General features: G+C 44.3%; 1 protein-coding gene across 1 annotated transcript; it reads left to right on the forward strand.

Moving 5' to 3' along the window:
* Positions 1-39,881: 39,881 nt before the first annotated feature.
* LOC306785705 (uncharacterized protein) lies at positions 39,882-53,237 on the forward strand (the record flags this gene model as incomplete). The annotated part of the gene is made up of 3 exons (XM_079280160.1): positions 39,882-40,035; positions 52,576-52,861; positions 52,976-53,237. The coding sequence occupies 3 exons, from the start codon at positions 39,882-39,884 to the stop codon at positions 53,235-53,237; spliced, it is 702 nt and encodes a 233-aa protein (XP_079136286.1).
* Positions 53,238-72,089: the final 18,852 nt, after the last annotated feature.

The raw sequence follows: 72,089 nt of genomic DNA on the forward strand, positions 1-72,089 counted from the left end.
CTTTGTCCCTTCTGGGCTCCTGTACAAACATGGCGTACACTGTGAAGACGACCCAACCCCCGATTTAGATTAAAAAACAGCTCATTTTAAGGTAGCAAAAACACAGAGATTCTTTTCAATTTTCGGTTGATTATTACACACTTTTAAGAAAACATTCTTATTCGTTTATAATCCATTTCTGCCAATAGATTCCTATAAATGCTACACACTGTTGCTTTAAGTATTGTAGTTCAGTGGTGTAAATCAGAAAGTGAATAAGATTAATGAGGCAAAAAGTCACTTTAGAAATGGCCTCATCTTCCTCTGACCTATTATGCTGAAAGAACTGATGTTCTGATATGTATGCCTGCACTATGGATGAAGTTATCAACCATTCTACCAGCTACTGTATGTCCCTGTATCTGTGTGGTATGTTACGCAACCGTATAATCGGATACAATGGGAGCAATGTGAGGTGACATGAGATGTAGAAATACATGTCCATTTACTGCACATTCAGAGATGTTAACTTAAGGCTTCAACATGTAAAGGTAATCTCTGACACTCACTGGTTTATAGATATTGAAAGTGAAGTGTCTGGCGGTTAAAAGAGACCAAAAATAACAAATAGACCCTCGCTGTCGACTTGAAAAAGTAATGTTCTCGTGTTAAAATGTTCATGGTGTGAAAACCTACTTTTCCTATGAAAAGGCTGTATGTTATCAGACTTCTGGAAGATTTTTGTTCATACTGTTTGTGTCATTTTTAAATATGTGGTAATAAAGAAGTGAGTCTTTGGATTGTTTGTCTTGTTTTGTTTTTTTAATGAAGTTACAACACTGACTTTTTAAATCTGTAAAATATTTTCACAAAGTAATGAAAATGCCTCAGCATATGTTGACTGAAATGGCTAAATGCAGTTAAAAAAAAAAACATCTCGTTCTGTAGTCTTAAGTAATGCATTCATCAGCCTGTTGTTTTTGGTTGCGCATTGTCACTGTTGTCCTGCATCGTTACAAACCAGTTACGCACATTCACAGCCAGGACCTGCAGCTTGCACCACAGTCTGCCACTTTTAACCACTCAGCATCTCCACTGGACCAGTTGGCTGTTAAGTGCCTTGCTCTAGGGCACCTCATTAGCTGTTTATGATGAATAGAAGAGCTTTATACATTTATTTTTCCCCATCCGTTTCCAGCTGCTTCTCACTCAAAGATGTCCTAAGAAATGACACTTTGCAAAAAACGAAAAAGGAGAGAGGACTGCTGAGTGACAGCTGGTCGTGTTGCGTTAGAAACAAATGCTGCCCTCCAGTGGTCACATCTAGTAATTACGCTAGCGTGTATAGCTGGTCTTGTGGTCACTAGATGGCACAACAGGTTTTGTTTTGGGAAAGCAAACCGCTACACTAAGTGAGGGAAGATTCATACTCGAGATGCACAGCACAGACTTTTCCCACGGAAAGGAATACAAATTCAAAGAGTTATTGTGAGCTTAAATGCTGATTCATTTTAACAGACACATCTTGTTGATCCTTGCTTGTTTAACTTCTGACAGTTTTACCAAATCACCTGAATACGTGATGATGTCTAGAAATATTTTAAAGCTCTTATCCCCACTGCTAATGTCCAAACCATCAGGCAGCATTATAACTGAACAATATATTAGACTGTAGGACCTGTTGTCTGTCCACTTAAGGTTCAGAAGCTGTTTTGGTTTATTTCAACAAGTCTGATCTGTACATGCAATATAAATGTTACTTTATCCATTCTTCTTACTGCCCAGTCAGGTGAGCACGAAGAGAAATGAGGAAGCACTACCCAGTAGATCATTATCTTTGAGATTGACGTGTGAAGTTGCATATTTGGGCTCGGATTACCTCGCATCCACCAGATGTTCAGTTTCCTCCATCTCCTCCTGGGTGATGCAAAGTGATTCACAGGCAATCTGGGAGACAAAGTCCTTTCTGTGTATTCTGGATCTACTCAGCAGTGCCAGACTGGTGCAATGGCAAACTGAGGCATCTGTAGGGCAGCTTTATAAGGTCCTGAAACCTCAGCAGACTCCCTCAGTGCAGAGAAAGCAGCAGATTGGCTCAGGTAATCCTCAAAGCGCTGAGCTTCCCCTTATTGTGTAAAGTAAGCTAATTTTACCTCATATAGTTTATCTTAACTTTTCAACCATAAATCTTATGACTGTAGATGTGGAATGATGATCCAGCAGTAGTTGTAGCTGCAATAGTGGTTTTCATTGTGCCTCAGCTCATTCTTCACTGTTCAGTGGTGGAAACTCTGAGGTGCTTCTCTTGAGAATATCCATATTATGCTCCTTGACTCTACCTCACTGCATTTCAGTGGGAAGTATTCGTTGCTCGTCTACATATATTTGGCAGCTATCGTCACTAAATTAAGACTTGACATTAACCAAAACAAATAAGCTCACAATGCAGTGTTAAAGATGACGCAGTGTGTACTCAGGGTCCCTCGTTAGACTTGGATGTGACCCAACAAAAGCCCTCTTGTCTTACATTACCATCAAATCAATCATCAATATAATCATCAAAACTAGTGGTGTCACGGATCACGGATCGATCCGTGATCCGTTCGGATCACCCCTCACGGTTCGGATCACTCGTGAACCGCGGATCAATCCAGTATTTCTATTTTTTTTTTTACAGTGTAATCATCATAGTGTGTAAAGTTTGACTGTTGCTGTTCCTTTTCAAGTAACAAGTCCCCGAATATCAATGCAGAGTGTCAGTGAACAGATATAAAGCAGTAGTGTGTTCACGTGAACGGAGCAGGTTAGAAGCATTTAACAGTGAAGTCATGGCGAGCGGAGGAACGTCAGAAGCCGCGACGTCATTTAAGTCGCAAGTTTGGAAACATTTTGTCTTCCCTGTGAGATATAATGACGGATGAGGGTGGTGGACGAAACCGTTACGGTATGTAGGCGTTATTAAAAGAGAGACACACGACAACGGCAAAACATCGGGCATGTCAGCGACGGGGACACTCCGGTGTAGAAAACAAAGGATTTCTAAATCTGGTTAAAATCCTGTAGACACGTCCCCTCTGTGAGCATCACACAGACACACACCTGGTTCAGGCGCTGTAGACACGCCCCCTCTGAGCGTCACACAGACACACACCTGGTTCAGACGCTGTAGACACGCCCCCTCTGAGCGTCACACAGACACACACCTGGTTCAGGCGCTGTAGACACGCCCCCTCTGAGCGTCACACAGACACACACCTGGTTCAGGTGCTGACAGAAGTGTCAGAGTGAAGCTAGACAGGCCCAATAATATTCCAGTCACCACAGAAAGGTCGACCCTCTCCCCAGACAATGGAGATATTCTCATCTTTTTGAAAGTAATGTCACAGTAATGGTAAACATTGTGTATTTGAATGACATAACCTGACAGGAAGTAAACACAGACCCAAGTTGTTGCTGAGCAGTTCAGTTCAGTGTAAACAGTGGAAGCTAGCTCACTGGCTGTTTCTTTCTTTCAGTATTGATGAAAGGACGAGGATATCAACATACCTCATGTTGCACTTGCAACTTAACAGAATTCTTGAATGTATTATTTTTATTTGTTGATTTAATTTTGTTTCAAATTGGACATCTTCAATATTTTTGTTTTCATGTAAGACTATAGCCCAAAGTTCTTTGCTTTAAGTGTTCTTGAAGTTCTTTAATTAATAAATGGAAAGCAAAGTTATATTTGGCTCCTCCCCTTTTCTTTGTTGATCCAAACCGTGACTCCTGAACCGTGATCCGAACCGTGAGGTTTGTGATCCGTGACACCTGTTGTGGAATATTTCCTTCAAAAGTTCAGGAGTGAAATTAGTTTTATCCAAAGTGTTTAACATAAAAACAGAGTCTTGATGAATGATCAAAGTTTCAAAAAGTCAATTTAATGTTTGCAAACAGAGAACACAACCACGTATTGCAGTGAACTGTGAATATGCTCCAGAGACGCAGAATCAAAACAAGGTATTTATACCGGCCGGCACAAAGGAGCAGATAACACACAGGAGACTAAGGCAGAAATGTTTAGTCTAACAAGAAGCAGTTGATTGCAGAAAGAACACGTCGGTTGTTTGTCCCGACTAAGATAGAAAAGTGACCTTTGTACGAGAACAAATAGGTCAATGTGTTCAGACATCCAGACAAATGAACTTTCTAACAGCAACATATCTCACAGAAAATATGATGAGGACATGTAAAAACATTTTTACCATTACACACTATCAAAACTATTTCAAACTGTACAGTTGGCGCTCATTCAGTGAATAACTTTTTGAATTGAAATCAGTGGAGTTGAACCGCGGTTAATCATGTGTAACTTCAGAGGTGACTCGTGCTGAAAGCTTTTATCACAAACGGAAACTTTACTGCAACCAGAACAGCTAAAGGGGATTGTTTCCTGTGTGGGTATTCATGTGTACCTTCAGATCTCTGTTGCACACAAATCTATTACAGCAAACTGAGCAGCTGAAAGGTTTCTTTCCTGTGTGGGTTCTCATGTGGCTTTGTAAATGTGAACGATTGTTAAAGGATTTCTTACAGACTGAGCAGCTGAAAGGCTTTTCTCCTGTGTGGGTTCTCATGTGTGTCTGTAAATTTGAACGATTGTTAAAAGATTTCTTACAGACTGAGCAGCTGAAAGGCTTTTCTCCTGTGTGGGTTCTCATGTGTGTCTGTAAATTTGAACGATTGTTAAAAGATTTCTTACAGACTGAGCAGCTGAAAGGCTTTTCTCCTGTGTGGGTTCTCATGTGTCTCTGTAAAGTTGAACTCTGTTGAAAAGATTTCTTACAGACTGAGCAGCTGAAAGGCTTTTCTCCTGTGTGGGTTCTCATGTGTGTCTGTAAATTTGAACGATTGTTAAAAGATTTCTTACAGACTGAGCAGCTGAAAGGCTTTTCTCCTGTGTGGGTTCTCATGTGTCTCTGTAAAGTTGAACTCTGTTGAAAAGATTTCTTACAGACTGAGCAGCTGAAAGGTTTTTCTCCTGTGTGGGTTCTCATGTGGCTCTGTAAATGTGAACGCTGGTTAAAAGATTTCTTACAGACTGAGCAGCTGAAAGGTTTTTCTCCTGTGTGGGTTCTCATGTGTTTCTGTAAATTTGAATGATGGTTAAAAGATTTCTTACAGACTGAGCAGCTGAAAGGTTTTTCTCCTGTGTGGGTTCTCATGTGGTTCTGTAAAGTTGAACTCTGGTTAAAAGATTTCTTACAGACTGAGCAGCTGAAAGGTTTTTCTGTGTGGGTTCTCATGTGTCTGTTCAGAGTTCCACTCTGGCCAAATGTTTTCTCACACTCAGAGCATCTAAAATGTTTTTCACCAGCGCTACATCTTGAATCACTGACATGGACTTCATCAGGTTTCACATAGTTTAAACCTGACTGAGGTTCTCTGGTCTTCTTCCCATCACCACCCTCATCAGTGTCAGAAGAGTCTCCAGTCTTCTCATCAGTATCTGGTTCTGGATGTCTATCTGGATCCAAGTTCCTGTCTGGTTCTGGTCCTCCACAGTCTTCTCCATCAGCTTCTGTTCCCATCTGTTTAGTTTGTCTTTGATGAAGCTGTGAGGACTGAGCTTCCTCTTCTTCATCTTCACTCTTCACAGGAGTCAATGAGAACTTGACATCAGCCTCCTCCAGACCTTGAAGCTGCTCTCCTTCCTGACTGGTGCAGAGTTCCTCCTGTTCTTCTTTAATGTGTGAGGGCTCTGGGTCCTCCTGGTCCAGACTGGAGCTCCACTCCTGCTGCTCAGAGGGAACCTCTTCTTTAACCAACAACAGCTGCTGGATGTCTGCAGGAAAACAGTAAACACACACAGAGGGGTTACAAAGACATTTTAGAATTGAGCAAATCGTCTCCTGGACATACACTTCCAGAGTATCACTAGAACCAGATAATACAATAATGTAATCAACTTATGTGACCATGAACACATGAACCATTTTAAGCTGCCAAATCCATGTGGTGTTATCAAAGAGAACAAACTTGTACTTTAAGTTGAAATATCTCCTGTCATCTAGAAACTGAGAGAACAAATCAGCATACCTGCAAACTCATAAGCGGTGAATGAGGGGGGGGGCGGGGAGACGGTAGACGATCTACAAGTATTAACAATTTATTAAGTCAAGCATCAAAGCATAAAAAACAGATCTATGGTTTCACAAAACACAAGAATTGATTAAGTAGCCCTAGCAACAGACACAAAGTCAGGGCTCCGTATACGCACCTCTCCTCTCAGTGTTTTGTGAGCCCTGTATCTTTATACTTTATTTGAACTTGTCCAGCACAGGGACGCATTATCTTCACCCACACACAAGCCAGGGTTGGGCCACATTGTGTGTGGGAGTCCTGGAGTCTCAGGGATGGGGAAGGTGCTGTTCCTGCAGGTTGCTACACAATATCCCACCGACTAACCGATTCACAACACAACTAGTTATAAGTTTTAAGCTACCACCTGCGTGTCAGAGCTCCCTCTTTGTACGGGGAGCGCGTGAGTGCCTCACCCGGAGATTCAAACCTTTGCTCTATGACACACGCAACACTATTGCAAATGAGCGCACACACACACACACACACAATACTGTTATGTTCAAAATGTCTCAAACAAAAGGTGAAGGAAAAAGCCCCCCTCCTTGTTCCAGAGGAGAAGAAGCATGCAGAGGAGAAGAGGCAGCTCCCCCCCCCCTGCTCTCTTTCTTCCATCATTAAGCAGGGCCGAATCAGCTGGTTGAAGTTTAAATCAAAAGGAATTTAATATACTAACAAAATAAAATGCAGTTACAAACTGAATTACACTATCAGCAGTAATATTTCATGAAATAGAGGCCCCATCCACACCACACGACAGACTGGTGTGTCCGCCTCATGGTCCAGATGAGGTCTGATTATCTCCGGGGATTCAGTTTCTTTGTCCCTCCAAAGTCTCTGAAATGTCTCATATTACACATTCCTTAGCCCATCGATCAGCTCAGTGATTGGCTGAACCCGTCGGACTTCAGTCTGCCACTTCCTTCACCAATTCACCCCCCTTCTTGAAGGCTGTGCTCAGAAACTCTTCAGCAACATCCCCCTCTCTCTGACTTCATGGCGGTGTCATAAATTCTCTGGTTTCTCTCACAGTGCTCAACAAATTCAGTAACTCTCCCTTTAATTTAAACCTTCTACAAGTAAACATATTGTAACACATTATATCCATCGCTCGGAGCGCTTTAAAACTTAAATTCCTCACAATATGTATACATTTAATGCCTGTAAATACAGCACGCATATTTCTACAGTAGCGAGAACCATCGCCTATACAAAATGAAGTGATTCGTTTTCATTTAACCCTGTTACTGTATGGCTTAATATTAACTTCCACTGTTACTGTAAAGCCGTTAGAATTGTGGCCTATCTTCTATTTACAATTAATATGCATTCAATCCGGTTCGATGATTGAAATCATGAAGGTTCAGGCTCCTTAACGCTCTCTCTCATTACTTCAGGGCCTTTGGGAGCAACTGCACGTGGGACAGTTGGGACCGGAAGTACACTGGCTGTGGTCATTACAGTGAACAGTGTGATGAGAGGGCACGTGAGCCCTTGTTGCTGTACTTCGTCTCATTGGAGCAGAGGCTGCAGTTAGCATACCCTGCCTTATCAATGCATTTAAAACACTGACAGCGGGAAGCTGTACTGCTCTCTCTTCACGTCTGTTTAGACCTCCACCTTTATCCAGGCCCAGCTCCACTCACATCTCAGCCCTGCGTCAAGCTGCGCTACACACACAACATCCTCTTCCTGAAGCTCTCTGACCTCATCATCTCATCAGTATCTGGGCCTCATGTTTTAAGTTATTATCACCACGAAATCGCCTCATTCTACTTTGAGTTAAACAAAAAAAACCAGAACCGCCGGTGTTCCGGTTTAACGTTAACGAGTGACCGCGTGGACTGAACCGGAACACGGAGGGTGATTCATGTTTCATCACGTTACGCTTTTTCCTCATAAATCTTGATAATGATGAGCGTTAGCTGTTGACAAAGTTCCGCATGCAGTGGATGTTAACTTAACCCAACAAGTCTGAACGGTAACGGAACTTAAACTTTAACGGAGGGAAATGAAGACGGTGTAGACATCTTAACGCTGATTGGCCAGGACTCGACACGTGTCGCATCAAATGTTTTATTGCGAAGATCACGACATCACATGTTCTCCTTGTCTCACTCAAATCTGATAAACGCTGGCTGGCCAGTTGACCACCCCCCCCCCCCCCAAACAAATAAAAACTCTACGGATCTAACGTTACACTCACGTGGATGATATATTTTGAGTCAAAACTGCTTATTTCGCCGAAAAGCGACACGTTTGCAGGTATTCAATCAGGAGAAGAAGAAAATGACGAATTGCAACAGAGTCTCACTCCAAACTACATTACAAGTTATCAGCCGGAGCATGAACATGTTAAATAAAGTGAACCTACGTGCTCTTTGTATCCGGATTTCCGGGTTGAGAACAGCGTCCAGAAGTTCCCGTTGTCGCTTATTCGCCTCTTTTGAACGAGAGAGTTTCTCCTCGTACTCTGCTATCGTTCTTTCAAACAGACCAAATATCTCTTCATCAGCCGCAGTTAGTCGCTGGTTGATTAAAGATCTCAACATTTCTACTTTAGACATTTTCACTAAACCACAGAAAGTTGTCCTCCAGACGAACTCCGTTAAAAACACCGTTTACTCTCATTAAACTCTGACTAGCGCTGTGTTGGTCACTTCCGTCCCCGTCCGTCTGTTTCCAGGTAGCATGCTAAGCTAACTTCAATAGCTTTATAGGCTACCACGAGATTAGTCCTCGTCCTCTTCTTCTTCCTCTCCTCCTTCTTCTTCGTCTTCTTCTCATTCTTCTTCTTTCACTTTAATGGCGGACTACAAACCAATGTTTAAGGCGCCACCTACTGGACCGGAGTGTGTAACATCATGACTTCATGACAGTTATCATTTAAACACAATCATCATGTTATTTATAAATATAATGAAACAATTAGAAATAAACTTCATATTGCAGTCATATTCTGGCCTTTTAACCCGTTCCATTCAAAATATTAAATAAAGCCCTTTTAAGCTGAACTTGTTTGTCCCCTGTCTCTAACAGTCCTTTGATGCTCCACTCCCTTCCTGTATCTACCACTCTGTTCTTCAGTCTTTCTCTTTCCACCCTGAACTTCCTCCACTCTATCAGCTCATGTTCTACAGTTTCTTTACAGTTGCATATCTCACATTTATCCCACTCTGTCTTTTTCATGATGTGTATAATGTGTCATTGAGTCCTGTATGTCCTAACCTGAATCTGAAAGTAACATCTTCTTTTCTACTTTTATTTCCATCACTTCTCACTCTGACTGATGTCTGAATTTTGTTGTAATTTCTACCCTTATTGTCATTTTTCCAAATTTCCTGCCAAGATGTCCCATCCAAAGCTTTTACCAGAGAATGTCGAGTACTCCCAACCATTGTACAGGACAGTCGATGCTATATTTCCGTTAAGTGCACCCTGAATTCTAATCCAGTGTGATAGTGCTGACTCAGTTCTCCTCACATGTAATGGCAGTTGCCTGGATTTCACCAGCAATGCATTAATGGGTGTGGTTTTGACTCGGGAGATGAGTCAGAGGAGAACCATCCAGAAGAAAAGGTGAACAGATAAAAGTCCATTCAGACAGGTTCTACGAGGAACATCCGGTTCCGCTGCAACTTGGTGGGTAACAAAAGCCCCTTAAACTAATAAAATAGTATATCATTACTCCTATCTTCAGTGACCTTCCATCTGGTACATATGTAACAGTTGTGGGTCGTGGAACGAGACGACTCAAGTGATTGTTTTCCAACATTTATTTATTGAAGACAAAATATCACCAATGAATTGCCTTCAGACCGTTTTCTGCCCCTCTGCTCCCTCAGCAAGTAAATAGAAAAGAAATGTGTAAATATTCCCTCATCACACATTCACTGACGTGTGTCGGCTTCTTGAGTCGTGTCTTACAGTCTCCGGCTACTTTAATATTTGGTGTGGGTGATTTTAAGTGATGGAAGGAAACTTCCTTACTGCTTAGAATTATATTTATATATATTTTGATTGATTTGCCCAAAAGTCAGTTTCACATCGCTGGGGTCTCGGCTGAAAGAATAAGAATACATCAAAGTAAAACATTGACGTGAATACACGTGTTATTATAGTCAGATCTATCGCGTTATAGATGAAGCAGTGATATTATAAATCGGTTCATTTACAGAATGACAGTTAGTGATTTCTTGCCAGCTGTCCTTCCTGCATTTGTCAGTTTAAACTGCGTTACTTTCAGCATGAATTATGTTCATGTTCTATGTTGGTCTCAGAGTGCACCAGACTGATGCATTTAACTTTAAAATGTACAACATTTTCTTCCAGGTGAGCGTGTCCCCGGCCCCCTCTAGAAAACCAACACGAACTAGAAAATAAAAACTCAATTAGTGGATCAAGCTAAAGACAGTACCAAATCTGAGCGTGGACTCAATGAGCGATGCTCTCAAATTGAAAGAACACGCTCTTGGATAAAGATAGGATGAAAGCTCCATCGTTCCTCCCCTGTGTGATGTTTCATGTGGTGTGTCAAATGTATTTTATACATTTTGTATAAAACCGTTATCACAAACAGAACCACTTTGTCTCTTATATGATTAACAGTGCCATTGATGAATAAATAATTCCTTCATCTGATGAGTGTACTTCCAATAATAAATGAATCCAGGTATTCAGCTGTTTTCACAGTAACCTGTAACCAAGACTGTGATGGCGTCTGTGCAAATTTACAACATGTGATTTCATATTTGATAAAGAGTCTCTCCATCGTCATACAAACAGTTCACATTCTTTTCAAAAGACCTTCTGAGCATGTGGGCCCCTGAGTCAGAGTATCCCAGTTCTTCCACAGACACTAATCCACGTAGTGCACCTGCGACTGGAGCTCCTTGGAGATGTACCCGAGAAGGGTCGCCGTCAGCTGCTGCTTCAGGGTGGCGTTGCCCATCACTAGAGCAGTTAGCTGAGCCAAATCTGTCCACTGAATGTCTCCCAGCACGGCCAGAAGATACCATAAAGATTCTGCTGCTGCTGAGGACTGAGCTCCATTATGATCTGAGGCAGCGGTTTGAACTGAGAGTGAAAAAACCGGTTCGAAAAGAGATCACAGTGTGGCCGGAAGGATCAAGATCTGCTCTCAAGGACTGTCTCGCTACAACAGACTGGGACATGTTCAAACATGCAGCTACGTACAATAACAACATAGACAATGAGGAGCTCACAGACACTGTTCTTTCCTACATCCGGAAATGCACAGATGATGTAACTGCTAAAAAGACCATCACCACTAGGGCTAACAAGAAGCCTTGGCTGACAGGGGCCGTCCATCAGCTGTTGCGGGCCAGAGACAAAGCCTTCAATGCCGGAGATAGAAATGGCCTGAAAACAGCGAGAGCCAACCTGTCCCGGGGCATTAGAAAAGCAAAACAGGACTACTCTGAAAAAAGCATCAACCACTTCAAGGACAGCAGAGACACACGCAGCCTGTGGCAGGGCATCCAGACCATAACGGACTACAAGCCTGCTTCACAGACCTGTGATGACAACATCTCTCTGCTGAACGACCTCAACAGCTTCTTCGCACGGTTTGAATCAACAAACACCACTAGCCCACAGAAAACCTCACCCTCCCCCCACGACCAGGCCCTGTGCCTGTCTGCTGCAAGTGTGAAAAGAGCACTCTCCACCATCAATCCCCGAAAAGCAACAGGCCCAGACAACATCCCAGGCCGCACACTAAGGGACTGCGCAGAGGAGCTAACAGATATCTTCACTGTTATCTTCAACACTTCTCTGAGTCAAGCTGCTGTCCCATCACACCTCAAAACCTCCATCATCATACCTGTACCCAAGAAACCGGCTCCATCCTGCTTCAATGACTATTGCCCCGTGGCACTGACCCCCATCATTATGAAGTGTTTTGAACGGCTAGTCATGGCCCACATCAAGTCCATCCTCCCCCCCACCATGGATCCCTCTCAGTTTGCATACAGAGCAAAACGTTCCACAGAGGACGCAATCTGCTCTGCTCTCCACCCAGCCCTCACCCACCTAGAAAAAGCAGACTCATATGTAAGAATACTTTTCATAGACTTCAGCTCAGCATTTAATACCATAATCCCACAACAACTCATCTGCAAACTGGACCAGCTGGGGTTCAACACCCCACTGTGCAATTGGGTCCTGGACTTCCTCAGTGAGAGGCCACAAGCAGTACGTGTCGGCAACAACACCTCACGCAGCATCACCCTAAGCACTGGGGCCCCACAAGGCTGTGTGCTCAGCCCCCTGCTCTTCACCCTGCTGACTCACGACTGCGAACCTACATACAGCACCAATCACATGGTGAAGTTCGCAGACGACACCACTCTGGTTGGTCTCATCACCAAGAACAATGAGACCAACTATAGGAAGGAGGTCAACCTTCTGACCACGTGGTGCAGCGACAACAATCTCCTGCTGAATGTCACCAAAACTAAGGAGATTGTTGTTGACTTCAGGAGACGCCACACTGTACACCTGCCACTGACCATCGATGGTGCTGCTGTGGAGCAAGTAGAAAGCACCAAATTCCTGGGGGTGCACATCACTGACGACCTCTCCTGGGCCACCAACTGCGCATCACTGGCAAAGAGAGCCCAGCGGCGCCTCTACTTCCTTCGCAAGCTGAAGAGAGTAAAAGCCCCCACATCAGTGCTGAAATCATTTTACAGGGGCACCATTGAAAGCATCCTATCCAGCTGCATCACTGTGTGGGGTGGTAGCTGCACCCAACACAGCAGGAATGCACTCCAACGCATTGTAAAGACAGCCGGACAGATCATCCGCCTCACCCGGAAAGCCATTCAAATTGCAAGCAACACCAGTCACCCTGCACATAGTCTGTTCAGCCTCCTACCCTCTGGAAGAAGGTACAGGAGCCTCCGCTGCCGCACCACCAGACTAAAGAACAGCTTCACCCACCAAGCTGTCAGGACACTGAACTCTCTCCCCTCACTCCCCCCAATCATATCCTCCAGCCTGACGGGAAGCTGAAGCTGAAAGTACAGAAGTACTGTAAATATGTATTCATATTTATATTTATATTATATTTATTGCCCACTTTTCACACACACACATACACACATACACACACAGTATTATATTAATTACCCATTTCCCATCATTATTATATCAATTGCCCACCTGCCCTTACATTATTAATTATTTATTATATTAATTGCCCACTTTTCCCGTTTTTATGTGTATTGAATGTTTTATTGTAGTATAGTATATGTTTTAACTAGGATATCTGTCTTCACTTAGCCTAGGAAGTGTTTTATGTTTTATGTGTTGTGCTTGCACTTTATGTTCCACCGTGGGAGAGTGGGAAACGTTATTTCGAGTCCTTATATGTCCTGACATGCAAGAAATTGACAATAAAAGCTACTTTGAACTTTGAACTGTCCACTGGTCAGCCAGCAGCCCAGAAGGCCTCCGACAGCACCGCCTACAGGGGAAAAGGGTTTCAAACATGTGGAATTATGATTGCACACACAAACACACACAGCATGACAAGGATAGAGTGATTAACCCCCGCTGGATCATCGTCCTCGGTGTGTGCACCCATCTGGGTTGTGTGCCCATCGCCAACGCCGGAGACTTCGGAGGCTACTACTGTCCGTGCCATGGCTCCCACTACGATGCTTCAGGAAGGATAAGAAAGGGACCTGCTCCTCTAAAGCTGGAGGTTCCCTTCTATGAGTTCACTGAGGAGGACGTAGTCATAGTGGGATAAATACTGGAGCTCTGTCTCAGTTCCTCCCTGTAATATGTATTTTTAGATGGCTCCGTGTGAGAGTGACATAAAACGTGTGTATTTGCTGTTAAAGACAATGATTAGGAGCGGGCCCTTCCTCGCTGTGGCGGCTGGCTGAGAGGAGGAGTAGGAAGGCTGGCTCTGCGAACATTTTCAGCGACGTGAATCTGTGGCAGCTACAGAGACTATTCAGGTCAGCGGCGGATCAAGATGCGGAGCAGAGGGCCCAGCTGGTCTGGGGTCACGGAGATGAGGCTGAACTGGCTCAGGCTTTGAAAGGACTGAGGACCCGGAGTCACCGGAGAGGACTAAGGGCCAACGGGAGAGAGGTGTTGGGCTCACACTGGCTACGAGCCTTCAATCACCTCAGGTAGCAAAACTGCTGGTGACATGAGATGTAGAAATACATGTCCATTTACTGCACATTCAGAGATGTTAACTTAAGGCTTCAACATGTAAAGGTAATCTCTGACACTCACTGGTTTATAGACATTGAAAGTGAAGTGTCTGGCGGTTAAAAGAGACCAAAAATAACAAATAGACCCTCGCTGTCGACTTGAAAAAGTAATGTTCTCGTGTTAAAATGTTCATGGTGTGAAAACCTACTTTTCCTATGAAAAGGCTGTATGTTATCAGACTTCTGGAAGATTTTTGTTCACACTGTTAGTGTCATTTTTAAATATGTGGTAATAAAGAAGTGAGTCTTTGGATTGTTTGTCTTGTTTTTTTAATGAAGTTACAACACTGACTTTTTAAATCTGTAAAATATTTTCACAAAGTAATGAAAATGCCTCAGCATATGTTGACTGAAATGGCTAAATGCAGTTACAAAAAATAAACATCTCGTTCTGTAGTCTTAAGTAATGCATTCATCAGCCTGTTGTTTTTGGTTGCGCATTGTCACTGTTGTCCTGCATCGTTACAAACCAGTTACGCACATTCACAGCCAGGACCTGCAGCTTGCACCACAGTCTGCCACTTTTAACCACTCAGCAGCTCCACTGGACCAGTTGGCTGTTAAGTGCCTTGCTCTAGGGCACCTCATTAGCTGTTTATGATGAATAGAAGAGCTTTATACATTTATTTTTCCCCATCCGTTTCCAGCTGCTTCTCACTCAAAGATGCCCTAAGAAATGACACTTTGCAAAAAACGAAAACGGAGAGAGGACTGCTGAGTGACAGCTGGTCGTGTTGCGTTAGAAACAAATGCTGCCCTCCAGTGGTCACATCTAGTAATTACGCTAGCGTGTATAACTGGTCTTGTGGTCACTAGATGGCACAAAAGGTTTTGTTTTGGGAAAGCAAACCGCTACACTAAGTGAGGGAAGATTCATACTCGAGATGCACAGCACAGACTTTTCCCACGGAAAGGAATACAAATTCAAAGAGTTATTGTGAGCTTAAATGCTGATTCATTTTAACAGACACATCTTGTTGATCCTTGCTTGTTTAACTTCTGACAGTTTTACCAAATCACCTGAATACGTGATGATGTCTAGAAATATTTTAAAGCTCTTATCCCCACTGCTAATGTCCAAACCATCAGGCAGCATTATAACTGAACAATATATTAGACTGTAGGACCTGTTGTCTGTCCACTTAAGGTTCAGAAGCTGTTTTGGTTTATTTCAACAAGTCTGATCTGTACATGCAATATAAATGTTACTTTATCCATTCTTCTTACTGCCCAGGTGAGCACGAAGAGAAATGAGGAAGCACTACCCAGTAGATCATTATCTTTGAGATTGACGTGTGAAGTTGCATATTTGGGCTCGGATTACCTCGCATCCACCAGATGTTCAGTTTCCTCCATCTCCTCCTGGCTGATGCAAAGTGATTCACAGGCAATCTGGGAGACAAAGTCCTTTCTGTGTATTCTGGATCTACTCAGCAGTGCCAGACTGGTGCAATGGCAAACTGAGGCATCTGTAGGGCAGCTTTATAAGGTCCTGAAACCTCAGCAGACTCCCTCAGTGCAGAGAAAGCAGCAGATTGGCTCAGGTAATCCTCAAAGCGCTGAGCTTCCCCTTATTGTGTAAAGTAAGCTAATTTTACCTCATATAGTTTATCTTAACTTTTTAACCATAAATCTTATGACTGTAGATGTGGAATGATGAGCCAGCAGTAGTTGTAGCTGCAATAGTGGTTTTCATTGTGCCTCAGCTCATTCTTCACTGTTCAGTGGTGGAAACTCTGAGGTGCTTCTCTTGAGAATATCCATATTATGCTCCTTGACTCTACCTCACTGCATTTCAGTGGGAAGTATTCGTTGCTCGTCTACATATATTTGGCAGCTATCGTCATTAAATTAAGACTTGACATTAACCAAAACAAATAAGCTCACAATGCAGTGTTAAAGATGACGCAGTGTGTACTCAGGGTCCCTCGTTAGACTTGGATGTGACCCAACAAAAGCCCTCTTGTCTTACATTACCATCAAATCAATCATCAATATAATCATCAAAACTAGTGGTGTCACGGATCACGGATCGATCCGTGATCCGTTCGGATCACCCCTCACGGTTCGGATCACCCCTCACGGTTCGGATCACCCCTCACGGTTAAGATCACTCGTGAACCGCGGATCAATCCAGTATTTCTATTTTTATTTTTACAGTGTAATCATCATAGTGTGTAAAGTTCGACTGTTGCTGTTCCTTTTCAAGTAACAAGTCCCCGAATATCAATGCAGAGTGTCAGTGAACAGATATAAAGCAGTAGTGTGTTCACGTGAACGGAGCAGGTTAGAAGCATTTAACAGTGAAGTCATGGCGAGCGGAGGAACGTCAGAAGCCGCGACGTCATTTAAGTCGCAAGTTTGGAAACATTTTGTCTTCCCTGTAAGATATAATGACGGATGAGGGTGGTGGACGAAACCGTTACGGTATGTAGGCGTTATTTAAAGAGAGACACACGACAACGGCAAAACATCGGGCATGTCAGCGACGGGGACACTCCGGTGTAGAAAACAAAGGATTTCTAAATCTGGTTAAAATGCTGTAGACACGTCCCCTCTGTGAGCATCACACAGACACACACCTGGTTCAGGCGCTGTAGACACGCCCCCTCTGTGAGCATCACACAGACACACACCTGGTTCAGGCGCTGTAGACACGCCCCCTCTGAGCGTCACACAGACACACACCTGGTTCAGGTGCTGACAGAAGTGTCAGAGTGAAGCTAGACAGGCCCAATAATATTCCAGTCACCACAGAAAGGTCGACCCTCTCCCCAGACAATGGAGATATTCTCATCTTTTTGAAAGTAATGTCACAGTAATGGTAAACATTGTTGTGTATTTGAATGACATAACCTGACAGGAAGTAAACACAGACCCAAGTTGTTGCTGAGCAGTTCAGTTCAGTGTAAACAGTGGAAGCTAGCTCACTGGCTGTTTCTTTCTTTCAGTATTGATGAAAGGACGAGGATATCAACATACCTCATGTTGCACTTGCAACTTAACAGAATTCTTGAATGTATTATTTTTATTTGTTGATTTAATTTTGTTTCAAATTGGACATCTTCAATATTTTTGTTTTCATGTAAGACTATAGCCCAAAGTTCTTTGCTTTAAGTGTTCTTGAAGTTCTTTAATTAATAAATGGAAAGCAAAGTTATATTTGGCTCCTCCCCTTTTCTTTGTTGATCCAAACCGTGACTCCTGAACCGTGATCCGAACCGTGAGGTTTGTGATCCGTGACACCTGTTGTGGAATATTTCCTTCAAAAGTTCAGGAGTGAAATTGGTTTTATCCAAAGTGTTTAACATAAAAACAGAGTCTTGATGAATGATCAAAGTTTCAAAAAGTAAATTTAATGTTTGCAAACAGAGAACACAACCACGTATTGCAGTGAACTGTGAATATGCTCCAGAGACGCAGAATCAAAACAAGGTATTTATACCGGCCGGCACAGAGGAGCAGATAACACACAGGAGACTAAGGCAGAAATGTTTAGTCTAACAAGAAGCAGTTGATTGCAGAAAGAACACGTCGGTTGTTTGTCCCGACTAAGATAGAAAAGTGACCTTTGTACGAGAACAAATAGGTCAATGTGTTCAGACATCCAGACAAATGAACTTTCTAACAGCAACATATCTCACAGAAAATATGATGAGGACATGTAAAAACATTTTTATCATTACACACTATCAAAACTATTTCAAACTGTACAGTTGGCACTCATTCAGTGAATAACTTTTTGAATTGAAATCAGTGTAGTTGAACCGCGGTTAATCATGTGTAACTTCAGAGGTGACTCGTGCTGAAAGCTTTTATCACAAACGGAAACTTTACTGCAACCAGAACAGCTAAAGGGGATTGTTTCCTGTGTGGGTATTCATGTGTACCTTCAGATCTCTGTTGCACACAAATCTATCACAGCAAACTGAGCAGCTGAAAGGTTTCTTTCCTGTGTGGGTTCTCATGTGTCTCTGTAAATCTGAACGCTGGTTAAAAGATTTCTTACAGACTGAGCAGCTGAAAGGTTTTTCTCCTGTGTGGGTTCTCATGTGGCTCTTTAAATTTGAACGATGTTTAAAAGATTTCTTACAGACTGAGCAGCTGAAAGGTTTTTCTCCTGTGTGGGTTCTCATGTGGCTCTTTAAATATGAACTCTGGCTGTAAGATTTCTTACAGACTGAGCAGCTGAAAGGTTTTTCTCCTGTGTGGGTTCTCATGTGTTTCTGTAAATTAGAACGCTGGTTAAAAGATTTCTTACAGACTGAGCAGCTGAAAGGTTTTTCTCCTGTGTGGGTTCTCATGTGTATCTTCAGAGTTCCACTCTGGCCAAATGTTTTCTCACACTCAGAGCATCTAAAATGTTTCTCACCAGCGCTACATCTTGAATCACTGACACGGACTTCATCAGGTTTCACATAGTTTAAACCTGACTGAGGTTCTCTGGTCTTCTTCCCATCACCACCCTCATCAGTGTCAGAAGACTCTCCAGTCTTCTCATCAGTATCTGGTTCTGGTCCTCCACAGTCTTCTCCATCAGCTTCTGTTCCCATCTGTTTAGTTTGTCTTTGATGAAGCTGTGAGGACTGAGCTCCCTCTTCTTCATCTTCACTCTTCACGGGAGTCAATGAGAACTTGACATCAGCCTCCTCCAGACCTTGAAGCTGCTCTCCTTCCTGACTGGTGCAGAGTTCCTCCTGTTCTTCTTTAATGTGTGAGGGCTCTGGGTCCTCCTGGTCCAGACTGGAGCTCCACTCCTGCTGCTCAGAGGGAACCTCTTCTTTAACCAACAACAGCTGCTGGACGTCTGCAGGAAAACAGTAAACACACACAGAGGGGTTACAAAGACATTTTAGAATTGAGCAAATAGTCTCCTGGACATACACTTCCAGAGTATCACTAGAACCAGATAATACAATAATGTAATCAACTTATGTGACCATAAACACATGAACCATTTTAAGCTGCCAAATCCATGTGGTGTTATCAAAGAGAACAAACTTGTACTTTAAGTTGAAATATCTCCTGTCATCTAGAAGCTGAGAGAACAAATCAGCATACCTGCAAACTCATAAGTGGTGAATGAGGGGGGGGGGGGGGAGACGGTAGACGATCTACAAGTATTAACAATTTATTAAGTCAAGCATCAAAGCATAAAAAACAGATCTATGGTTTCACAAAACACAAGAATTGATTAAGTAGCCCTAGCAACAGACACAAAGTCAGGGCTCCGTATACGCACCTCTCCTCTCAGTGTTTTGTGAGCCCTGTATCTTTATACTTTATTTGAACTTGTCCAGCACAGGGACGCATTATCTTCACCCACACACAAGCCAGGGTTGGGCCACATTGTGTGTGGGAGTCCTGGAGTCTCAGGGATGGGGAAGGTGCTGTTCCTGCAGGTTGCTACACAATATCCCACCGACTAACCCGATTCACAACACAACTAGTTATAAGTTTTAAGCTACCACCTGCGTGTCAGAGCTACCTCTTTGTACGGGGAGCGCGTGAGTGCCTCACCCGGAGATTCAAACCTTTGCTCTATGACACACGCAACACTATTGCAAATGAGCACACACACACACACACACACAATACTGTTATGTTCAAAATGTCTCAAACAAAAGGTGAAGGAAAAAGCCCCCCTCCTTGTTCCAGAGGAGAAGAAGCATGCAGAGGAGAAGAGGCAGCTCCCCCCCGCCCTGCTCTCTTTCTTCCATCATTAAGCAGGGCCGAATCAGCAGGTTGAAGTTTAAATCAAAAGGAATTTAATATACTAACAAAAGAAAATGCAGTTACAAACTGAATTACACTATCAGTAGTAATATTTCATGAAATAGAGGCCCCATCCACACCACACGACAGACTGGTGTGTCCGCCTCATGGTCCAGATGAGGTCTGATTATCTCCGGGGATTCACAGTTTCTTTGTCCCTCCAAAGTCTCTGAAATGTCTCATATTACACATTCCTTAGCCCATAGATCAGCTCAGTGATTGGCTGAACCCGTCGGACTTCAGTCGGCCACTTCCTTCACCAATTCACCCCCCTTCTTGAAGGCTGTGCTCAGAAACATCCCCCTCTCTCTGACTTTATGGCGGTGTCATAAATTCTCTGGTTTCTCTCACAGTGCTCAACAAATTCAGTAACTCTCCCTTTAGTTTAAACCTTCTAAAAGTAAACATATTGTAACACATTATATCCATCGCTAGGAGCGCTTTAAAACTTAAATTCCTCACAATATGTATACATTTAATGCCTGTAAATACAGCAAGCATATTTCTACAGTAGCGAGAACCATCGCCTATACAAAATGAAGTGATTCGTTTTCATTTAACCGTGTTACTGTATGGCTTAATATTAACTTCCACTGTTACTGTCAAGCCGTTAGAATTGTGGCCTATCTTCTATTTACAATTAATATGCATTCAATCCGGTTCGATGATTGAAATCATGAAGGTTCAGGCTCCTTAACGCTCTCTCTCATTACTTCAGGGCCTTTGGGAGCAACTGCACGTGGGACAGTTGGGACCGGAAGTACACTGGCTGTGGTCATTACAGTGAACAGTGTGATGAGAGGGCACGTGAGCCCTTGTTGCTGTACTTCGTCTCATTGGAGCACAGGCTGCAGTTAGCATACCCTGCCTTATCAATGTATTTAAAACACTGACAGCGGGAAGCTGTACTGCTCTCTCTTCACGTCTGTTTAGACCTCCACCTTTATCCAGGCCCAGCTCCACTCACATCTCAGCCCTGCGTCAAGCTGCGCTACACACACAACATCCTCTTCCTGAAGCTCTCTGACCTCATCATCTCATCAGTATCTGGGCCTCATGTTTCAAGTTATTATCACCACGAAATCGCCTCATTCTACTTTGAGTTAAACAAAAAAAACTGCAACCAGAACCGCCGTTGTTCCGGTTTAACGTTAACGAGTGACCGCGTGGACTGAACCGGAAGACGGAGGGTGATTCATGTTTCATCACGTTACGCTTTTTCCTCCTAAATCTTGATAATGATGAGCGTTAGCTGTTGACAAAGTTCCGCATGCAGTGGACGTTAACTTAACCCAACAAGTCTGAACGGTAACGGAACTTAAACTTTAACGGAGGGAAATGAAGACGGTGTAGACATCTTAACGCTGATTGGCCAGGACTCGACACGTGTCGCATCAAATATGTTTTATTGCGAAGATCACGACATCACATGTTCTCCTTGTCTCACTCAAATCTGAGAAACGCTGGCTGGCCAGTTGACCCCCCCCCCTCCAAATAAAAACTCTACGGATCTAACGTTACACTCACGTGGATGATATATTTTGAGTCAAAACTGCTTATTTCGCCGAAAAGCGACACGTTTGCAGGTATTCAATCAGGAGAAGAAGAAAACGACGAATTGCAACAGAGTCTCACTCCAAACTACATTACAAGTTATCAGCCGGAGCATGAACATGTTAAATAAAGTGAACCTACGTGCTCTTTGTATCCGGATTTCCGGGTTGAGAACAGCGTCCAGAAGTTCCCGTTGTCGCTTATTCGCCTCTTTTGAACGAGAGAGTTTCTCCTCGTACTCTGCTATCGTTCTTTCAAACAGACCAAATATCTCTTCATCAGCCGCAGTTAGTCGCTGGTTGATTAAAGATCTCAACATTTCTACTTTAGACATTTTCACTAAACCACAGAAAGTTGTCCTCCAGACGAACTCCGTTAAAAACACCGTTTACTCTCATTAAACTCTGACTAGCGCTGTGTTGGTCATTTCCGTCCCCGTCCGTCTGTTTCCAGGTAGCATGCTAAGCTAACTTCAATAGCTTTATAGGCTACCAGGAGATTACTCCTCGTCCTCTTCTTCTTCCTCTCCTCCTTCTTCTTCGTCTTCTTCTCATTCTTCTTCTTTCACTTTAATGGCGGACTACAAACCAATGTTTAAGGCGCCACCTACTGGACCGGAGTGTGTAACATCATGCCTTTATGACAGTTATCATTTAAACACAATAATAATGTTATTTATAAATATAATGAAACAATTAGAAATAAACTTCATATTGCAGTCATATTCTGGCCTTTTAACCCGTTCCATTCAACATATTAAATAAAGCCCTTTTAAGCTGAACTTGTTTGTCCCCTGTCTCTAACAGTCCTTTGATGCTCCACTCCCTTCCTGTATCTACCACTCTGTTCTTCAGTCTTTCTCTTTCCACCCTGAACTTCCTCCACTCTATCAGCTCATGTTCTACAGTTTCTTTACAGTTGCATATCTCACATTTATCCCACTCTGTCTTTTTCATGATGTGTATAATGTGTCATTGAGTCCTGTATGTCCGAACCTGAATCTGAAAGTAACATCTTCTTTTCTACTTTTACTTCCATCACTTCTCACTCTGACTGATGTCTGAATTGTGTTGTAATTTCTACCCTTATTGTCATTATTCCAAATTTCCTGCCAAGATGTCCCATCCAAAGCTTTTACCAGAGAATGTCGAGTACTCCCAACCATTGTACAGGACAGTCGATGCTGTGTTTCCGTTAAGTCCACCCTGAATTCTAATCCAGTGTGATAGTGCTGACTCAGTTCTCCTCACATGTAATGGCAGTTGCCTGGATTTCACCAGCAATGCATTAATGGGTGTGGTTTTGACTCGGGAGATGAGTCAGAGGAGAACCATCCAGAAGAAAAGGTGAACAGATAAAAGTCCATTCAGACAGGTTCTACGAGGAACATCCGGTTCCGCTGCAACTTGGTGGGTAACAAAAGCCCCTTAAACTAATAAAATAGTATATCATTACTCCTATCTTCAGTGACCTTCCATCTGGTACATATGTAACAGTTGTGGGTCGTGGAACGAGACGACTCAAGTGATTGTTTTCCAACATTTATTTATTGAAGACAAAATATCACCAATGAATTGCCTTCAGACCGTTTTCTGCCCCTCTGCTCCCTCAGCAACGTGTGATTTAATTCATTTTCTTCAAATACACACTGACCAATCAGAGCTCGGTGCGTGCACCGTTGATGAATATTACATCATCACAGTTTAAACTGACAAATGCAAAAAAAGACAGCTGGCAATAAATCTCAGACTGTGTGAATTAGTAAATTAACAGATTTATGACATCACTGCTTCATTTAGAGCACGATAGATCTGACTATAAGTACATGTGTGTATTATGGTAAATGAATGTGTTGCAGATGTGTTTTCATGGCGTGTATGACAATATTTTAGCCTTGTTCTTTCAGCTGTAGCCTTAGTGGTGCCAAACAGACTTGGGAGTAAATAGAAAAGAAATGTGTAAATATTCTCTCATCACACATTCACTGACGTGTGTCGGCTTCTTGAGTCGTGTCTTACAGTCTCCGGCTACTTTAATGTTTGGTGTGGGTGATTTTAAGTGATGGAAGGAAACTTCCTTACTGCTTAGAATTATATTTATATATATTTTGATTGATTTGCCCAAAAGTCAGTTTCACATCGCTGGGGTCTCGGCTGAAAGAATAAGAATACATCAAAGTAAAACATTGACGTGAATACACGTGTTATTATAGTCAGATCTATCGCATTATAGATGAAGCAGTGATATTATAAATCGGTTAATTTACAGAATGACAGTTAGTGATTTCTTGCCAGCTGTCCTTCCTGCATTTGTCAGTTTAAACTGCGTTACTTTCAGCATGAATTATGTTCATGTTCTATGTTGGTCTCAGAGTGCACCAGACTGATGCATTTAACTTTAAAATGTACAACATTTTCTTCCAGGTGAGCGTGTCCCCGGCCCCCTCTAGAAAACCAACACGAACTAGAAAACAAAAACTCAATTAGTGGATCAAGCTAAAGACAGTACCAAATCTGAGCGTGGACTCAATGAGCGATGCTCTCAAATTGAAAGAACACGCTCTTGGATGAAGATAGGATGAAAGCTCCATCGTTCCTCCCCTGTGTGATGGTTCATGTGGTGTGTCAAATGTATTTATACATTTTGTATAAAACCGTTATCACAAACAGAACCACTTTGTCTCTTATATGATTAACAGTGCCATTGATGAATAAATAATTCCTTCATCTGATGAGTGTACTTCCAATAATAAATGAATCCAGGTATTCAGCTGTTTTCACAGTAACCTGTAACCAAGACTGTGATGGCGTCTGTGCAAATTTACAACATGTGATTTCATATTTGACAAAGAGTCTCTCCAGCGTCATACAAACAGTTCACATTCTTTTCAAAAGACCTTCTGAGCATGTGGGCCCCTGAGTCAGAGTATCCCAGTTCTTCAACAGACACTAATCCACGTAGTGCACCTGCGCCTGGAGCTCCTTGGAGATGTACCCGAGAAGGGTCGCCGTCAGATGCTGCTTCAGGGTGGCGTTGCCCATCACTCGAGCAGTTAGCTGAGCCAAATCTGTCCACTGAATGACTCCCAGCACGGCCAGAAGATACCATAAAGCTTCTGCTGCTGCTGAGGACTGAGCTCCATTATGATCTGAGGCAGCGGTTTGAACTGTCCACTGGTCAGCCAGCAGCCCAGAAGGCCTCCGACAGCACCGCCTACAGGGGAAAAGGGTTTCAAACATGTGGAATTATGATTGCACACACAAACACACACAGCATGACAAGGATAGAGTGATTAACCCCCGCTGGATCTTCGTCCTCGGTCTGTGCACCCATCTGGGTTGTGTGCCCATCGCCAACGCCGGAGACTTCGGAGGCTACTACTGTCCGTGCCATGGCTCCCACTACGATGCTTCAGGAAGGATAAGAAAGGGACCTGCTCCTCTAAAGCTGGAGGTTCCCTTCTATGAGTTCACTGAGGAGGACGTAGTCATAGTGGGATAAATACTGGAGCTCTGTCTCAGTTCCTTCTGCTGCTGCTGAGGACTGAGAACATCACATTGGAAATTGGAGTTGAAGTGTTTCCACCAGGTTCGTGTGCTTGTCAGTTTTTGACGGTCAGTGGAGCAGAATACAAGCATGAGACACAAGCCTTGCACCCATCACAGTACCACGAACACTAGGTTAGACTGAGGAAAGCTGAGGGTTAATATACGTGTCAGTTTTACTGGTAGAGTTAGACAGATTACAGATTTATTGAGAATTGTGTTGGTCAGGGGCCGTAAAAAATGGAAGAGCGAAAACAGCAGGCAGACTGAGCAGGTACAGAGGCTCAAGGGAGTGAAAATTGTAGATAAGGACCAGCTGCAGCCAAGGCAGGGTGAAATATAGTAGCTAGGGCCAGTGTGAGTCTCGTTCAAGGTCGCAAGGCAGGAAGAAAATTTGGCAGGAGCTTTGGCTCCCTCTGGTGGCACTTCAGGAACTGCAAGAAGAACATTTGACAGGAGATTTGTCTCCATCTGGTGGACATTCGGGAGTACTGCATCCAAAAAAAATTGAATTGAAAAAAAATTGAAAATTGGAATTTGAAAAACAAAAAAAAATAAAATAATTTTGAAAAAAAAGAAAAAAGATTGGAATTGAATGCTCTTTACCAACGATTTGACAAAACGAGTGGCTCAAGCACTGCAGAGAGAAATCAAACGACAAATCAAACCAAGTGATGGGGGTTCGCCAACCCACTGAAGCAAGCCCGTAAAGACAGAGAAGAGGAACAGCGAGTGGCAATGATGGCACTGGAACGGCCATGACGGATCGGATGCAGGTGGACATGCCGACCGGAAAAGGAAGAAACCAGGCCCCATCTGTCACTCGACATCACCCCCCTTGACATTACCCCCCTCAACATCACCCCTACCACTCAAGCCCCGGTAGGTCTGGAAAAGACTGCACAGGAACCGGGCCAGGCATCTCTGGCCTCGGCCCCTCCCCCGCCCTCAACTGGCCTGTCTCCAGCACTTCCTCCGGTTCCTCCCCCCCAGTATCACCTTCGGTCCCATGGCCCGCCCCCCAAAGGAGAAACAGAAGAGATTGATGCCGGTGAATATCCCCTGAGAGCAGCCCCCACTCTCGCGCAACCACAGCATGTTCAATTTGTGCCTTTTGGGTTTGCAGACATGACCAGCATAGTACAACAGCTCCCATCCCTCCATGCGGGAGCCAATCCATGGATTGAGCTCACGGAATCTTTGACTGCTGGCCGCCAGCTGGCAGTGGGCGACCTGAGAGCACTTCTCTCCCGCTGTCTGGACCCAACCCAGTGTACTGCCCTACTATACATGGCAGGCGCTGGTGTGGCACCAGATGCCGACCCCTTTGATCGATATCGTACAGCATTGTGGCAGGAGCTCAGAACTAAGTTCCCCACTCCAGTGAACCAAGGCGCAGTGGCAGCATTCATCTGGGCCCCGGCAGAGCCCCCGCCCCTGTACTTGGCCAGAGCAGAACAAGTGTGGCGCCAGGCCTTCAGAGAGCCACATGATGCAAGCATTACCACAGTGGCACTATGGCGTACAATGGTAAAACGAGGCCTCCCTGATGGACCTCGCCAGTGCATGGATGCAGTGGTTGGCCTAGAAGAAATGACACAAGACATGTGGAACGCCCAGCTCCGACATTACCTCTCTAAGCACGTTCAAACTGAGGCTGGTAGCGACACAGAAATTAAGGCCCTGCAGAAGGCCCTACTCAAAAAACAACTCAAAGAACAAGACGCGGCTGAGGCAACCAAGAAATCTAAGGCTAAACAGCAACAACAGCTGGTAGTCCAACCTGCACCGGCTCCACCTCCAACAGCACCTACTCCCTCTGTCCCACTGGTGGTCATGATGGCTATGATGTCAGCAGGCAGTGAACAGTCACGCCCATGGGTCCCACAGGGCCAATGGGGTGGAAGAGGAGGGGCCAGAAGAAGAGGAGCGCCTGGAGGCAGAGGAGCATCCTATTTCTGCTACAACTGTGGGAAACCGGGACACTTCGCAAGAGACTGCATGGCAGCACCGCAGCAAACACAGAGAGGACGAGGACAATACTCCAGAGGAGGAGGCGGACGGGGCTATGTTGTGGAATATTTCTGTGAATAGTCGGGAGAAGAGTGTTAAAGTGTTAACAAATCAATGTCAAATGAAACAGAGTCTGGATGAACGATCAAAGTTGTAATAGTCAATTTATTTGCTTGCAAGCAAAGAGAACACAGTCTCACAGACACATCACCGTCATCTGCCAGAGGTGCTCTGATGACACAGTCAAATGCATAGACATTTATACCCAAACAGCATGCTGTCACCTTGGTTCGCAAACAAGAATAAACAGAAGAAGGAAACCAGTCAAGGCAGATGTTTTTCTTTGAAGCACAGTGTCCTGTCTTTACGATACCCTGAAGGCGCTTTATGGCCGGTTTACGAATCCCTTTGTTATCAGTTTGTCCCACAATATTTATGGAGACATCAGATGCTTCCTTTGATGTTACTGTGAACTAGTCAAACAGTTAAGTCACAGTATTTGCAGAGACGGAAAAACCCTGTGAACCATCACACATCATATATGCCTGAAGAGGGTCATGCCCTTCCGCTAATGCTCATCAAGGAAATACTGTAATCAAGACATCTGTGTTGCCGTCCTTGAAGACAAATAAAACAGGAAAACAGATACTTAGATAACAGATCACAAGACCCCTGGATCCGAAATTTACGAGACTCATTTAGAAGACACAAAGTTTTTTTAGTGCCTGTTCTTCTAAACTCAAATTCCTTAACCCTAAAACAGTAGACTGACATATTTTCCCATCACATTCCACTCTTTGATTACATTGTAATCACACAATATAGTAAAAATATGTTATAAGGACTTTTCAACAACAACAGAAGTATTACCCACAAGTATGATTTGAAAATACATCACTTGAGAGAACTGAAGAAAAACTGTTCTTGTGAGATAAAAGATCCCATGAATGTAGCAGGCAATATAATTCAATTAACACAAAGGTTAAAAATCAAAAACTGTCTTGAGTGCAACAGCCACCAGTTTGTATGGATTTCACCCGAGCAACTGGTTTGTGTGAGCAGCTTTGCTTGTGTTGACACCGTGAGGTTTCCACAAAACTGTCAGAGACACTGTTATCCCGCCACTCTCTTTGTACGCTCAGACAGATTGAATTATACAGAAATAAAATGAAAACAAAACGAGCAATAATGTGAATATAGTTATAATAAAAAGTTTTTCGTCCTTTAGAAGCCTGACCGCTGTCCTTTTCTTGTGTTTGTTGGCATAAACACGTGTCGAGAGGGGCTCTTCCAGCCGTCTTTCTTGCGTGGCATCCACGTCCAGTTGTAGACAGTTAACACAGAACACGCACGTGTCTGTCGGCTAACTGCCCATTGTGATCCCGTCCGTGGATCACTGCATCTCATCCGTCGATGGCACCGTCGTCCGTCTCTCGTCCCTCGGTGGTGCCGGTTGGCTGACACTTGGTGTAGGCGCTCGCTCACCTGAAGCCTCTCCTGGGTCTGGAACCTTTTTGCAGTGTGACGCATGAACCCAGGTAGCCCTCTCAGCTACTTTGACAGCCGTCTGAGTGACGAGGAGGACCTGGAATGGACCCAGCCAACGTCTTGAGTTCCAATGCTTCCTTCTGAAATCTTTCACCACCACGAAATCACCAGGCTGCAGCTTATGGAGAGGTCCTTCAGCTGGTCTCTGGAGGGCAGCTGCTACCTGTTGTCTTATGTTAGATAGAGCAAACGACAATTGTGCACAATATGTTTACATTTTAAATGTTCGCATAAGGCGGTTTGAGGGAAATGGTGCTCTCGGTGCTTCCATGCCCACATGGGGAGGAAAACCAAAGCTTTTGTCCAAGGCAGACCTGTGTGTGTCAGCACAACATTTGGCTAACTTGGTCTTAAGTGTTTCATTTAATGCTTAACATTTAACATCCCCCCCTTTTGACACATGGTCTAACCCATGAGTCAACTCAGCGTAGTGAGAGAAATAATGTTTAGGCAAACAAGGTTTACCGTCAGATTTTAGAAAACTGTCTGTGTTTCCATAATGCACCAAAATCATATCTGCAGCCAGTGTGAATAGTCACAGTGTTACCCTCTGCGAGTATGCAGGCTTCAATGAGTACGATAAACTCTGCTGTAACCTAATTTAGTGTAACAATGGAAGAGACCACATAGCAATCTATCTAAGCTAAGCCATACATAATTTTATAACAAGTAAATATCATAAGTGAGAAATATTTCCGTAGACACACCGAACCTAAAAGAAAAAGAAATCGCCTTCACAACATCAGCTCCAGCATTTCCTGTAGAAATGGGATCAAAAGCGTTAGTGGGAGTGTCGGTGAGGTCAGGTCTCTGTATGCAGACCTGTTGAAGAGAAACTACATAGTTAATCAGCCTTCCATCTGCTGGAGGAGGAGAAAAGAGTGTTAGGATTAAGGGTAGTATCGTTTCAAAGTAGTGTTAGGCAAATCCATTGTATTCATTTGCTCTAATCTGTAAAAAAAACAGCATAAGGAAACATGTCGCAATATCACGTGCAACAGCATACAGACAGAAGAGGTCCTGGTGCTGTGAGGTCTAACCTAGTAAAGTAACCAGGCCTTTGACTTCCCCCCTGTTCCTAAGTCTAAACTAATGTCATGTAACCGTCTCTCAGGTCAACGCATCGTATGAACAGTGTGTCAAGTTCAGATAGTCCAAGTGTCGGAGCTGATAGTAATGCGTCCTCTATGTCATTAAAAACAGCAGTCAAGTAATCAGTCTGGGTCAGTTCGTCTTGTGCATAAAGATATTACCATGAATCATGGAAGAGAGGAGTACCTCTCTTTCTGACTAGTTTGGGATCCACTTTCTATAATATGACGTCATTCCTAAGAAGCTCATCATTCGTTTCTTAGTTTATAGTTTAGGCACAGTTTGAATTGCCTGTAATATTTTGGGAGGGAGGGTTTTTGTCCTCTGCTGTGATCACATGTCCCAGATATGAAACTTTATCGAGAGCAAATTGCAATTTGGACCGTTAGCCTTGAGCCAAAACCTAAATAGGACAACTGTAAGTCTAAATTATTCTAATTTACATGCTTCTTCTTTGGCCTGCAAATCATGATATCATCAACATATTGTAAAAAGGCTGAACCATTTGGTAAGTGTAAATTAACCAGATTGTTTCACAAGGCTTTGTTAAACACACCAGGGCTTTTGGGTGGCAAAAGTCTTTCCCCTCTGGGGATTAATAAAGTTGTCCTAATCTAATCCTATCTTTCTGAATAACCCTGAGGACACCTGGGTCCAGGGAGAGACTCTTCCTTTATGAGAAAGCAAAATAAAAATTGACTGTCCTTGTGCACAGGTACAGGAAAAATAAAAAAATCAAATCAAATCAAATAAAATAAAACATGCAGTGGCCAAGTCGACGACGAAATAAGTCTAGAGGGATGAGTGACATAATGGTGTGTGGATTAGAAATTTGAGGTGCTCGCGGCTGCACCAAACCTGCTTACAAATGTTAGCCAAATCGTCACTCAATTGGTTCCCTCAGATCATGAATTTTCTTTACCGGTAAATTTTAGTGTGCACACTGGTGAACCATCACACTCCATTATTATACAGCCTTCAATAAAAACTCAAAAACAGGTGTAATACTTTCAATAGCCTCTCATTTGAGACAGCTCAGCCATGTTGACAGATGTGTGTGTGTGTGTTTTATCAAACATAAGTTGAATGACTCTTTTTACTGATAAAATTGATTTGTGTAAGTCACCTTTGTTACTGTACATTACCAGGATCCTCAATATTGCTGAAGTCAGTGAATTGAGTCTGACTTGCTGCCAGTCAGACATGTCCTTCACACCAGTCCTGGGCTTGTACCATGTGGAAACATGTGGAAACATGTGGAATCCTCCCCCTTTACAAACTCAGATTGTGTGGGACACAGAGAAACAGACAGCAGCAGTACTTTTTTGTCCAACAAACTCTTATTATACCATTATATCATTTCCACTTCTCTAAATCATACTTCCTCTAACCTTGCATCTCGTTCACGTAACCCATGTGCTGTGCAGTGAAGTGAATCAGCCTGCATGTGATAGTCTAAACATTTTCTTTTTCTTTTTTTTTTCTTAACAGTTAACGTGACTTGCTGTAACTTTATAAATCCTTCAATCTCATTCGAATACATATGTGGGTGTGAGTGGTGTTTGTCTAGTTCCTAATGTGTGTATTAAATGTACAAGTTTGTCATCTAAAGAATCTAAAGTTAACTCACCCTCTGTGTTGTATTTGTGTGCGCGTCGTTGGTCCAGCTCTGGTCTCACTCCGGTCCCTGCTGCACCCCCCTTTTATGGCTGATTGTCGAGCCCTCCCACCACTCCTTGTTCATGGAGCGTGAGCATCTGTTCCTCAATGTTCAAGCTGCCACATTTATGGCACACAAAGTCTTCAGTTGGTGTGTGTCAAAGTCTCAAAGCCTCTTTCAGCTTCCTCTCATGCCCTGATACATTATCAGCTGGGCATGCTTGCATCTGTGCTGACGAAACTTCTCTGTTGTCCGTTGTTGAACTGATCCTCATGTTCAGCATGCTGCATGTCACACAACTCTCTTGTGTGATGTTCTCCAGGCTTATGGATGGCGGAAAGCCTTCTTACAAAGTTCAGTCAGAGCTGTCACCGCATGTTTATACGGCCAGTTTTCACCATTGTCGTATGCACTCACTGCAGGTTTGAATGCCGCAGATATTTTCTGTCATTGACATGGTACCTGTAGATTTTGACGAGTCTCGTTCGTCTTCTTCATCCTCAACGTGTTGAGTGGTGGGTGTCGTTCAAGTTGTTTGTGGCTGGGGAGCATACAGCAGGAAGCGGAATCCCCAGATCAGGACCAAGGACTAAAAATCAACAAAACAAACAAAACAAAACAGCTGCCGAAAGTTCAGCAGCAAATGTTAGACAACGTTGTCTCATGTAGAGATACAATTCTTAGATCTCTGTGTTTCTGTGTGTGCGTGCCTCTGTGTGTGTGTGTGTGTGTGTGTGCGTGTGTGTGTGTGTCCCCTCTTTCAGCTGCTGCAGCGAGCATGGTGTCTGTGTGTGTGTGTGTGTCTCACCCCTGCATTCCTCTCTCTCTGCTCATATGCCTCTCTGTCTATTTTAAACAGTTACACCTATTTTCGTTTCCTCTTGGACATCAACTTATTCGTATCTGCTTCGCGTCTTTCTCTGCTCCAAGCACGTTTTGAGTTAATCAAATTTTAATCGTAGGCTAAAACTGCCTCTTTCAGGGAATCCCAATTTTGTTCATTCTTCCAATTATTTGGCAGTGTGATTGTCCTTGTCCCACATTTATTTATTATCGGAGGTAAAACCTTGGCATCGGGCTGCTCAGACTCATTCTATGACTTTTATCATTCCCAAATGTTTCACTTTTATTTCTAAGTCTTTGACTCGGTCTTTCTTTGTACATTTAATCTGTTTCAATTTACCTTCGAAATCCCCTCTTTACATTTTGAGCTTCGCGGCGCTCAATCAGCCGTTTTCAGGAAAACCAAACTCCTTTAACCAGTATGTGAGGCATTCTAAACACCAGTTTCCATCTCTCTGTCTCATCACATCCACTATCGGACCCGAGGGCTCCGCGCACTTACTATCTTTACCACCCATCTTTCAGGCGTGGATACGTTAACGTTACCTTTACAATACGACCGTCGTCGTAAGGCTTAATTTCTTTCCCAAGGAAAAATTTTGCAAAAACCTTATTTGAAGTTCACGTTTAATTATTTGTCACGGTCTTATTCTATCAGTATAGAATTCACGTTTTGGCGCACGAATCTTATTCTATCAATTACTTTAGTAGAATTCACGTATTTAGCGCATAACAACGGTCTTACAACAAACCTATATCTGTAGTCAAGCGATCTGTGTTACGATCTCAAAATGTTTTTATTCTGAGTTAAATCATCACCGTATAACACAATCCTGTCTTCTACGTAAGTAGCGTGCAAATAGTGATATGCCAGAAAATGAAAAAGGGAGTTTACATGAACCACATTCTTAAAACGAAAACACGAACGTCAAAAACAATTGTTACCCAAATAATAAAAAAATAAAATGACTACTTGACCATTCATCTGTGTCTGTTAAATCATATGACCTTAGTATAATTTTACCATTACTTTTACAATTGGAATTTTAACTTTCTTACCCGTTTGTAGAAATGAATTCTTTTTCGTTGGATTCGCGTGCTGTCAATCAGAAACTCACACAGGTCTGCCGGCTCTCTCTCTCTCGGCTAATGAGGTATAAGACAGGAACTTCAGTTTGTGGATTCCTGGAGATGCATCTCCTCCGGTCAGTCCCTCTGGAGCTCCGATAGACAGTCAGCGAATCCTGCCGACAACGCCAAATTGTTGTGGAATATTTCTGTGAATAGTCGGGAGAAGAGTGTTAAAGTGTTAACAAATCAATGTCAAATGAAACAGAGTCTGGATGAACGATCAAAGTTGTAATAGTCAATTTATTTGCTTGCAAGCAAAGAGAACACAGTCTCACAGACACATCACCGTCATCTGCCAGAGGTGCTCTGATGACACAGTCAAATGCATAGACATTTATACCCAAACAGCATGCTGTCACCTTGGTTCGCAAACAAGAATAAACAGAAGAAGGAAACCAGTCAAGGCAGATGTTTTTCTTTGAAGCACAGTGTCCTGTCTTTACGATACCCTGAAGGCGCTTTATGGCCGGTTTACGAATCCCTTTGTTATCAGTTTGTCCCACAATATTTATGGAGACATCAGATGCTTCCTTTGATGTTACTGTGAACTAGTCAAACAGTTAAGTCACAGTATTTGCAGAGACGGAAAAACCCTGTGAACCATCACACATCATATATGCCTGAAGAGGGTCATGCCCTTCCGCTAATGCTCATCAAGGAAATACTGTAATCAAGACATCTGTGTTGCCGTCCTTGAAGACAAATAAAACAGGAAAACAGATACTTAGATAACAGATCACAAGACCCCTGGATCCGAAATTTACGAGACTCATTTAGAAGACACAAAGTTTTTTTAGTGCCTGTTCTTCTAAACTCAAATTCCTTAACCCTAAAACAGTAGACTGACATATTTTCCCATCACAGCTATGACGGACAAAGACCACAGCAAGGGGCCCATCAGGCTCCTTGGGATGAGGGACATGGTCCCCAAGGCGGGGCCCATGCCACACAGGCAAGTAGCCAACAACAATGGCCCGGAGGTTACAACAGTCCTCCCTATTGACACGCCCCTCAATCACTGGCGTCACACACTCTACATTTCGGCCTCACCAGCGAACACTTAATCAGGTGCTCAGTAAATGGACAGGATCACATCTTCCTCGTCGATACTGGAGCCACCTATTCGAGTGTGATGACTACGCAGCCGTTGTCGGACCGGTTTGTGTCAGTGGTGGGAGTCTCTGGCACTCCAGTTCGACAATTTTACACCACCCCTCTCCCCATCACATTTCAAGATGCAACCCTCATGCACAGCTTTCTCTCTGCTCCAAACTGCCCAGTCAACCTGCTAGGACGCGATCTGATGACTCGCCTCAATCTGATCATCTGGATGAACCAAGACGGTGTCCATGTCTCGTCCAACCCACCAACTAGTACGTTGTCCATGCCAGTACGCATTCTCTCCCTTGCTCCCGTTACATAGACAGTGTCCCCCACAGACGAAGAAGTTTACTGGCTACGCTGTCTTCAAACTGGCCCCCAGACCCCTGCCATCCAATATTGGTTCAACATTCTCAAACCAAAAATCACTCAGCTTTTCCCGTATAAAACTCCCCTGGACCACGTCCATTGCACTCTAAATGTCACACCAGATCCCGACGACCCCTACACAGAAGACTGGGATGAAAACATGTCTCACCTTAGACCCACCATTCAGTGTCTACATATCTATTGTGGCCAGGAAGGAGTAGCATCAAGAGTCATTCTATCTCCCTTCCTTCGCTCATGGTACCAGCTGGATGCGGACTCATCACCCCATGTCACTTTGGCTGTTGGTTTTGGCCACGAGGCCAGAAGTCTGGGGCCTATGATCAAGAGAGCACTAACTCTCAATTGGGAACCAACCACTACTGGAGGTCTGCTCAAAGCCAAGGAGGAGACCATGTGGAGATGGACAGCCCCTGACACTGTTGAACACACTTTACCGGAGCACCTCCCTTTGCCTCGTTACCATGGCAAATCGTGTTCAGATCATCCAGCTACAACTGCCTGTTTGGCTCAGGTCCCAGGAAGGTTGTGGACCTCAGGGGCCTATGACGTTGGCCGCCTGACTACGGAACCCATCAAAGTCACATTCACAGACCCACATCAGCTTCCTGTGTACAGACCCCAATATCGCCTGAAACAAGAACAACTGGAAGGCATTTGGCCGACGATTGAAGGCCTGCTCCAAGCCGGAGTCATCTACCCCACCTCATCAGAGTTCAACACTCCCATACTTCCGGTTCCAAAGGCAGGAGGAAAAGGCTGGAGAATGGTCCAGGATTTCCGCCCCGTGAACGAAATCACAGTTCCAACAGGTCATCCGGTTCCAGATCCTCATCTCTCTCTCAGCAATTTGAGCCCTGCACACACCCACTTCACAGAAGTGGATCTGGCCAACGCTTTCTTCAGTATCCCACTGCACAAAGACTCTCAGCCCATCTTCGCCTTCACCTTTAATGATCAGCAGTATACCTATGCCTCCCTACCCAGGGCTACAGGTGCTCCCCAGGCCTATTCAACCACCACTTATGCCTTCATCTTGCTGACCTCTCCCTCCCAGAAGGCGTAGTTCTGATTCAATATGTTGATGATGTGCTTCTGGCAGCAACGTCAGCAGCTCTCTGCCTCGATTCCTCTGTCCGACTCCTCACTCTATTGGCCGAAAAGGGCTACAAGGTCAAACGTGCAAAGGTGCAGTTGACCAGACGCCAAGTGTTGTTTTTGGGTCGCAATGTTTCATCAGACGGGATCGGCCTGTCACACACGCACAGGGCCACCATCTTGCAACATCCCCAACCGCTCACTGTTGCCGCTCTCCTCTCATTTCTGGGCTTAACAGGCTACTCACGAGCCCATATCCCAGACTACACCAACCACGCCACCATTCTCAGAGAGATGTTGAAGGAAGTGGGCACCAGAAATCTTACTGCCAACCTCACATGGACAGCAGAGGGTGAAACAGCCTTCACCCGCTTGAAGCAAGCACTTGCACATGCCGCCGCACTCATGTCCCCAGACTACTCCCTACTGTTCCACCTTGATGTTTCTGAAAGACACAGCCTACTCAATGCTGTACTCTTCCAGAAAAAGGGGGGTGAAAGAGAGGTACTGATGTATCATTCATCAAAACTTGACGCTGTGGAAAGTGGTCAATCCACGTGCGCAAGATATGTTGTAGCAGTGGCAAAAGCGATTGAAAAGACTTCTCATATTGTCATGGGCCATCCACTGGAAGTACACACGCACCATGGCGTGGCGGTGTTTCTGATGAGTAAAGAATTCACGTTCAGTGCCGCAAGGAAAAACGAAGATTCAACACACTTGCACCATGCCACACATCACCTTTGTGCCAGCCACAAGAAATATGGTGGCTAACTTCACGGATGGACAACCACATGTGTGCGAGGAAGTTGCAGTACAAGAAAACAAATTGAGACCGGATCTCCAGAACACTCCCCACCTCACAGCTGAGGCCTGGCTGTACACGGATGGTTGCTGCTACAGAGGAGAAGAAGGGAACATTGCATCCTATGCAGTGGTGGAACAGAAGAGTGATGGCTACCACCAAACAGTGGAGTCAGGGATACTGCCACAACCCGCTTCAGCACAACTAGCGGTAGTGGAAGTACTGATTCAGGCTCTGAAGTGGAGCACGGACAAAATTGTAAATATCTTCACATATTCGGCTTACGCCCATGGAGCGGCCCACATCGATGGCCCTGTATGGCGAAGACGCAACTTCACCACTTCAAATGACCACCCCATAAAACACAAAGCAGCTATGAGAAGGCTGGTAGAAGCAATCCAACTACCAAAGGGGGTGGCCATCATGAAATGCAAAGGACATGACACAATCAAATCACGAATCAGCGCCGGTAATGACGCGGCAGACAGAGCAGCCAAGAAAACTGGAGGCTACACACCTCGCCAAATGGTTAGGAAGCCAACATCCGGCCCACCTGAGCTCACCATCGAGCACATCAAAGATCATCAAAAGAAAGCAGGACCTTATGAATGGTCCGAATGGACACGAAAAGGAGCCTCAAAAGGCAAAGAAGGTCTGTGGAGAGCCCACGACGGCAGGGAGCCCACGACAGCAGAACTGTGTGCGGCACTCCTACCAGGGGCCCACGGACCTACACACGAGGGAAAGAAACAGACATTGGAAAATTTAAAACAACTATGGTGGTATCCGCACATGGAAGCGATATCTTTCCTCTTCTGCGATGAATGTCAAATGTGTGGCAGTCACAACCCAAGAAAACCATTCAAGACACCGATGGGATCTTATCCCGTGCCCTCCGCCTGTTTCCAAGACATCAGCATAGATTATACAGATATGGGACCAGAGAACAGAGTGCAGGGAAAGAGGTACATCTTGGTAATGGTAGACAGATTTTCAAGATGGGTGGAAGCAATTCCCACCAAGAGAGAAGACGCGCAGACAGTTGTAAAGTGGCTGCAGACAGAACTGATTCCCCGTTACGGAGTACCGAGATGCATCCGCTCCGATAACGGATCACACTTTAGCAACACCATGCTCGCACAGGTAGAGCAATTTCTGGGAATCACACACCGATTCGGGTCAGTCTATCACCCGCAATCTCAGGGCCTGGTGGAACGAGCGAATCAGACCCTTAAGGCCAAGATTGCCAAAGTTTGCGCGGGCTCCAAATTAACATGGGTTGAGGCCCTGCCCCTGGCCCTTATGGCCATGAGGTCCGGAAAAGGGGGAGAAACACATCTCTCCCCACACGAGATCATGACTGCCCGGCCGATGCCAGGTCCACCCAGAGATGGAGGTCATATGCCACCTCTGGATGTACAGCAGATTGAAATGTCTGACTCTATGAGTGCCCTAACTTCTCTTACTGAAGCTCTCTCCAAGCAGATCGAGAGGACTCGAGCAGTACCTGAAGCAGCGGCCGCTGGAAAGCAGATACAAGTAGGTGATTGGGTCAGGGTCAAGGTTCACAAGCGCAAGTGGACTGACCCCAGGTGGACTGGGCCGTACGAGGTGAAGGAGGTTACTTCACACTCGGTCCAGGTCAAGGGCAAATCAGGCGCCCCTTGGCACCACCTGACACACTGTGTCCCAGCACCGGTACCAACCAGAACACTGGGAGAAATTTGCACTAATTTGGAAAATGCATCGGGAACTTAGACACTGTCTAGGGGACCCTTATGCAAACCCCGCCGACCGAGGTCGGCAGCGCTTCACCTGGAAAGGGGTGGGATGTGGGAAGAAAACTATAATGGGGGTGGGTATGGGCATACTAGTTGCCCTCCTGATCTGGGGACTAGAAACCAAGTATCAGACACACCAGCACCCATCTCATTCAACTGCCCCTTTTCCCTCTCCATCCCCAAATCAGACACACACCCGAACTAGACATAGCACCCCACCAGCTTCCGATCCAGACGATTCGGATGATAGGGACCTAAACATCGAGTTACAGCCATTGAATGAGTAGTTCCAAAACATAGAATTCACACCAAGCAGGTGTGAAAAGGGGGATTTGTAAATAAAATATACATTCATTCAATGTTAAACACAGCTTATACACGGATATGTGAGTTCTAGTGCACGAAGGTCAAAAACTCCAGGCGGGGCACTCTAGCGCTTGCCTGAACAAAGTGGAAAGTACTAGAACTCTGAAGGATAGCCTTTGCCCCAGTTAAATGTCACATAGTCTTACAGAGAACTAGTTTCAACTGCCTGCTCCATCTTAGAGATAGAAAGAGGCGCCCTAGCATAGCTGGCGCCTAGCTTATCTAGTCGGCCGAACATAACAATATGCTGTTACATCAACATTTCACACACACTGACGTTCCAGAGAAGGCGGGATCCGGATGTGAGCCAGTGTGGGCGGAGATGCCCAGTGCTCCAACAGGCTGTCTGAAAGATAGAAACAGATCCGCCTCCTACTTTGTATTCAACCAATAGGCTTCCATCCGAAGAACCTATTCACCGCTCGCGCACTCTGTCGAAGCGCCTTTTAGCTTTTCATTCGCTCCTACAGAGTGAACTTTTCTAGGTCCGTGCACGTTTAACTGCTGGACATAATACTTCTGTTACAAATAAACCTTATTGCTTGAATTGAGCTAAACGCCTCGCCCTAAGTCTGTTCACTGAGTTTTATTCTCAACAACTCCGAGTGGATAGAGTCCTTGAAAAAAGTTTTGTTTGAACTCTGCCAAACTACACAGCGGTACGTTTCCCATAAAGGGGCACAGAAAGACATAAACAACATTAAGAGTTGCCTTAAAGTATTGAATGAGTGTGGGGAGAACACTCCCAGATTTGTCTCTCATTTCCTGGATGAATTGCCTCCGGTGACGTTTTCCAACTTGGACGTCTCGAGTCTACTTGGGAAAATGGAGCAGCTGTACACTGAGGTCTGCTCATTGAAGAAGTCGATGCAGCTACAGGCTGATGTAGGCGAGGATTTTCGTGCCATCACTGTGGAAATTGATCGCCGACTGTGTGCACTGGAGCGTCCCACTGACCTGACTTCGGGCGGTGGCACAGGTGCTTCAGCGGCGCTGGATGGAGGCACTGTGTGCGTGAAGGCTGGGACCACTGGCTCTGACGATGCAGGGCTTGGGGCTACGCTGGCGAAGGACTCGGACGTTGATGCCGGAGAATAGGTCGGAGTCAGGTCGTGAAAAAAGGCCGACGGCTGGCGCGTGTTCCGGGGAGCGCTGCTGCTCAGTCGGGATCGCGTACTGTCGCCCCCGGGCGGAAAAAGAGACCCGGCAACGTTAAGCCTGTTGTTGGGACCGGAGCTGTGGGCAGCATCAAAACGGTCAAGACAAAGCTGGTGAGTGTCTTTGCTACCAGGTTCTCACCAGATCTAGATGCTGAAACATTATCTGCGTATCTTAAGGAAAAACTCAGCCGGGAGGTCAACTGTCTAAAGATCGACACTGTCCACAGAAGATTCAGCTCATTCAAAGTATCTGCTGAATGCAATGAGTTTGATGAAATGTACATTCCGAAGCTCTGGCCAGAAGGGGCATTTGTCCGGCGCTATTTTGAGCCCCGCAGGGCGGGAGTTATCGGCTCTAACCATGCACTTGCTGTGGGGGGAATAAGTTTGCCTGCTGGTGCTATGGGCACTCACTTGCTTTGCTAAATGTATATCCGGGTTTTGTCATACAACTGTCGTGGCCTGCGTGAGGCTTGGTGTTGACTGGTGTGTTGCAATACAGTTTACTCATAATGATAAGGAATTCATTATCCTAAATGTTTATACACCCTATGAGTGCAATCACAATGAGGATGAATATCTAAATAGGCTTGCCTTCATCAATTCCTTCATTCAAGATAATACTTCTTCTAGTATTTATGTTATTGGGGATATGAATGCAGATATCTCAGACACAAGCTCAGTATTTGCCAAGCACATGGCTCAGTTTTGTAAAGACAATTATTTTATATTATCAAGCGAAGTGCTTTTGCCTACAGATAGCTATACATACATTAGTGAGGCCTGGCACACTACATCATGGCTGGACCATTGTATTAGTGCAGCTGATGCTCATGCTTCATTGGGATGTATGGGCATTCTTTATGGAGCAGCAACAACTGATCATATACCTTTTGCTATGTCGATAAATGTTGAACATCTGCTGGCGCTATCTAGAAATGGAAATAGTGTCAACACAGAGAAACTTGACTGGTCAACTCTCACTGAAGAGGAGAGATCTCTGCTTCATGTACAATGATATAGTAAGTGCTCTGTATAAAGACAGCAAGCCCTATTACAAGCATCATAATAAGACCATAACATCAAACCTGGCTGGAACGAGTATGTCGCTGAGTATCGTGCTGAAGCCTATGAAGCCTTCAAATCATGGGCTCTAGCTGGTAGACCCAGACAAGGGCCAGAGCTTGAGTACAAGAAGCTCACCAATGCAAGATATAAGTATGCCATTCGCTTCATTTGCAAGAATGATCAAGCTATGAGGGCTGACTCCATGGCCAAGAAGCTGCTAAGCAACAACCTAGTTGATTTTTGGAAAGAAGTGAGAGCTCTTAACTGTAAAACATCTTTACCATGCACTATAGATGGAATTTCAGGAACAGACAACATTGCTGAGTTATGGCGACAGCATTATAGCACCTTATTTAACTCCATCAAAAGTGATTTGTACAGCGTGGACAGTTCTGAGAGTAATGAGTCAATGGCAATTACATCATATGAGGTGCACCAAGCTATCAATAAACTGTCTGAAGGCAAAGCAAGTGGTTTAGACCAGATTACTGCTGAACACCTTAAATATGCTAGTCCGAGGCTAGCTCCTCTCCTCGCTATTTGTTTAACTGGCTTCATGATTCACGGCTTGTTACCAGACTCAATGCTGTCTGTTCTCTTTGTGCCAGTCATTAAAAACAAAGCTGGTAAAGTATGTAGCCTAGAGAATTACAGGCCCATTGCTTTGGCCAGCATCCTGTCAAAAGTCCTAGAAAGAATTCTGCTGGACAGAATACAGGACTTCATCACCTCCACAGATAACCAGTTCGGCTTCAAAGCCAAACATGGCACTGACTTGTGTATATATGCCTTAAAGGAAATTGTAAACAAATACAGAGGTCAAAACTCATCACTTCTTATGTGTTTTATTGATGCCTCCAAAGCTTTTGATCGTGTTAATCATAGTAAATTATTTTTTAAACTGAGCCAAAGAGGTGTCCCCACATACATAGTGAGAATTCTGGCTTACTGGTATGCGCACCAGAGTATGCAAGTAAAATGGGGTAAAAGTGTGTCAGCCCCATTTGGGGTTAGCAATGGTGTCAGACAAGGGGGAATTTTGTCCCCAATTCTGTTTAATCTGTATATTGATGATCTGTCCAAGCAACTGAAAGCCTGTAATACTGGGTGCATGATTGGAAATACTCTGGTTAATCACATCATGTATGCAGATGATCTGGTGATCTTTAGTCCTTCTAGCGCTGGTCTTCAGCAGCTCCTCACTATATGTACTGTGTACGGTGTGGAACATGACATCAAATACAACGCCAGTAAGAGTGCTATCCTGATCTGTCGAACTAAAGAGGACAAATGTCTAAACTTCCCTGACTTCAAATTGTCTGACAATAATCTTGGTGTCTGTAGTGAAGTAAAATATCTCGTTCATTTTTTAACAGAACACATGACTGATGATAACGACATTTCCAGGCAATGTCGTATGATGTATGCACAAGCAAACAGTCTCTCACGCAAGTTTGGTCTGTGTACAGATGGAGTGAAGATGTCTCTGTTCAGAGCATATTATACTCTACACTGCACACTTGTGGTCAAACTACAAAAAAAAGAGTTTACAGAGACTTCAAGTTGGGTACAATGACGCCATGAGAATACTTTTAAAGAGACCGAGATGGAGTAGTGCTCGTGAAATGTTTGTGGCTGCACGAGTAAACACTTTCCAAACAGTTTTAAGAAATTTCATGTACAAATTCATCTGTAGACTGAATGACTCTGTAAATGGGATCGTACTTGTTTTAACCAACATAAGGTTTAGCACCACACGCTACCAGTCCCAGCTGTGGCGACATTGGTACAGCTGTCTCTTTGTAAGGCATTGCTAGGCCTATGTACTTTTATTGTTTGTGTCTGTCTTTTTATGTATCTGTCTGTATGGACCCCGAGTCTGAAATAAAGTCTATCTATCTATCTACAGATTTCTTTCATTCCGCACTATTTTTAGCATTTAGTATTTTCCAAACAGCATTATGGAACACAACGTATGAGGGCCGGGTGTGATCAGGTCCAACCCCTTTGCTGCCGCACCAATCCTGATATATTGTGTTGGAGCTGTGTGATAAAGTCAAAGGTGGGGCCTGTTTCATGGTTACCTAAAGTTGAGCTGGTAAAAGTCCTCATACACATGAACAAGAGGCCTGGGGAGCACAATGATTAGGATAAGATGATGGTACGATCAAGAAAAGCCACCGGCAATCTAAAAAAGTATCGACAAGTTGTGAACACATTCAGGAATGTGTCGGCCTGTTGATCAACTGGAAGGAACTATAGATCGAGATCAGGATGTTGTTGGTTTGTGACTCCAAAGAATGTGTAGATTGCTTTATCTCAGGATCTTTTTCATCCTTTTTGAGTTTGTGTCAGACAAGATGACAATTTTATATCAGTAATGGCAGCAGCAAAGAGTGCAAACTGCCAAGTAAGATAAAGAACTATTGAGTCACACTCCAGTCACTGATGGATTTAATCCTGACGAACAAAGTGTGCCATGTACAACTGTATGAACCAGTGAAATACACAAACCTTTTACTTTTTATTGATGAAATCATTTGAATACAATATACTGTGCACAGATGCAGGTAAAACCATCGTCTTAAACTGACATTACCATCAAATCAATCATCAATATAATCATCAAAACTATTTCAAACTGTACAGTTGGCGCTCATTCAGTGAATAACTTTTTGTATTGAAATCAGTGGAGTTGAACCGCGGTTAATCATGTGTAACTTCAGAGGTGACTCGTGCTGAAAGCTTTTATCACAAACGGAAACTTTACTGCAACCAGAACAGCTAAAGGGGATTGTTTCCTGTGTGGATATTCATGTGTACCTTTAGATCTCTGTTGCACACAAATCTATCACAGCAAACTGATCAGCTGTTTTTCTCCTGTGTGGGTTCTCATGTGTTTCTGTAAATTTGAACGCCGGTTAAAAGATTTCTTACAGACTGAGCAGCTGAAAGGTTGTTCTCCTGTGTGGGTTCTCATGTGTCTCTGTAAATGTGAACGCTCGTTAAAAGATTTCTTACAGACTGAGCAGCTGAAAGGTTTTTCTCCTGTGTGGGTTCTCATGTGTTTCTGTAAATTTGAACGCCGGTTAAAAGATTTCTTACAGACTGAGCAGCTGAAAGGTTGTTCTCCTGTGTGGGTTCTCATGTGGCTCTGTAAATGTGAACGACAGTTAAAAGATTTCTTACAGACTGAGCAGCTGAAAGGTTTTTCTCCTGTGTGGATTGTCATGTGTATCTGTAATTTTGAACGCTCGTTAAAAGATTTCTTACAGACTGAGCAGCTGAAAGGTTTTTCTCCTGTGTGGGTTCTCATGTGGCTCTGTAAATGTGAACTCTGGCTATAAGATTTCTTACAGACTGAGCAGCTGAAAGGTTTTTCTCCTGTGTGGGTTCTCATGTGGCTCTGTAAATGTGAACTCTGGCTATAAGATTTCTTACAGACTGAGCAGCTGAAAGGTTTTTCTCCTGTGTGGGTTCTCATGTGTTTCTGTAAATGTGAACGCCGGTTAAAAGATTTCTTACAGACTGAGCAGCTGAAAGGTTTTTCTCCTGTGTGGGTTCTCATGTGTGTCTGTAAATGTGAACTCTGGCTATAAGATTTCTTACAGACTGAGCAGCTGAAAGGTTTTTCTCCTGTGTGGGTTCTCATATGGCTCTGTAAATGTGAACTCTGGCTATAAGATTTCTTACAGACTGAGCAGCTGAAAGGTTTTTCTCCTGTGTGGTTTCTCATGTGTCTCTGTAAATGTGAACTCTGGCTATAAGATTTCTTACAGACTGAGCAGCTGAAAGGTTGTTCTCCTCTGTGGGTTCTCATGTGTATCTTCAGAGTCTGTCTCCTGCCAAATGTTTTCTCACACTCGGAGCATCTAAAATGTTTCTCACCAGCGCTACATCTTGAATCACTGACACGGACTTCATCAGGTTTCACATAGTTTAAACCTGACTGAGGTTCTCTGGTCTTCTTCCCATCACCACCCTCATCAGTGTCAGAAGACTCTCCAGTCTTCTCATCAGTATCTGGTTCTGGATGTCTATCTGGATCCAAGTTCCTGTCTGGTTCTGGTCCTCCACAGTCTTCTCCATCAGCTTCTGTTCCCATCTGTTTAGTTTGTCTTTGATGAAGCTGTGAGGACTGAGCTTCCTCTTCTTCATCTTCACTCTTCACAGGCGTGAATGAGAACTTGACATCAGCCTCCTCCAGACCTTGAAGCTGCTCTCCTTCCTGACTGGTGCAGAGTTCCTCCTGTTCTTCTTTAATGTGTGAGGGCTCTGGGTCCTCCTGGTCCAGACTGGAGCTCCACTCCTGCTGCTCAGAGGGAACCTCTTCTTTAACCAACAACAGCTGCTGGACGTCTGCAGGAAAACAGTAAACACACACAGAGGGGTTACAAAGACATTTTAGAATTGAGCAAATAGTCTCCTGGACATACACTTCCAGAGTATCACCAGAACCAGATAATACAATAATGTAATCAACTTATGTGACCATGAACATATGAACCATTTTAAGCTGCCAAATCCATGTGGTGTTATCAAAGAGAGCAAACTTGTACTTTAAGTTGAAATATCTCCTGTCATCTAGAAGCTGAGAGAACAAATCAGCATACCTGCAAACTCAGAAGCGGTGAAAGAGGTGGGGGGGGGGGGGGGGGGGGAGACGGTAGACGATCTACAAGTATTAACAATTTATTAAGTCAAGCATCAAAGCATAAAAAACAGATCTATGGTTTCACAAAACACAAGAATTGATTAAGTAGCCCTAGCAACAGACACAAAGTCAGGGCTCCGTATACGCACCTCTCCTCTCAGTGTTTTGTGAGCCCTGTATCTTTATACTTTATTTGAACTTGTCCAGCACAGGGACGCATTATCTTCACCCACACACAAGCCAGGGTTGGGCCACATTGTGTGTGGGAGTCCTGGAGTCTCAGGGATGGGGAAGGTGCTGTTCCTGCAGGTTGCTACACAATATCCCACCGACTAACCGATTCACAACACAACTAGTTATAAGTTTTAAGCTACCACCTGCGTGTCAGAGCTCCCTCTTTGTACGGGGAGCGCGTGAGTGCCTCACCCGGAGATTCAAACCTTTGCTCTATGACACACGCAACACTATTGCAAATGAGCACACACACACACGCACGCAATACTGTTTTGTTCAAAATTTCTCAAACAAAAGGTGTCATAAATTCTCTGGTTTCTCTCACAGTGCACAACTAATTCAGTAACTCTACCTTTAGTTTAAACCTTCTACAAGTAAACATATTGTAACACATAATATCCATCGGTAGGAGCACTTTAAAACTTAAATTCCTCACAATACGTATACGTTTAATGCCTGTAAATACAGCAAGCATATTTCTACAGTCGCGAGAACCGTCGCCTATACAAAATAAAGTGATTCGTTTTCATTTAACCCCGTTACTGTATGGCTTAATATTAACTTCCACTGTTACTATAAAGCCGTTAGAATTGTGGCCTATCTTCTATTTACAATTAATATGCATTCAATCCGGGAGAGACAACGAGAACCTTCTTGTGGCACTGGCACCTCTGCGTCACTCAGCGTCAGTCTGTGGCACTCAGCGTCAGTCTGTGGCAGTCAGTGTCACTCAGCGGCAGTCTGTGTCAGTTCAGCGGAAAGATTCAGCTGTGGCAGGCGAGCATAGTTCGGCAACCGTCAAGAAGCTGCGGAGCTGAGGGGGCGGAGCCACATTTCCTGAGACATTTCCTGAGAACACCCATTGTTGTTACGACAGATCAGCTTCCGTAAATCAGTTTTATGATTTTAGTTGAGTCACCGGAGCCCCCTGTTCTCTGTATGCATCCTTAGAGTAAGTACGTTGTAGGGCTGGGCGATATGGCCTAAAAAAAAAATCTCCGATTTTTTTACAAAAAATCCAATTCACGATTTAAATCGATTTTTTCCCCCACAAATTTTTGCAGATGACAGAAGCTGTTGAAAACAATTTTTTTATTTTATTTTGTGATGATTTTCCCTCGTAGGTTGATAAAAATAAAGTGCAAACAAAACCTGAACATTGTAGAAAGGTGCCTGTAGTATACAAAAAGTATTTGGTCACTCTTTTGTTTCCCTGAATCATTTAAATATAAAATTAAATTAAACATAACATTAAATGGCATTAAATAGTAGCCTTCCATTGTAAACAACTGTGCAAATGTAACTTTTTACAGTAAGCTTTTCTAACTGAATACACTGATACAAACACAGCATGAAATAAAATGTATGTGACCCTTTACCATTCACATTTTCAAAAGTCCAACATCTGATCTAACATCAACATAACATATTTTGCACAGTAAATAAGTGCATGTAAACAAAATCAAGTGCATTCACAACATAACCAACAGTATTAAACAGTAGTGCATGTTTTTTCTAAATATTTTTTGCCAGGAAGACAGCGTCGCTTGTGCTCCCGCGGTCCTGCTCCCTCCTCAGGGCGCAACACTTCTCCCACTCGGCGGAATGCCTCTGTTTGAGGCTGTTTGTTCTGTGTCAGATGACACGAACCCGAACCATTTCCAGACCACCGAAGACACATTCTTCCCTCTCTTAAGAACGAGAGCTTCACTGCTGGCCGCCATTGTTTTCGTTTGTAAACAATGCGCGCGCACTCAACTACGGGAACCCAACGGGGGGGAAGGGTGGGGGCGATTTTCTCGATTTTCAATAAAACACATCGCCTTAAAGCACACATTCGAATTAATCGATTAAATCGATTTATCGCCCAGCCCTAGTACGTTGTACTTTTTTGTTTCTCATTCATTTTATTTAAGTATGATTTTGCTGGTTTTGCAACAAAATGGAACATAATACACTCTTTCCAAATTATTACTTTTATGGTCATTTACAACAATCGGCTAAAATAATGAAAATAAATCATCCGTTTTATCATCATTTAAAAGTATATATACAAATTAAAATGAAAAGACATAAAATGTCCAATCCAAAAATACATGTTTGAAAATATCTTCACTCTTCCTCTGCTTATATGTATATGTATGTCAGTAGGTGACACAAGCTGCCAGAGAGTGACGCAAGCTGCCAGAGAGTGACGCAGGGTGTTCTCAGGAAATGTGGCTCCGCCCCCTCAGCTCCGCAGCTTCTTGACGGTTGCCGAACTATGCTCGCCTGCCACAGCTGAATCTTTCCGCTGAACTGACACAGACTGCCACATACTGACGCTGAGTGACACAGACTGGAAGAGTGAAGATATTTTCAAACATGTATTTTTGGATTGGACATTTGGAGTGACACAGACTGACGCTGAGTGACGCAGAGGTGCCAGTGCCACAAGAAGGATCTCGGCCCTGAACCAATCCGGTTCAATTATTGAAATCATGAAGGTTCAGGCTCCTGAACACTCTCTCTCATTACTTCAGGGCCTTTGGGAGCAACTGCATGTGGGACAGTTGGGACCGGAAGTACACTGGCTGTGGTCATTACAGTGAACAGTGTGATGAGAGGGCACGTGAGCCCTTGTTGCTGTACTTCGTCTCATTGGAGCAGAGGCTGCAGTTAGCATACCCTGCCTTATCAATGCATTTGAAACACTGACAGCGGGAAGCTGTACTGCTCTCTCTTCACGTCTGTTTAGACCTCCACCTTTATCCAGGCCCAGCTCCACTCACATCTCAGCCCTGCGTCAAGCTGCGCTACACACACACAACATCCTCTTCATCTCATCAGTATCTGGGCCTCATGTTTCAAGTTATTATCACCACGAAATCGCCTCATTCTACTTTGAGTTAAACAAAAAAAAACTGCAACCATGTTTCATCACGTTACGCTTTTTCCTCCTAAATCTTGATAATGATGAGCGTTAGCTGTTGACAAAGTTCCGCATGCAGTGGACGTTAACTTAACCCGTTAACTTAAACTTTAACGGAGGGAAATGAAGACGGTGTAGACATCTTAACGCTGATTGGCCAAAACTCGACACGTCGCATTACACGCATCACGTGGATGATATATTTTGATTCAAAACGACTTATTTCGCCGAAAAGCGACACGTTTGCAGGTATTAAATCAGGAGAAGAAGAAAACGACGAATTGCAACAGAGTCTCACTCCAAACTACATTAAAAGTTATCAGCCGGAGCATGAACAGTGTTAAATAAAGTGAACCTACGTGCTCTTTGTATCCGGATTTCCGGGTTGAGAACAGCGTCCAGAAGTTCCCGTTGTCGCTTATTCGCCTCTTTTGAACGAGAGAGTTCCTCCTCGTACTCTGCTATCGTTCTTTCAAACAGACCAAATATCTCTTCATCAGCCGCAGTTAGTCGCTGGTTGATTAAAGATCTCAACATTTCTACTTTAGACATTTTCACTAAACCACAGAAAGTTGTCCTCCAGACGAACTCCGTTAAAAACACCGTTTACTCTCATTAAACTCTGACTAGCGCTGTGTTGGTCACTTCCGTCTCCGTCCGTCTGTTTCCAGGTAGCATGCTAAGCTAACTTCAATAGCTTTATAGGCTACCAGGAGATTAGTTCTCGTCCTCTTCTTCTTCCTCTCCTCCTTCTTCTTCGTCTTCTTCTCATTCTTCTTCTGTCACTTTAATGGCGGACTACAAACCAATGTTTAAGGCGCCACCTACTGGACCGGAGTGTGTAACATCATGCCTTTATGACAGTTATCATTTAAACACAATAATAATGTTATTTATAAATATAATGAAACAATTAGAAATAAACTTCATATTGCAGTCATATTCTGGCCTTTTAACCCGTTCCATTCAACATATTAAATAAAGCCCTTTTAAGCTGAACTTGTTTGTCCCCTGTCTCTAACAGTCCTTTGATGCTCCACTCCCTTCCTGTATCTACCACTCTGTTCTTCAGTCTTTCTCTTTCCACCCTGAACTTCCTCCACTCTATCAGCACATGTTCTACAGTTTCTTTACAGTTGCATATCTCACATTTATCCCACTCTGTCTTTTTCATGATGTGTATCATTGAGTCCATATGTTCGAACCTTAATCTGAAAGTAACATCTTCTTTTCTACTTTTACTTCCATCACTTCTCACTCTGACTGATGTCTGAATTGTGTTGTAATTTCTACCCTTATTGTCATTATTCCAAATTTCCTGCCAAGATGTCCCATCCAAAGCTTTTACCAGAGAATGTCGAGTACTCCCAACCATTGTACAGGACAGTCGATGCTGTGTTTCCGTTAAGTCCACCCTGAATTCTAATCCAGTGTGATAGTGCTGACTCAGTTCTCCTCACATGTAATGGCAGTTGCCTGGATTTCACCAGCAATGCATTAATGGGTGTGGTTTTGACTCGTGAGATGAGTCAGAGGAGAACCATCCAGAAGAAAAGGTGAACAGATAAAAGTCCATTCAGACAGGTTCTACGAGGAACATCCGGTTCCGCTGCAACTTGGTGGGTAACAAAAGCCCCTTAAACTAATAAAATAGTATATCATTACTCCTATCTTCAGTGACCTTCCATCTGGTACATATGTAACAGTTGTGGGTCGTGCAACGAGACGACTCAAGTGATTGTTTTCCAACATTTATTTATTGAAGACAAAATATCACCAATGAATTGTCTTCAGACCGTTTTCTGCCCCTCTGCTCCCTCAGCAAGTAAATAGAAAAGAAATGTGTAAATATTCCCTCATCACACATTCACTGACGTGTGTCGGCTTCTTGAGTCGTGTCTTACAGTCTCCGGCTACTTTAATGTTTGGTGTGGGTGATTTTAAGTTATGGAAGGAAACTTCCTTACTGCTTAGAATTATATTTATATATATTTTGATTGATTTGCCCAAAAGTCAGTTTCACATCGCTGGGGTCTCGGCTGAAAGAATAAGAATACATCAAAGTAAAACATTGACGTGAATACACGTGTTATTATAGTCAGATCTATCGCGTTATAGATGAAGCAGTGATATTATAAATCGGTTAATTTATAGAATGACAGTTAGTGATTTCTTGCCAGCTGTCCTTCCTGCATTTGTCAGTTTAAACTGCGTTACTTTCAGCATGAATTATGTTCATGTTCTATGTTGGTCTCAGAGTGCACCAGACTGATGCATTTAACTTTAAAATGTACAACATTTTCTTCCAGGTGAGCGTGTCCCCGGCCCCCTCTAGAAAACCAACACGAACTAGAAAATAAAAACTCAATTAGTGGATCAAGCTAAAGACAGTACCAAATCTGAGCGTGGACTCAATGAGCCATGCTCTCAAATTGAAAGAACACGCTCTTGGATAAAGATAGGATGAAAGCTCCATCGTTCCTCCCCTGTGTGATGGTTCATGTGGTGTGTCAAATGTATTTATACATTTTGTATAAAACCGTAATCACAAACAGAACCACTTTGTCTCTTATATGATTAACAGTGCCATTGATGAATAAATAATTCCTTCATCTGATGAGTGTACTTCCAATAATAAATGAATCCAGGTATTCAGCTGTTTTCACAGTAACCTGTAACCAAGACTGTGATGGCGTCTGTGCAAATTTACAAAATGTGATTTCATATTTGACAAAGAGTCTCTCCATCGTCATACAAACAGTTCACATTCTTTTCAAAAGACCTTCTGAGCATGTGGGCCCCTGAGTCAGAGTATCCCAGTTCTTCCACAGACACTAATCCACGTAGTGCACCTGCGCATGGAGCTCCTTGGAGATGTACCCGAGAAGGGTCGCCGTCAGCTGCTGCTTCAGGGTGGCGTTGCCCATCACTAGAGCAGTTAGCTGAGCCAAATCTGTCCACTGAATGACTCCCAGCACGGCCAGAAGATACCATAAAGCTTCTGCTGCTGCTGAGGACTGAGCTCCATTATGATCTGAGGCAGCGGTTTGAACTGTCCACTGGTCAGCCAGCAGCCCAGAAGGCCTCCGACAGCACCGCCTACAGGGGAAAAGGGTTTCAAACATGTGGAATTATGATTGCACACACAAACACACACAGCATGACAAGGATAGAGTGATTAACCCCCGCTGGATCATCGTCCTCGGTGTGTGCACCCATCTGGGTTGTGTGCCCATCGCCAACGCCGGAGACTTCGGAGGCTACTACTGTCCGTGCCATGGCTCCCACTACGATGCTTCAGGAAGGATAAGAAAGGGACCTGCTCCTCTAAAGCTGGAGGTTCCCTTCTATGAGTTCACTGAGGAGGACGTAGTCATAGTGGGATAAATACTGGAGCTCTGTCTCAGTTCCTCCCTGTAATATGTATTTTTAGATGGCTCCGTGTGAGAGTGACATAAAACGTGTGTATTTGCTGTTAAAGACAATGATTAGGAGCGGGCCCTTCCTCGCTGTGGCGGCTGGCTGAGAGGAGGAGTAGGAAGGCTGGCTCTGCGAACATTTTCAGCGACGTGAATCTGTGGCAGCTACAGAGACTATTCAGGTCAGCGGCGGATCAAGATGCGGAGCAGAGGGCCCAGCTGGTCTGGGGTCACGGAGATGAGGCTGAACTGGCTCAGGCTTTGAAAGGACTGAGGACCCGGAGTCACCGGAGAGGACTAAGGGCCAACGGGAGAGAGGTGTTGGGCTCACACTGGCTACGAGCCTTCAATCACCTCAGGTAGCAAAACTGCTGGTGTGATTCTGATTTCATATACATTCAGATCATTCATCATCGTGACTTTTTTAAATATTATGTGGCATCCATATTGTTTTCAACAAAATTTATGTTCAGGATCGGAGAGAGCTCGCCAAGCAGCCAGGGGAAGGATCCCGGGGAGGAGAGTGTGTCTGAGGCCGGAGGAGCACACAGCAGTCCAGAGACACGCCGACACACCTCCATAGGGACAACAGGAAGAGGTACAGCGGCCACAGGGGTACTAACTGAGAGCCAGGGCCCTGCAGGGACTTCGGAGAGACCAGTCAGAACCAGCTCAGGACTGAGGAGAGGAGGAGAGAACAACTCAGAGAGATACCTCCACAGAATACTCCACTGACTTGACCAAAAGCTCTGAGATGCAAAACTGACTTCAAGTTCGTGCGAGAGCGGACCGGCACCTCAGTCTGCACAGCCTGCTCACCTGGGAAAAGCAACAGTTACAATTGAAATTGTATTGCAGGTCGAATAGTTTCTGATGATGCCGTAATGGCACTGATCCGATGGCGGTATGCTGACACTGCACTGTTACTTGTTGCAGACACATCTCCACCTGAATAATGGAGGCAGCACAAAACTCTCAATGACTCCTGTTATCTCACACCTCTATGTTGTGGTTACCTTCCCATGAACTGCCTTATGTGTTTGCATAACGTCATCCCACCACTCGCTCTAATCATGCACACTGATAAGTATGGACAGTGACGTGACTTTCAAAGGTGGGGTGTGAAGGATTTGGGGACATCTAGCGGTGAGGTTGCAGATTGCGACCAATGGAAACGTCTCCCGTGTGCTAAGAGAATAGGAAAACTACGGTGGCCAATGTGAAAATATGAATGGCCCTATCAGCGCCAGTGTTTGCTTTGTCCCTTCTGGGCTCCTGTACAAACATGGCGTACACTGTGACGACGACCCAACCCCCGATTTAGATTAAAAAACAGCTAATTTTAAGGTAGCAAAAACACAGAGATTCTTTTCAATTTTCGGTTGATTATTACACACTTTTAAGAAAACATTCTTATTCGTATTATAATCCATTTCTGCCAATAGATTCCTATAAATGCTACACACTGTTGCTTTAAGTATTGTAGTTCAGTGGTGTAAATCAGAAAGTGAATAAGATTAATAAGGCAAAAAGTCACTTTAGAAATGGCCTCATCTTCCTCTGACCTATTATGCTGAAAGAACTGATGTTCTGATATGTATGCCTGCACTATGGATGAAGTTATCAACCATTCTACCAGCTACTGTCTGTCCCTGTATCTGTGTGGTATGTTACGCAACCGTATAATCGGGTACAATGGGAGCAATGTGAGGTGACATGAGATGTAGAAATACATGTCCATTTACTGCACATTCAGAGATGTTAACTTAAGGCTTCAACATGTAAAGGTAATCTCTGACACTCACTGGTTTATAGACATTGAAAGTGAAGTGTCTGGCGGTTAAAAGAGACCAAAAATAACAAATAGACCCTCGCTGTCGACTTGAAAAAGTAATGTTCTCGTGTTAAAATGTTCATGGTGTGAAAACCTACTTTTCCTATGAAAAGGCTGTATGTTATCAGACTTCTGGAAGATTTTTGTTCATACTGTTTGTGTCATTTTTAAATATGTGGTAATAAAGAAGTGAGTCTTTGGATTGTTTGTCTTGTTTTGTTTTTTTAATGAAGTTACAACACTGACTTTTTAAATCTGTAAAATATTTTCACAAAGTAATGAAAATGCCTCAGCATATGTTGACTGAAATGGCTAAATGCAGTTAAAAAAAATAAACATCTCGTTCTGTAGTCTTAAGTAATGCATTCATCAGCCTGTTGTTTTTGGTTGCGCATTGTCACTGTTGTCCTGCATCGTTACAAACCAGTTACGCACATTCACAGCCAGGACCTGCAGCTTGCACCACAGTCTGCCACTTTTAACCACTCAGCAGCTCCACTGGACCAGTTGGCTGTTAAGTGCCTTGCTCTAGGGCACCTCATTAGCTGTTTATGATGAATAGAAGAGCTTTATACATTTATTTTTCCCCATCCGTTTCCAGCTGCTTCTCACTCAAAGATGCCCTAAGAAATGACACTTTGCAAAAAACGAAAAAGGAGAGAGGACTGCTGAGTGACAGCTGGTCGTGTTGCATTAGAAACAAATGCTGCCCTCCAGTGGTCACATCTAGTAATTACGCTAGCGTGTATAGCTGGTCTTGTGGTCACTAGATGGCACAAAAGGTTTTGTTTTGGGAAAGCAAACCGCTACACTAAGTGAGGGAAGATTCATACTCGAGATGTACAGCACAGACTTTTCCCACGGAAAGGAATACAAATTCAAAGAGTTATTGTGAGCTTAAATGCTGATTCATTTTAACAGACACATCTTGTTGATCCTTGCTTGTTTAACTTCTGACAGTTTTACCAAATCACCTGAATACGTGATGATGTCTAGAAATATTTTAAAGCTCTTATCCCCACTGCTAATGTCCAAACCATCAGGCAGCATTATAACTGAACAATATATTAGACTGTAGGACCTGTTGTCTGTCCACTTAAGGTTCAGAAGCTGTTTTGGTTTATTTCAACAAGTCTGATCTGTACATGCAATATAAATGTTACTTTATCCATTCTTCTTACTGCCCAGTCAGGTGAGCACAAAGAGAAATGAGGAAGCACTACCCAGTAGATCATTATCTTTGAGATTGACGTGTGAAGTTGCATATTTGGGCTCGGATTACCTCGCATCCACCAGATGTTCAGTTTCCTCCATCTCCTCCTGGGTGATGCAAAGTGATTCACAGGCAATCTGGGAGACAAAGTCCTTTCTGTGTATTCTGGATCTACTCAGCAGTGCCAGACTGGTGCAATGGCAAACTGAGGCATCTGTAGGGCAGCTTTATAAGGTCCTGAAACCTCAGCAGACTCCCTCAGTGCAGAGCAAGCAGCAGATTGGCTCAGGTAATCCTCAAAGCGCTGAGCTTCCCCTTATTGTGTAAAGTAAGCTAATTTTACCTCATATAGTTTATCTTAACTTTTCAACCATAAATCTTATGACTGTAGATGTGGAATGATGATCCAGCAGTAGTTGTAGCTGCAATAGTGGTTTTCATTGTGCCTCAGCTCATTCTTCACTGTTCAGTGGTGGAAACTCTGAGGTGCTTCTCTTGAGAATATCCATATTATGCTCCTTGACTCTACCTCACTGCATTTCAGTGGGAAGTATTCGTTGCTCGTCTACATATATTTGGCAGCTATCGTCACTAAATTAAGACTTGACATTAACCAAAACATATACGCTCACAATGCAGTGTTAAAGATGACGCAGTGTGTACTCAGGGTCCCTCGTTAGACTTGGATGTGACCCAACAAAATCCCTCTTGTCTTCTCAGTTGGTTTACTTTAAAAAACAGTTTGAGGCCCAAAGATGATCTAGTATTTCACAATAAAGCACACATTTGAGCAAGTATAATAACTCTTTTTCTCTCTTATCCCATTAATCAGTTCATTGTTCAGTAAACCTCAGTTCATCCCGGTGAGGTAATAGACTAACACCTCGGAGAATCACCGCCTTTAGACACGTTCTTCGTAATATTCACTCTATTGGTTGTAGAATTAAATCAAAACTTTGCATTGAGTCACACTGACTAGAGAAAAAGCAGCATGTAAATCTGCGTTCAATTATAACAGAGTTGCAGAGAGAATCTAATCATGCTGACTCCTGTACTTGTAGCCATTATAGTTCTGTGTACAACAGCAGCGTGATGGCAAACTGAGATTCCTTTGTGGTACACTGGTGCCTTGCAGGCAACAGGCACATCTTAGCACTTTTCTAAATTATGTGCATATCAATGAGTTCCTTTATGCTTCTAATATCACGAGGCCAATTCAGTAGTGAATGAAAACTGAAATTTCTGTGCAATGGTTTTGTAAATGGCATGCATTTCTGTGTCCAGTTCAGTCCTTTGTGGTTAACAATTACCATTTTGGCCAAAACCAAACAAAGTACGGTATTTGTAGGTTGTGCTCTGCCCTTTTCCTGTCCCCTAAATCAGCCAAATATCTGCCATTTTGAGAGACAGTAACTTTTTATGATGTATGTGTTTTATGTCCTTTTTAACAGAAGCTCATTCTCATATTTCAAATATGCTTATCTCTTTTTTTGGCACTTCTTTCCAGACATCTCAGCACGGGTGAGTCGAGGTAAAGCTGACAAAAGATGAAGAAAGAGAGGAGTGACAGCTGTACGGAGAACACTGGGAGCAGATCTGATATCCAAAAGAAAGACTGGGGGAAGAAGAAACAAGCTTTTTTCCGGGTTTTCTGGGATTGCGTCTGTGATTGTGTATGATTGACAACGGAAGCCGTATGGAGATTTTACACGAGCAAGGATCTGAGAGTTGAATGTGTCCCTGCTGCATTGTAATTAGAGCGTGGACCAGTAATTAGTGTAATGATATATACGATCTAAAAAAGTATCGACAAGTTGTGAACACATTCAGGAATGTGTCGGCCTGTTGATCAACTGGAAGGAACTATAGATCCAGATCAGGATGTTGTTGGTTTGTGACTCCAAAGAATGTGTAGATTGCTTTATCTCAGGACCTTTTTCATCCTTTTTGAGTTTGTGTCAGACAAGATGACAATTCTATACCAGCAATGGCAGCAGCAAAGAGTGCAAACTGGCAAGTAAGATAAAGAACTATTGAGTCACACTCCAGTCACTGATGGATTTAATGCTGACGAACAAAGTGTGCCATGTACAACTGTATGAACCAGTGAAATACACACCTTTTACTTTTTATTGATGAAATCATTTGAATACAATATACTGTGCACAGATGCAGGTAAAACCATCGTCTTAAACTTACATTACCATCAAATCAATCATCAATATAATCATCAAAACTAGTGGTGTCACGGATCACGGATCGATCCGTGATCCGTTCGGATCACCCCTCACGGTTCGGATCACCCCTCACGGTTCGGATCACTCGTGAACCGCGGATCAATCCAGTATTTCTATTTTTTTCTTTACAGTGTAATCATCATAGTGTGTAAAGTTCGACTGTTGCTGTTCCTTTTCAAGTAACAAGTCCCCGAATATCAATGCAGAGTGTCAGTGAACAGATATAAAGCAGTAGTGTGTTCACGTGAACGGAGCAGCTTAGAAGCATTTAACAGTGAAGTCATGGCGAGCGGAGGAACGTCAGAAGCCGAGACGTCATTTAAGTCGCAAGTTTGGGAACATTTTGTCTTCCCTGTAACGTATTGTAGCGACCCTGTAAAGTGGGTTTGCCGGTTCTGTGTCGGTAGCTAGTGATTGTGGGGTTAGACCGGAACCGGAAGGAGTGTTGTTGTTGTTGTTGTTGTGTAACACTGGAGTAGTTCGACGACTAATGTTCGCTAGAGACTCGGAAATAAGAGTGACGGTTGTGTTGAATAAACCTATTGAAAGGACCCTGTCTCCGACTCTGTAAGTGGAACATTACACTGGTGTCAGAAGCGACTTTGTAACGGACGTAGACGTAACGCCAAATCCGTTCGTGAGCTTACCTAGCTTCGGTCGGGAGTTAGCCAGTTAGCCTGCTTTAATCATGGATGGTATCGGCAGGACGGAGGTGAAGAAGGAAGAGGAAGGAGCGTGCGGGTGGTCGGAGGACAGAGCCAGAGAGTTCACGAGAGCTTCAAGTGTGGCGAGGGATCGCCTGAGAGAGGCTGCGGTGAGGATGGCTAGAGACGCGGGTATGGCTCCCTCATCAACGTTTGGCGCCATTTCTCCGGACAATGGGAATAACGATGGCGGCGCCCGGCGACACTCAGTAGCAGTCTCGACGGTGAAAACACCCAAATACTCCGGTAGGTCTGACTGGGAAGCTTTCCTGGCCCAATTTGAGTTACTATCAGACGCCGGGGGATGGTCCATAGAGACTAAAGCACTGCAGCTGGCTTTGTGCCTCACAGATGATGCGCTGTCCTGTCTTCTGCTGCTGAGTCCGGAGGAGAGACGAAGTTATCAGGCGCTAGTGGGGGCTCTTCAGAGGCGTTTTGGACAGTGATTGCAGCCTGAGCTCCTGCATAATGAACTCAATAATCGTTGCAGAAAACCTGGGGAGCCGCTGCGGGCATTAGCTAACGACATTGAAAGCCTGTCGCGGCGGGCTTATGTACACATGCCACCCAAAGTACAGAGTGAGCTGGCACGGGACCAGTTCATCAGAGCAATCTTCCCCACTGAACTGCGTGTCCAGGTACAGCTGCAACACCCACAGTATTTGCAGACAGCCTTGGAGATGGCTGTGGAGAGAGAGAATGTGTGGGGTGTAGCGGCTGGAAACTGTCAAAGGGACGGGCTACCTGCTGTGAGGGCTGCAATGCAGAGCCCCTCAGAAGAAGAGAAACCGGCATGGTTGACGGAGGTGACTGAATTGATTAGGGCTGTGTCAGTACAGCAAACACACCGGCCACGCCCTGGGCCCAGGGTCTGCTGGGAGTGTGGTCAACCAGGGCACTTTGCCAGGGAGTGCCCCAAGTCAACCAAGTTTCAGGGAAACGGCTCAGGGTCCGCATAGAGGAGGATATGCGGACCCCGCCCCTAACTCCAACCCTGTCTTCACAAGCCTCCACATCAGATGGAGGAGCCCAACATCACAGCCGTTGGAGCCAGGCTCCACTTCCCCCAGAAGCAGATGACAGCACATGCTTGGAGCCTGTCATTGCAGTGGGACGTACCGGTAAGGGCGATTCTTGTTTCGTCCCTGTCACTGTGGAAGGAGCACCCTGCTTTGCATTAGTGGACACAGGATCAACAGTAACGTTGGTGAGGCCAGATATGGTCCCGGTCGGGACTCCGTTCGACCCCACCGCGGTGCGTTTGCGCACAGTCACCGGAGAGCTGGCACCCATGAAAGGCATATGTCTGTTGACTATGTCTGTAGGAGGGATGACTGTACTGTACCGGGTGTGGATAGCTTCAGTGCAGGATCCATGTATTCTGGGTTTGGACTTTTTGAAGGCCATAGGCTGCCAGCTGGACCTGCAACGAGGCACAGTGAGGTTCAAAGGGGGGCCTACTATCACGATGTCCACCATCCACACCCCTACTGTGCCTCCTCCCAGACCTCTCACACCATCCACAAGTGCGGTAGAGACTGTATCGGGCAACCTTCCACCCATCGCCTGTCTCCCCGAGGAACCCACAGGGGGTGCCTCTACCCCAGAGACTGTATCTGGCAACCTGCCACCCATCGCCTGCCTCCCCGAGGAACCCACTCAGGATGCCTTTTCCCCATCTGATCCCACCATGGTCTACGCAACCCTGCCTGGGTTGGAGGAGGAGGAGGGGACTCTAGTTGCGGTAAGGGAGGTGTGGAGCAAGAACTGTGGCGGTTTACATCCTCAGCAGCAGGGACAACTGTGGCAGCTGCTGCTAGAGTTTCGAGGCAGTTTTGCCAGGAGTGAGGACGAGGTAGGGCAAACTCATCTAGTACAGCACGAAATTGACACAGGGGACGCGCGTCCTATCAAGTGCCGGCCACGCCGCCTCCCGCTGGCTCGACAGCAGGCTTGTGATGAAGCGGTCACGAGCATGCTGCAGGCGGGGATCATCGAGCCTTCTGACAGCCCCTGGGCAGCAGCAGTTGTCATGGTTCCAAAAAAGATACGCGGCTGGCGACTCTGCTCTGACTACAGGCCTGTAAATGGAGTAACAAAGAAGGATTCATACCCACTGCCCCGCATTGACGAGTCTCTGGACCTGGTCTCGTGGTCCTCGTGGTTCTCCTCCTTGGACCTCCGCAGTGGGTATTACCAGGTGCCACTCGCCCCGGAGGCCCGGCCTAAAACAGCTTTCTGCACCGGACGGGACTGTGGCAGTTCAAGGTCCTTAGCTTTGGACTTTGTAATGCCCCTGCCACCTTCGCGAGGTTGAGGGACAAGGTGTTGGAAGGGGTTCCACGTCAGCAGTGTCTGGTTTACCTCGACGACATCCTGGTTCATGGTAACTCATTCGAGCAAGCCCTGGCGTCACTACGGGTGGTGCTGGAAAAGATCAGAGCAGCAGGCCTGAAGTTGCACCCGGATAAGTGTCACTTCATGCAGAGAGAGGTGTCCTTTTTGGGACACCGGGTAGGGGGAGAAGGCATCGGCATCATGCAGGAAAAGGTGCAGGCAGTCACTGACTGGCCCATCCCCACCAACCAAAAACAGCTGAAGAGTTTTTTGGGCCTGGCCTCATACTACAGAAGGTTTGTGCGAGGGTTTGCTTGCACTGCTGCGCCCCTGTTTCAGCTGCTGCAGAAAGACAGAGACTTTTCGTGGACAGAGCAATGCCAGACGGCGTTCAGCAGCCTTCGGTGCGCACTGACTGAGGCTCCGGTGCTCGCCCCACCCGACCCCAGCTTACCCTTCAGGCTGGACACGGACGCTAGCGGAGCAGGCGTCGGAGGAGTGCTTTCCCAGGCGGGACCCGAGGGAGAGCGAGTGGTGGCGTACTTCAGCCGGGCGTTCAACAAAGCTGAACGCCGCTACTGCGTTACCCGCAGGGAGCTCTTGGCAGTGGTGCTGTCAATCAGGCACTTCAAGTACTATCTGTGTGGCCTGCCGTTCACGGTGAGGACGGACCACTCTGCTCTGCAGTGGCTCATGACATTCAAGGAGCAGGAAAAATTATAAAAAGAAAACATAACAAAAAGAAAATGTACTCGTGTTTTCCCGTCAGCATGGGGTGGGAGTGTTTATGTGCATTGTTTACGTTGCTCGGGTTGTTCCTTGAGGGCAAGGAACTTTGTAGTGGGGGGGTAGTGTAGCGACCCTGTAAAGTGGGTTTGCCGGTTCTGTGTCGGTAGCTAGTGATTGTGGGGTTAGACCGGAACCGGAAGGAGTGTTGTTGTTGTTGTTGTTGTGTAACACTGGAGTAGTTTGACGACTAATGTTCGCTAGAGACTCGGAAATAAGAGTGACGGTTGTGTTGAATAAACCTATTGAAAGGACCCTGTCTCCGACTCTGTAAGTGGAACATTACAGTATAATGACGGATGAGGGTGGTGGACGAAACCGTTACGGTATGTAGGCGTTATTTAAAGAGAGACACACGACAACGGCAAAACATCGGGCATGTCAGCGACGGGGACACTCCGGTGTAGAAAACAAAGGATTTCTAAATCTGGTTAAAATGCTTGAGCCACGCTACGAAGTCCACTCACGCACCCACTTCAGTGTGAAGCTGTTCCAGACCTCTATGAGAAGGAAAAGACTGCTTTCACCAAGGCGGAGTGATTCTTAGTCCGGTGCTGTAGACACGCCCCCTCTGTGAGAGTCACATGGACACACACCTGGGGCAGGTGCTGTAGACACGCCCCCTCTGTGAGCATCACACAGACACACACCTGGGGCAGGTGCTGTAGACACGCCCCCTCTGTGAGCGTCACACAGACACACACCTGGTTCAGGTGCTGACAGAAGTGTCAGAGTGAAGCTAGACACGCCCAATAATATTCCAGTCACCACAGAAAGGTCGACCCTCTCCCCAGACAATGGAGATATTCTCATCTTTTTGAAAGTAATGTCACAGTAATGGTAAACATTGTTGTGTATTTGAATGACATAACCTGACAGGAAGTAAACACAGACCCAAGTTGTTGCTGAGCAGTTCAGTTCAGTGTAAACAGTGGAAGCCAGCTCACTGGCTGTTTCTTTCTTTCAGTATTGATGAAAGGACGAGGATATCAACATACCTCATGTTGCACTTGCAACTTAACAGAATTCTTGAATGTATTATTTTTATTTGTTGATTTAATTTTGTTTCAAATTGGACATCTTCAATATATTTGTTTTCATGTAAGACTATAGCCCAAAGTTCTTTGCTTTAAGTGTTCTTGAAGTTCTTTAATTAATAAATGGAAAGCAAAGTTATATTTGGCTCCTCCCCTTTTCTTTGTTGATCCAAACCGTGACTCCTGAACCGTGATCCGAACCGTGAGGTTTGTGATCCGTGACACCTGTTGTGGAATATTTCCTTCAAAAAGTTCAGAAGTGAAATTGGTTTAATCCAAAGTGTTTAACATAAAAACAGAGTCTTGATGAATGATCAAAGTTTCAAAAAGTCAATTTAATGTTTGCAAACAGAGAACACAACCACGTATTGCAGTGAACTGTGAATATGCTCCAGAGACGCAGAATCAAAACAAGGTATTTATACCGGCCGGCACAGAGGAGCAGATAACACACAGGAGACTAAGGCAGAAATGTTTAGTCTAACAAGAAGCAGTTGATTGCAGAAAGAACACGTCGGTTGTTTGTCCCGACTAAGATAGAAAAGTGACCTTTGTACGAGAACAAATAGGTCAATGTGTTCAGACATCCAGACAAATGAACTTTCTAACAGCAACATATCTCACAGAAAATATGATGAGGACATGTAAAAACATTTTTATCATTACACACTATCAAAACTATTTCAAACTGTACAGTTGGCGCTCATTCAGTGAATAACTTTTTGAATTGAAATCAGTGTAGTTGAACCGCGGTTAATCATGTGTAACTTCAGAGGTGACTCGTGCTGAAAGCTTTTATCACAAACGGAAACTTTACTGCAACCAGAACAGCTAAAGGGGATTGTTTCCTGTGTGGGTATTCATGTGTACCTTCAGATCTCTGTTGCACACAAATCTATCACAGCAAACTGAGCAGCTGAAAGGTTTCTTTCCTGTGTGGGTTCTCATGTGGCTTTGTAAATGTGAACGATTGTTAAAAGATTTCTTACAGACTGAGCAGCTGAAAGGCTTTTCTCCTGTGTGGGTTCTCATGTGTCTCTGTAAATCTGAACGCTGGTTAAAAGATTTCTTACAGACTGAGCAGCTGAAAGGTTTTTCTCCTGTGTGGGTTCTCATGTGTCTCTGTAAAGTTGAACGATCGTTAAAAGATTTCTTACAGACTGAGCAGCTGAAAGGTTTTTCTCCTGTGTGGGTTCTCATGTGTTTCTGTAAATTTGAATGATGGTTAAAAGATTTCTTACAGACTGAGCAGCTGAAAGGCTTTTCTCCTGTGTGGGTTCTCATGTGTATCTGTAAATGTGAATGATGGTTAAAAGATTTCTTACAGACTGAGCAGCTGAAAGGTTTTTCTCCTGTGTGGGTTCTCATGTGGTTCTGTAAAGTTGAACTCTGGTTAAAAGATTTCTTACAGACTGAGCAGCTGAAAGGTTTTTCTGTGTGGGTTCTCATGTGTCTGTTCAGAGTTCCACTCTGGCCAAATGTTTTCTCACACTCAGAGCATCTAAAATGTTTTTCACCAGCGCTACATCTTGAATCACTGACATGGACTTCATCAGGTTTCACATAGTTTAAACCTGACTGAGGTTCTCTGGTCTTCTTCCCATCACCACCCTCATCAGTGTCAGAAGACTCTCCAGTCTTCTCATCAGTATCTGGTTCTGGATGTCTATCTGGATCCAAGTTCCTGTCTGGTTCTGGTCCTCCACAGTCTTCTCCATCAGCTTCTGTTCCCATCTGTTTAGTTTGTCTTTGATGAAGCTGTGAGGACTGAGCTTCCTCTTCTTCATCTTCACTCTTCACAGGAGTCAATGAGAACTTGACATCAGCCTCCTCCAGACCTTGAAGCTGCTCTCCTTCCTGACTGGTGCAGAGTTCCTCCTGTTCTTCTTTAATGTGTGAGGGCTCTGGGTCCTCCTGGTCCAGACTGGAGCTCCACTCCTGCTGCTCAGAGGGAACCTCTTCTTTAACCAACAACAGCTGCTGGACGTCTGCAGGAAAACAGTAAACACACACAGAGGGGTTACAAAGACATTTTAGAATTGAGCAAAGAGTCTCCTGGACATACACTTCCAGAGTATCACTAGAACCAGATAATACAATAATGTAATCAACTTATGTGACCATGAACACATGAACCATTTTAAGCTGCCAAATCCATGTGGTGTTATCAAAGAGAGCAAACTTGTACTTGAAGTTGAAATATTTCCTGTCATCTAGAAGCTGAGAGAACAATTCAGCATACCTGCAAACTCATAAGCGGTGAAAGAGGTGGGGGGCGGGGAGACGGTAGACGATCTACAAGTATTAACAATTTATTAAGTCAAGCATCAAAGCATAAAAAACAGATCTATGGTTTCACAAAATACAAGAATTGATTAAGTAGCCCTAGCAACAGACACAAAGTCAGGGCTCCGTATACGCACCTCTCCTCTCAGTGTTTTGTGAGCCCTGTATCTTTATACTTTATTTGAACTTGTCCAGCACAGGGACGCATTATCTTCACCCACACACAAGCCAGGGTTGGGCCACATTGTGTGTGGGAGTCCTGGAGTCTCAGGGATGGGGAAGGTGCTGTTCCTGCAGGTTGCTACACAATATCCCACCGACTAACCGATTCACAACACAACTAGTTATACGTTTTAAGCTACCACCTGCGTGTCAGAGCTCCCTCTTTGTACGGGGAGCGCGTGAGTGCCTCACCCGGAGATTCAAACCTTTGCTCTATGACACACGCAACACTATTGCAAATGAACACGAACATACACTTCAAAATGTCTCAAACAAAAGGTAAAGGAAAAAGCCCCCCTCCTTGTTCCAGAGGAGAAGAAGCATGCAGAGGAGAAGAGGCAGCTCCCCCCCGCCCTGCTCTCTTTCTTCCATCATTAAGCAGGGCCGAATCAGCAGGTTGAAGTTTAAATCAAAAGGAATTTAATATACTAACAAAATAAAATGCAGTTACAAACTGAATTACACTATCAGCAGTAATATTTCATGAAATAGAGGCCCCATCCACACCACACGACAGACTGGTGTGTCCGCCTCATGGTCCAGATGAGGTCTGATTATCTCCGGGGATTCAGTTTCTTTGTCCCTCCAAAGTCTCTGAAATGTCTCATATTACACATTCCTTAGCCCATCGATCAGCTCAGTGATTGGCTGAACCCGTCGGACTTCAGTCAGCCACTTCCTTCACCAATTCACCCCCCTTCTTGAAGGCTGTGCTCAGAAACTCTTCAGCAACATCCCCCTCTCTCTGACTTCATGGCGGTGTCATAAATTCTCTGGTTTCTCTCACAGTGCTCAACAAATTCAGTAACTCTCCCTTTAATTTAAACCTTCTACAAGTAAACATATTGTAACACATTATATCCATCGCTAGGAGCGCTTTAAAACTTAAATTCCTCACAATATGTATACATTTAATGCCTGTAAATACAGCACGCATATTTCTACAGTAGTGAGAACCATCGCCTATACAAAATGAAGTGATTCGTTTTCATTTAACCCCGTTACTGTATGGCTGAATATTAACTTCCACTGTTACTGTAAAGCCGTTAGAATTGTTGCCTATCTTCTATTTACAATTAATATGCATTCAATCCGGTTCGATTATTGAAATCATGAAGGTTCAGGCTCCTTAACGCTCTCTCTCATTACTTCAGGGCCTTTGGGAGCAACTGCACGTGGGACAGTTGGGACCGGAAGTACACTGGCTGTGGTCATTACAGTGAACAGTGTGATGAGAGGGCACGTGAGCCCTTGTTGCTGTACTTCGTCTCATTGGAGCAGAGGCTGCAGTTAGCATACCCTGCCTTATCAATGCATTTAAAACACTGACAGCGGGAAGCTGTACTGCTCTCTCTTCACGTCTGTTTAGACCTCCACCTTTATCCAGGCCCAGCTCCACTCACATCTCAGCCCTGCGTCAAGCTGCGCTACACACACAACATCCTCTTCCTGAAGCTCTCTGACCTCATCTCATCAGTATCTGGGCCTCATGTTTCAAGTTATTATCACCACGAAATCGCCTCATTCTACTTTGAGTTAAACAAAAAAAACTGCAACCAGAACCGCCGTTGTTCCGGTTTAACGTTAACGAGTGACCGCGTGGACTGAACCGGAAGACGGAGGGTGATTCATGTTTCATCACGTTACGCTTTTTCCTCCTAAATCTTGATAATGATGAGCGTTAGCCGTTGACAAAGTTCCGCATGCAGTGGACGTTAACTTAACCCAACAAGTCTGAACGGTAACGGAACTTAAACTTTAACGGAGGGAAATGAAGACGGTGTAGACATCTTAACGCTGATTGGCCAGGACTCGACACGTGTCGCATCAAATATGTTTTATTGCGAAGATCACGACATCACATGTTCTCCTTGTCTCACTCAAATCTGAGAAACGCTGGCTGGCCAGTTGACCACCCCCCCTCCAAATAAAAACTCTACGGATCTAACGTTACACTCACGTGGATGATATATTTTGAGTCAAAACTGCTTATTTCGCCGAAAAGCGACACGTTTGCAGGTATTCAATCAGGAGAAGAAGAAAACGACGAATTGCAACAGAGTCTCACTCCAAACTACATTAAAAGTTATCAGCCGGAGCATGACCAGTGTTAAATAAAGTGAACTGTTACGTGATATCTGGGGGGTGACCCCTCACGAATTTTTAATTCGATAATAAAAAATTTGAAAAATTAATAATTATTAATTTTTTTATTTTTTTATTATTCGAATAAGTATCAGTGTGGTTTGGGCATTTCAAGAATGCCATCAGTAATGTACCGAGCTGGATCAAACACAACTTACCTCAGGGGATGAAGGGGAACATCTGAGGTGTGACCCCCCTCCAGGGCTCGATTCTCAAGAAAATATGAAGAAAAGGACTTGGTCGAAGAAACTAATTCGTTATTTATTTATTTGCATTTAAATCAAAGTGTAGTCTCTTGGTCCAAAATACATAGAGAAAATAGTTAACTGAAAAATATAAGAAAAAATCACCTAAGTATTCAAAAACCCCTTCAGAGCAGTTTACAGACAAAGGATCTTAAAACACTGACTCAGCCAGCAGACGGGCTTGCTGTGTAGCTTACGGAGGAAAAAGTTAATGATTCACCCAGCGCAGGACTGGACAGAGTGAGCCTTCTCTCCTGACTAGACTTCAAAAAATCTTCTAAGTTTTCTTTTAAAAACTCCGACTCTCAAAGTCCGGAGATTCTGTAAAAAGTTAAAGTTTCACCCCGTGCAGGCAGGAGGCCGCACGGGGTTAGAGACTCCGTCCAACTCCTTCTCCAAAGCTGCTTCCAGGTCCCTCTTCCAAGCTCCTTCTGCTGTTTCAAAACTGCCCCTATATAGTCGTCCGGGCCTCAGATGTCTGACTTCAAACGGATTCCTACCCTTCACATCACTTGATTGATGCCCCAAAAACCCTTACTTCAGCGTAATCTTTGAAAGCCAGGTCTGCCTTCGTGGTCCATATGAGCTCCTCAGCATTTTTAGCGACGCCACTGTCAAGGCTAAGTTTATTTATGGGTGCCCCCAGGCTATCTTACTGATCTGACCGCCTCATAGGTTCTTCCTGGAACTGCTGACTCCGTCTTTTTCACTTTGTCTGGGAATTTCCCTCCTTTCTTCTCTAGACTAATGACCTATATTCTCATGCCTCACACCGCCTCCGGCCTCCCGGACTTCACGGGGGTGCGATGGCTGCCCCCCCCCCTCCCTCCTTCTCCCCTAGACTAGGTGGCGTCTCAGTCTTCCTTCTTTGTGTGAATATGCTGGCTCAGCTCTTGGACTTCCCCATGAACCGAGGAGAGCATCGGGGGGGGGGGGTTGAGGGTGTGTGTGTGTGTGTGTGTGAATGAGTGTGCGCCCACCCATACACATCAGTGCAACAGGGGTTTTGCACAACACAAACCTGTCTGTTTACCCGGTGCAATATTATAAGAGCCTCAGAGTCATATGCCTGATTTAAACAACGGCTTTGCTGGTAGAGACATCACTACTTCGCAAAATCTCCACCGTGTTCAACACCCTCTCTTGCGAATCGTGACTTGTCTCTACCTCCGTTCTTGTATCACACAAAAGGTAGCTACCAGGATTAATTGAGGCTAAAACCTTTGACAATGTCTATCTCAGTGAACGGAAGATCAACCATTTTCTTTGCGATCTGGGCCAATTCGCCACATCGCCTAACACCCTCTCTCGAATGGCACCAGATACACGAAAAATAGAACATCTCATACTCTCACAGTAGAGGTCCATCATAACTTCTGTATCGTCAAAAATGCACAAAAGCAGGTATTCCCAGAAAAACAATGGGAATCTGAATCATATTGAAACACAACACATGAAATTATATCATTGAAATAAAGACAGGAAAAAGAAAATGAATCCTATCTGAAAACATAGTTTAAAAGAAGAAAAAGCAACGCTAAAAAGTAAAACACTCCCCATCCCCAAAAACAAAATCCACCTCTCAAAGATATCATAAAAGTACAGGATACAAAACGTTGAACATATCAGAAAATACCCCCACAACCTCTTTGTTTTTGTATTTTTTCTTTTCTTCTCTCTCCTAGAGCAGAAAAGTCAATGTCCAGAGTCACATGCGAGCCACGCCAGCACCGTCACTGTCGATAGTTCAGCATCTCCCGTCCGAGACGCCACCTGTCTCAGCCCGCTTTCTGTCCCAGAGGACATATTCCTCTACCCCCTGGTCGTTAGAGTCGATTGAAGGCCCCCGGGCCCACGGAAAGTCCAGTTTCAGTATTTGGATACTGATAAGGACCCAGGTCAGCGTAGGCCGGTTCTCCCCCGATGGGCTGATGGTCCATCAGGTCCGTTGCATCACGGAAGGGCCCGTACACGTTTCGGGGATCGATTTCTTCGTCCACAGAGTGGACAGAGGTCAGGGTCATGTTGACGTTGGGAGACAGAGAGGGAGAGATAGCAGTGGGTGATTCTGGCGAGTCCGACAGTGGTACAACCCGCCGGTCCAACTGGACCTGCCCCGAGCTTGGAGATTCGGTGTGGTTAACCTGGAGACCTCAGGGATGAGAGGTTAAACCCAATATATCCAGGGGATGAGGATAAAAGTATTCAACAAAAATAGCAGTAAAGTATCAAAGAAAGAGAAAACCTTAAATGACTACCTGTTTCAACCTGTCCTTTCTAGGCTGAGGCGTGCTATCTCGCAGCCGATTAAGTTTTATACAATCGTGAAGGATATTGTTAGCTGCTGTTGCCCTCGCCCTTCTGTATGCCATATGAAAGTACAGATCAGGATCATAGATCGTTGGGCTGGGCCAGTCATCTGGTCCAAGATTCATTTTCACATAATGACCAGGGTAGAAATCATGTAGAAATCAAAACATAAAAATCTGAAAAGGCTCTCTCCTTCCTTAACTAGAATATTCAACTTAAAAGTTTGAAAAAGTTTTAAAACTAAAAATAAATGCTCAGTCCGTAACAACTGCATAAAACACTCAAACGATGTGTATATAATCCCTACTTAATCTAAAGGATAAGATCGTAAAAAATATAAAATAAGAAATGAACAAAATGTCCTCGCAGGAGAAACTGAAAAATCAGAGAAGCTCGTGTAAAATACACGGCTGATAAGAATTGAACTGGTAAAGTAACAAACAAAAAATGATATACTTTTAAAGGATTAAAGACCCTAACTATATTTAGAGAAACGGTGATTTTGGAGTTCCCCTGAATGCCAATAGATGGCTGTCCAGGCTCATTCTAGGCAAAATCATGTCCCCTGAGCAGCTGATGATCCAGCCGGCTTGTGGAATGTAAAGTGTGAGGTCACAGAAGTCAACGTGAGGCCCATGCCTGATGGGATACTGGCTTGCCTTTTTTCTTTTTCTTTTTTTCCTGGCGTAGCTGTCTTGAAGCCATCAACCATCGTTCACTGTTGACCCGTGACCTCACTTTGTGTTGGATGTGTTCTAAGGTTAGGAAGAGGAACTAGATTTTGTTTAAAAAAACCTATTGACCTTGTCGTGTCCCTCATTTCGTAATCCCTCATGCATATTGGTCCCTATTTGAGAGGCTTGTTCAAGCAGGACCTCAGTGAGTGCATCATTCCCTCTCCACCCTGAAGGAAAGATAAGGGAAGGTTCAGCCATTTTCGGACTGGCTTGGGCCATTTATTCTGCTTGTCGTGGCTTGTCGTGGGCGAGCGGTTTGCTTTTTTCCTTAGTGAAGTCTCTTTGCCACCACTATTCTAGCTCATTCTGAGCTGCCTTGAAAGAAAGGGAAGGAGGGGCTGCCCCTCCTCCCCTGATCGCTCCCTCTCCTCTGAACAAGGAGGGAGCGTTTTTGACTTTAACCTGAGAGACACACAATCTGATCCCCTATTTCACACCTTTAGTGTTTTAGGGCCTAAGGCCTCTCAGGTATCCAGCCATGCAATAATATAACAGTGATATTATTACAATTTTAACGCGAGAGAGAAAATCTGATCCCCTATGTTACACATTCTCGTGTTTTAGGGCCTAATCTCTCTCGAGTCTCTGCTTTTTTCTTTCTTTGCAGTCAAGACACCTTCCAAACTAGCTGTCACCTGTGACATTGTCATGAGTTCACAAGAGCCCGCCCACGTCAACCAGAGGCAGCGACCAGAGCAGCCACAGCTGATGACGAAGGACCGAGTACTTCCGTTAGATTTTCGCTGGAACTTAACCGCTGAACAAAGAGGGGGGGAGCTGCCTCCCCTCCTCTGCCTGCTCTCTCTGCTAGAAGCAAAAAGGAGGGGGCCGCCCCTCCTTTGCCTGCTCCCTCTGCTCGGAGCAAGGAGGGGGGCTTTTTAAATTTTGCAGCAATAAATATTAACTAAAATCAACACTGTAATACTACCCCACACTAGCCATGCGATAATATAACAGTGATATTATTACGAACAACAATTGGTAGGGAAGGTTGCATCACTGTTCTTTTATCCTCGGGAGGATCCGTGTACTTTAACCCGAGAGGGAACCTCTGTTCTTCCCATATTACACGTTCTAGTGTTTCTAGGATCTAATCCCTCTCGGGTCCCTATTCGGGCGCCATGTTACGTGATATCTGGGGGGTGACCCCTCACGAATTTTTAATTCGATAATAAAAATTTGAAAAATTAATAATTATTAATTTTTTTTATTTTTTATTATTCGAATAAGTATCAGTGTGGTTTGGGCATTTCAAGAATGCCATCAGTAATGTACCGAGCTGGATCAAACACAACTTACCTCAGGGGATGAAGGGGAACATCTGAGGTGTGACCCCCCTCCAGGGCTCGATTCTCAAGAAAATATGAAGAAAAGGACTTGGTCGAAGAAACTAATTCGTTATTTATTTATTTGCATTTAAATCAAAGTGTAGTCTCTTGGTCCAAAATACATAGAGAAAATAGTTAACTGAAAAATATAAGAAAAAATCACCTA

The sequence above is a fragment of the Melanostigma gelatinosum genome, assembly GCF_949748355.1.
Source record: "Melanostigma gelatinosum genome assembly, chromosome: 12".
NCBI classification, from domain to species: Eukaryota; Metazoa; Chordata; class Actinopteri; order Perciformes; family Zoarcidae; genus Melanostigma; species Melanostigma gelatinosum.